This window comes from Triticum aestivum, chromosome 4A (assembly GCF_018294505.1).
Source record: "Triticum aestivum cultivar Chinese Spring chromosome 4A, IWGSC CS RefSeq v2.1, whole genome shotgun sequence".
Taxonomy (NCBI): Eukaryota; Viridiplantae; Streptophyta; class Magnoliopsida; order Poales; family Poaceae; genus Triticum; species Triticum aestivum.
In genome coordinates, this window is record NC_057803.1 from 594,936,077 (window position 1) to 595,008,165 (window position 72,089).

The 72,089-nt window shown below is 45.4% G+C and overlaps 3 protein-coding genes across 5 annotated transcripts; 1 reads left to right on the forward strand and 2 right to left on the reverse strand.

The window, feature by feature from the left end:
* The first annotated feature begins 30,742 nt into the window (after positions 1 to 30,742).
* Positions 30,743 to 34,204, forward strand: LOC123087330 (FCS-Like Zinc finger 8). 2 transcript variants are annotated; one of them, XM_044509323.1, is made up of 3 exons: positions 30,743 to 31,127; positions 31,240 to 32,024; positions 33,848 to 34,204. In XM_044509323.1, the coding sequence occupies exons 2-3, from the start codon at positions 31,261 to 31,263 to the stop codon at positions 33,924 to 33,926; spliced, it is 843 nt and encodes a 280-aa protein (XP_044365258.1). In that variant the 5' UTR covers positions 30,743 to 31,127; positions 31,240 to 31,260; the 3' UTR covers positions 33,927 to 34,204. The 2 variants fall into 2 exon arrangements, with proteins under 2 accessions (XP_044365258.1, XP_044365257.1); XM_044509322.1 differs by lacking the exon at positions 30,743 to 31,127 and having other exon boundaries at positions 31,204 to 32,024.
* Positions 34,205 to 37,656: 3,452 nt separating this feature from the next.
* LOC123082460 (uncharacterized N-acetyltransferase p20) lies at positions 37,657 to 38,586 on the reverse strand. Of its 2 annotated transcripts, none has more exons than XM_044504789.1 (2): positions 38,221 to 38,586; positions 37,657 to 38,132 (listed from the first exon to the last, which is right to left on the reverse strand). In XM_044504789.1, exons 1-2 carry the CDS (start codon positions 38,584 to 38,586, stop codon positions 37,911 to 37,913), a joined length of 588 nt encoding a protein of 195 aa, XP_044360724.1. In that variant the 3' UTR covers positions 37,657 to 37,910. The 2 variants fall into 2 exon arrangements, with proteins under 2 accessions (XP_044360724.1, XP_044360725.1); XM_044504790.1 differs by having other exon boundaries at positions 38,185 to 38,586.
* Positions 38,587 to 38,643: 57 nt separating this feature from the next.
* On the reverse strand, positions 38,644 to 39,418 carry LOC123082459 (uncharacterized N-acetyltransferase YoaA-like). Its single transcript, XM_044504788.1, has one exon. The coding sequence runs from the start codon at positions 39,271 to 39,273 to the stop codon at positions 38,644 to 38,646; it is 630 nt and encodes a 209-aa protein (XP_044360723.1). The 5' UTR covers positions 39,274 to 39,418.
* Positions 39,419 to 72,089: the final 32,671 nt, after the last annotated feature.

Sequence of the window (72,089 nt, forward strand, 5' to 3'; positions counted from 1 at the left end):
GGTAAATGACCGAAAAACAACAAATGATGTCAGAACATGTTGGAAATTGATGACGTCGCTTTGAATGCTGCATACTGAACACAAAAGAAGTCCGGAGTTCAAATAAGTTTAAAAAACATTGAAGTGGCCGTGTAACAGATGAGTTCTCGTCCGAAACCCTGATACTCCGAAAGAGTTTGTCCAGTTTGTACACGAAGTGCGTCCAGTTTTTGCCGTGACCCTCTCTACTCTTTCGCGCATGCTATGCGGGTGATATGATGATACCATGCCAAGTTTCAACATTTTCAGGATTCATTTTGTAGTGATTTTCAATTTCACGGTCATTTAGCTCTCTAAACAATTAGGTAAATGACCGAAAAACAACAAATGATGTCAGAACATGTTGGAAATTGATGACGTCGCTTTGAATGCTGCATACTGAACACAAAAGAAGTCCGGAGTTCAAATAAGTTTAAAAAACATTGAAGTGGCCGTGTAACAGATGAGTTCTCGTCCGAAACCCTGATACTCCGAAAGAGTTTGTCCAGTTTGTACACGAAGTGCGTCCAGTTTTTGCCGTGACCCTCTCTACTCTTTCGCGCATGCTATGCGGGTGATATGATGATACCATGCCAAGTTTCAACATTTTCAGGATTCATTTTGTAGTGATTTTCAATTTCACGGTCATTTAGCTCTCTAAACAATTAGGTAAATGACCGAAAAACAACAAATGATGTCAGAACATGTTGGAAATTGATGACGTCGCTTTGAATGCTGCATACTGAACACAAAAGAAGTCCGGAGTTCAAATAAGTTTAAAAAACATTGAAGTGGCCATGTAATAGATGAGTTCTCGTCCGAAACCCAGATACTCCGAAAGAGTTTGTCCAGTTTGTACACGAAGTGCGTCCAGTTTTTGCCGTGACCCTCTCTACTCTTTCGCGCATGCTATGCGGGTGATATGATGATACCATGCCAAGTTTCAACATTTTCAGGATTCATTTTGTAGTGATTTTCAATTTCACGGTCATTTAGCTCTCTAAACAATTAGGTAAATGACCGAAAAACAACAAATGATGTCAGAACATGTTGGAAATTGATGACGTCGCTTTGAATGCTGCATACTGAACACAAAAGAAGTCCGGAGTTCAAATAAGTTTAAAAAACATTGAAGTGGCCGTGTAACAGATGAGTTCTCGTCCGAAACCCTGATACTCCGAAAGAGTTTGTCCAGTTTGTACACGAAGTGCGTCCAGTTTTTGCCGTGACCCTCTCTACTCTTTCGCGCATGCTATGCGGGTGATATGATGATACCATGCCAAGTTTCAACATTTTCAGGATTCATTTTGTAGTGATTTTCAATTTCACGGTCATTTAGCTCTCTAAACAATTAGGTAAATGACCGAAAAACAACAAATGATGTCAGAACATGTTGGAAATTGATGACGTCGCTTTGAATGCTGCATACTGAACACAAAAGAAGTCCGGAGTTCAAATAAGTTTAAAAAACATTGAAGTGGCCGTGTAACAGATGAGTTCTCGTCCGAAACCCTGATACTCCGAAAGAGTTTGTCCAGTTTGTACACGAAGTGCGTCCAGTTTTTGCCGTGACCCTCTCTACTCTTTCGCGCATGCTATGCGGGTGATATGATGATACCATGCCAAGTTTCAACATTTTCAGGATTCATTTTGTAGTGATTTTCAATTTCACGGTCATTTAGCTCTCTAAACAATTAGGTAAATGACCGAAAAACAACAAATGATGTCAGAACATGTTGGAAATTGATGACGTCGCTTTGAATGCTGCATACTGAACACAAAAGAAGTCCGGAGTTCAAATAAGTTTAAAAAACATTGAAGTGGCCGTGTAACAGATGAGTTCTCGTCCGAAACCCTGATACTCCGAAAGAGTTTGTCCAGTTTGTACACGAAGTGCGTCCAGTTTTTGCCGTGACCCTCTCTACTCTTTCGCGCATGCTATGCGGGTGATATGATGATACCATGCCAAGTTTCAACATTTTCAGGATTCATTTTGTAGTGATTTTCAATTTCACGGTCATTTAGCTCTCTAAACAATTAGGTAAATGACCGAAAAACAACAAATGATGTCAGAACATGTTGGAAATTGATGACGTCGCTTTGAATGCTGCATACTGAACACAAAAGAAGTCCGGAGTTCAAATAAGTTTAAAAAACATTGAAGTGGCCATGTAACAGATGAGTTCTCGTCCGAAACCCTGATACTCTGAAAGAGTTTGTCCAGTTTGTACACGAAGTGCGTCCAGTTTTTGCCGTGACCCTCTCTACTCTTTCGCGCATGCTATGCGGGTGATATGATGATACCATGCCAAGTTTCAACATTTTCAGGATTCATTTTGTAGTGATTTTCAATTTCACGGTCATTTAGCTCTCTAAACAATTAGGTAAATGACCGAAAAATAACAAATGATGTCAGAACATGTTGGAAATTGATGACGTCGCTTTGAATGCTGCATACTGAACACAAAAGAAGTCCGGAGTTCAAATAAGTTTAAAAACATTGAAGTGGCCGTGTAACAGATGAGTTCTCGTCCGAAACCCTGATACTCCGAAAGAGTTTGTCCAGTTTGTACACGAAGTGCGTCCAGTTTTTGCCGTGACCCTCTCTACTCTTTCGCGCATGCTATGCGGGTGATATGATGATACCATGCCAAGTTTCAACATTTTCAGGATTCATTTTGTAGTGATTTTCAATTTCACGGTCATTTAGCTCTCTAAACAATTAGGTAAATGACCGAAAAACAACAAATGATGTCAGAACATGTTGGAAATTGATGACGTCGCTTTGAATGCTGCATACTGAACACAAAAGAAGTCCGGAGTTCAAATAAGTTATTAAAAATAAAAAAGAGGTGCAATGCTGGTTAATTTGCTTCAAGCCATTCGGAATAGTGTAGACTGCACTGCACATAGCTCAGTGCAATCTATGCTATTCCGCAAGGCTTGAAGCTAATCAACATGTAGGTGAGCATTGCAACTCTTCGTCATTGTCTGTGCACTCACGGCTTATAAACCGCTCATACTGCCTCTCTCTTGGCGAGGTGGGACTAAAAATCAGCTTACAAAGAAACTCTAGTACCGGTTCATGGCATGAACCGGTACTAAAGGTCTTCGTGGGGCCCCAGACTGACCATAGCCTGACACAGCCTCATTAGTACCGGTTCGTGGCATGAACCGGTACTAAAGGTTACCCACGAACCGGTACTAATGATGCCCGCCCGCCTAGCCGTTGGAACCGGCACTAATGGTCACATTAGTGCCGGCTCAAATTCAAACCGGCACTAATGTGCTTCACATTTAACCCTTTTTCTACTAGTGTACCTTGTGCAGGAAAAGAAAGAAGAGAGCACCAAGATATCCAGTTGATGATGATGCCTCTGCACCGAAACCTGAAGTGGCAGCCCAACAACCTGAAGTTGTTGTCACTCCCAATAGGCACATGATCACCATGCCACAAAGTCTTCAAGGCAGTCCCAATCTAGTGACAAGAAGGTAACACATCCACATACTACAACAATGTCTATTTTAACTTGCACTCATTACATTTCTCGATACATGCAGCATGTTGGCTTCGACGTTGGCTGATGAGGCAACACATGCAGCACCAGAACTTGATGTGGCTGTCACTCCAACCAGGCACATGCTCACTATGCCACAGAGTCTGCAAGGAAGTCTCAATCCAGTCACAAGAAGGATGTTGGCCATGGCATTGGGCTGATGAGGCGTCGCAGCAACCTACCCCAACCGTGGAGGACACCATGATAGCATATGACATGGCCTCAAGCTCGAAAGCTAGAAAGTTGACCCCGAAGAGAAGGAAGTACTAGTGTTGTGCTTATCTTCTCTATGCTTTTGGTTGTAATATGGCAAACTTAGCATCCTTTACTTTGGATGTAACATGGCATCAACTATTGTGTTATGCTTTTGGTTGTAACATGGCAGTTACAATGGCCTTCTGCTTTTGGTTGTAAAACATGGCAGAAATTATGGCCTTATGGTAGATGGTGTATGATCATGTTAACTGCTTTATTTCGCTATATTGTCTTGATATTGTGTCATGGTGTATGAATATGTTCATTTGGAAATATATGTTTGAATTTTCTATTCTGTGCATACAACAGGCAAAATGCTGTCCAAATTGAGCCAATATGCTGCCCAAAATTTGAACTTTTTTTCGAACAACCTAGAAAAAATTGAAAAAATTACAGTAAATCATTCATATATGTTTGACTAATCTGAGAAAGTTTCATGCAATTTGGATCATTGGTTCAACGGGAAAATGCATCTCAACTTTCAGATTAACTAGTTTGACCACATTTTGACCGAAATTAAAAAGTTGTCAGAAAAAATTGAAAAAAAAATACAATAAATCATTCATATATGTGTGACTAATCTGAGAAAGTTTCATGCAATTTGGATCATTGGTTTAACGAATCTATGCATTTCAACTAGTTTGAGCAAATTTGCACCAAAACTTGATGAGGAGCAGCAGGGGAAGAAGACTCCAGTGGTAGGGGCAGCAGCGGCAGGGTAGAAGGTGCATGAGGGGAGCAAAAGAGGGGGCGGCAGCAGCAGGGCAGGAAGGGCCGGCGAGTAGCAGCAAGGACCGGCGAGGAGCAGCAGGAAGGTGCAGGAGAGGAGTGGAGTACGAGTTCATCCATCCGCCTGTGTTATGTTTGGATCAGAGAGGTATAAGGGTATACTAGTCCTCTATTTTCTTCACTTATGTTGTCTACTATTTACAAAGTTTGTTTTTGTGTTGAAAAGTGGCAAAAGATCAAAATCCAAACAAAAAAGTGTCACCAAATCAATTACAAAGTAAGGAGTGGCAAATTATCAAAGTCCAAAATAAAGAGTGGCAAAAAATCAAATCGCCCCGTTCCCACCCGACACTCCTGCCCTGCGAGCAACCAACAGTCGCCAGTCGCCGGTGAGGCCGGCCGCTCGCGAGACCTCCCCGACCGGCGCACCACGCTACTCCAGTGCGTGAGCCCACTCTGTTCGACTGCTACTGCTAGTAGTAGATCCGACCACATCTTCGAGATCAGATTAGGTTCCGCGTCCAAGCTTCGAACTTGCTCTCCGGCCTTTTTCTCGCGTTGAAACTTCAAGCTTGCTCCATCCGTGTACGGGATGGCTCCGATGCGTGTGCCTCTGGCTGAATCGTACCCGTCGTACGTCGTACGTACTAGACCCTCCATTTTAAAATATAGTGCGTTCGTGTTTTTTGAGATTCAACTTTAATCATAAATTTAACCAATGAGACCGACTGCGTCAGGACCAAAAATTATATAATTGAAAACTTTTTTTAAATACGGGTTCACTGATATAATTTTTGCTTGTGCCGTAATCGGTTTAGTTAAGCACGGGAACAGACGAAGCGCTCTATTTTGAAATGGAAGACACCGACGAATGTGATGACCGGCCAAACGCATTGTCAGCCTCTGGTGCCAACGAATTCACTGCTGCGCTGTTATTATTTCTTACTACTGGATGAATGACACCCAACTTATGTATGGCGTCGCGGCGTGAAATGACCCAAAAGAGCGTGATCGTCTCAATACTAGTAATAAACATAACAAAATACTGTCCAACTCTTAAGGGAGGGCTGGACCATATTCGAGAAGCTTCAAGACTGACCAACACACGGTTATAAATATTCAGGACATCTATCAGGTAGCTATCTCGAACTCTTGATCATCTAGTGGATTGCCATGTACACCGATTAGGACAAATTTATTTATATTAACAAGTACCATAGGAACTGAGTATGACAAATTAAATACATTATCAGACATTAAGAACCGTTCTTGTCAAAACATGTTGTCATGATAAATGGGAGTGTTGGTTAGGAGGATTAATATGTGGATCAGATGAGAGCATCTCCAACACTTGTCCTGAAATAGGGCATTGAAAAACAGTTTCAGCGCACTAAAAAGTGAGATTTAGGGTATCAAGAAAATTTCTTCTCCAAGAGCTGCCTTAAAATAGGGCGCCACTGCTCCAATAGCTGCCTTGAAATGGTGCACCCAAAACGTCTGAACTAAAACTTGATCATTGCATATTCGATGCAAACATCAAGCATTCAAAGTTTTAAAGTCGCAAACTTAACATAGTTTGATTATAAACATGCAAACTTAAACTACGGACTATTACTCTTCGTCACTAAGATTGTCACGGTCAATGTTGTCCTCCTCCTCCTCGTCATCCTCATTGGGCTTACCTCATCTTCCGACTCGACCTTAACCACCCTTGATTTGGAGGCAACTTCGTCCTCCTTCACAACTCATACTCCGCCAATATCAGATGTGGATTTCCCGCGGCGAAAATCGCCATAGCCACCTCATCGTGCCACGGGTGTTGACCTGGTCGAGAACGATACAGGTTTTCCTCTTCTCCTTGCGGGACACAATGTTCGCTTCGGGGCCGATGAACTCCGTGACCTCTCCCGGGATTCGAACTTTGGAAAATTCATCTCGCGTGTCGGCATGGAGAGCCTCCAACACACGATGTAGAATGCATGCATCGTGAGCTCCGTCGTGTCGAACGTCTCGAGCCAATGCCACTTCCCATAGCACGTCAGCTCGGCGGCGTAGTGTCTGGATTGCCGCAGCCGAAAGCTGTGGAAGCCCGTCTTGCTCCTGGCTTGCTGCGCGGTAGCAGCTGATTCCCGTGAGGTGGTGGGGCGGTGGGTGGATCCGGTGGCGGGAGGTGCGGCGGTGGAGGATTTAGTCGGATTTGGTAGTGGCGGATGCGTGGGAGGGCATGCGGCTGCGACGCAAGCTGCCGTGGCCGAAAGCGGACGGATACGTTGGCGGCACCGGCGCTGGAGGGGAAACTGTCATGGGAGGGCTGCGCGTGGAATGTTCAGGATGACGGTTGGCTTGTGCACAACCACGGTTTTGGTTTTGTGGCAGTCACGTGCATGCTGTATTTTTGCGGCAAAAAGGGTTGTTTTTTTAGGCTACCTTAAAATAGGACCACATAATAATTTGAAGACAGGCCAACTGTTGGACCTACGATTTTGGATCAAAATGACGTAAAAAGCGGGGGTGTTAGGCAATTGATGTAAAATAAGGTAGCTGTTGGAGATGCACTCAGGTGGTAACACTGTGTCTCTATGTTTGAGTTGATGGATTAACCGCAAGGATTGAGCCCATACGCTGTGCATCTTTGTCATCCTTAACTTATATTTGTCACTCAAAAGTAATCGTGCGTATGCTATGCATCTTCACGGTGACTCGAGAATTTAGCTAGCATGATTTCTCCTAGAAACTTTTACCTAGTGTGCAACAACACATTTAGTCAAACATCATAGTCTTTCTCATGGCATCTTAATTAATAGCATGGAGTAATGGATTGTTGTGGTACGCTCGTTCATAACCTAACTTGTGGACTTGTGGTTGATAGGTTCATATATAGCCTAGCTTGTGGTCTTAGGGCATCTTTTAAGGAAGACCCGTAAAACACCGGTATATGTCCGATCGAACACACTTGTTCACTTTTTCAATCCAATGCGGACCTGTATCAATCCCCGAAGCTGTCCGGACATCTAAATTCTGGTATTTTGAAGACAAAAGTAGTGGTGCTTTGCTGGAATCCGGACATGCAATTGACCAATCACATGCATGGTCTCTCTCTTCTCTCTCTCCTCCCATCTGCACATGCATGGTCCCCCTCTTCTCTCTCTCTCTCGTCCTAACCCACAAATATTTCACAATATGCATGGTCCCCATCTATTTTTCTCCTCCCACCCGAATACTTTGTATTTAGTGTTGGTTTGCGCTCTTTCGTATCATGTCTGTGGACCACATCCAGACACAAAAACGGACATATACCGGAGAAATTTACGGGTTGGCGTTGGAGATGCCCTTACTCCTACCGCTAACTCATGTGTGTGGTTGCCCATACCACCGGATCATGTGATGTTTGCTTGTCTCATTTTCTTTTCCTGTAGGTTCATGCCTTTTGTTAGCATTAGACACAAGTGCATAGTACCCATTGATTCTTTCACCCTAATCCACCTAACCTAGCTTTTGTTATTGGGCCTACACTACATCAGGAAGCAAAACCACTAGAGATGAGAGGTACAACACCTGGTGTTAGTCACTGTAGTATGGTCTATGGTGCTCCTGTCCGTTGTGTCCCACTAGAAAATCTTTCATGTTACGACCAGACCAGAAGCAAGTTGTGCATGTCATCTCTTTTTCTTCTAGATAGAAAAATTGTTGGGGTCTTAAGCACTTAATCTTGATCTGTTGAGTCCTTAACATTCTTCACAGTTCTAACACCATCTATGACTTTACCAGACAGAATTGCATAATAAACTCTGGCCTCTCCACATTAAGTTAATGGAGGCACTAATTGGAGGTTGTCCCCCGTACGATGGTATTACGATTGATATTCTCTTCTGCAATAAACACTGGAATCAGTTTTGTTGTGTGCGTCCCTGTTGGTAACAGGAAGAGATAAGGAAAAGGTACCAATGTGACAAAGTGAAGCATATACTCCCTTCGTCCCAACATAAGTGTCTTAAACTTAGTACAAATTTGCATTAGAGTTAGTACAAAGTTGAGACACTTATTTTGGAACGGATGAAGTACTTAACAGAACAAAACAGATACCGATATGACAAGGTGAAGCATAGAACAACTGGCATCTTGACGAAAGCATATACTCAAAAATATAATCGAGGCAAAGCTCATGCCTCTGTTTCAAGAAAAAAAAAGTATACTAAAAATTATAATCGAGGCAAAGCTTATGCCTCTGTTTTGAAGGAAAAAATACTCAAAAATTGTTTGTTTTTGCAGCACAAGCATATGGACATTTTATTTCCAATTTAGATATCTCGTGTATTTATATTTGTTCTCGTACTCAAGTAGCGCCTCTATGCGTGAGTACATTAATCAGTGTATCATGGATTATATAGTGACAACGCTGCTCCATGATAGCTCTGTCGCTGCAATCGATCAACCGCGCTGCCGACACAAGGTGGTTTTCAGCTCTACTTTTCGTTTGTTTGTTATATTGGCTGCTGCACCAGTGTTGTTGGTTGCGGAACACATTAAGGGATGTTGTTCAACAGCAACGTCTTCTCGGTATACCCAGCATGATGATTATTTTTTAGAGAGAAAAAAAGAGTGCGTCCATGACAGGGGAAATGGGGTCCTTGCGCCATCGACAAACGGGTCAGGGAGGACAAGAGAAGGTGTCACACTCGTCCGCGCCGACACAAACCCGGCCCAAATTTGGGCCGAAAATGAATTGTGGCATATAATAAAAAAGAAAAGAGACACCCCTTCGTTTGTGTTGCTGTGTTAGGCGGTGTTTTTTATCCAGCAAACCAAACGGATGCCAGCGGAACAAATGGGTCGCCGCCTTGGAGTTAGCTTAAATTAGGCCAACTCCATCGCGCGCGCCAAACGGACGTCCGTTTTGTCCGGATTTTGTCCGTTTGGGTAGGTATTTAGGGTCGTGTCCTGGGATGCGGTGGTCGTGCGCCCAGCGCGCAGCCGCATCCCGGCCGCATCCTGTCTGCGTATTATTTCTTTGCAAGTCCTTAACTTTATTTCATCATTCATTTTTGGTACATGAAAAATATATCATCACATTTTGACTAGTAAAGTAAGATCAAAGAAACAAGAACCACAAGAATCCATTTTAGAAGATACCCAACTTCCATAACTACTCCCTTGAGTTGGGTTAGGGCCTTCTCGATACACTCATTGTTGCTTCCTCAGACATAGTCTCGTGCCTAACCTCTAATCTAGCAACAAGTGCACTTGTCTCATTTATAGCCTCTATGCTAGCTAAAAGTGCACGAACATGTATTAAATTTCGCTCTATCAATATATCGATATACTCTTCTTCCTAATACCAAAACTTGCATCCATTCTACATAACAAAATTTGAAGTTAGCACAACTAGTCAAATCTAGAGCACAAACCGAAACTAAAAAAAAGCGCATACCCCATCGTTTAAGCACTTGATGAACACCCATCCGGAATGTTTCGGCGTTGTAGACACGCGGCGCACGATCATCCTTGGGAAGTGGTCGCACTTAATGAGTGGCAACGGTGCGCCGGCGAGCTTTTGGGTAAGCACCGAGCCTGGCCGACCGCCATTTGTGTATCTGCCGACGAACCACCGACGGTGCAGATCCGAGCGGCTAGAGGAGGAGCCACTACCTGCATGTGGCCTTGCGGCCCTGCTAGGGCCTTCCGGCGAGGTGCCCGGCCAGTCCATGGCGTGGCCCGGCCTCCCACAGCCGGTCGAGCTCAAGACCGACCGGACCCGCCCCAAATCCGGCCGGCGGGTGCGCAAACCAGGTGGCCGTGGTTGGGTAGCTCGGCGGCACCGAGGGGAAGGGGTTGGGCGAGCTCGCGTCCGAACTGCATGGCTGCAATGGTAGCGGCGGCGGCAGCAACGAGGGAAAGAGTGGGGAAAAGTGGAGGGGGTGCGGCCGGAGGGAGGGAGGGGGCGGATAGAAAAAGGCCCGCCATGTGCCACCGACGAGTGGGCCAGGGGAGGACACGTGCAGACGACCCGCGCGTCCGCGTGGTGTTCGTTTCACTCCAAAAAGGCGCAAACTTGGGCCGCTGATACGCCGAAAGCGGACACAAAACGGATAAAAGTCTGTTTGCTCCCGCGCGCTGGGCCGCCTTGTTTGTCCGTTTTACCCCAAACGAACGAGGCCGGACAAGATAGGGTCGCGCGGTGGAGTTCGGCCTTAGTCTATTGTGGCTGTAGATGGTCTAGCCTGTCATCTTTTACAACCGGACGGAGACACCCTAAGCTTGAGGAGCCGGAGACGGCGAATCATCGAGGAAAGAGTAGCAAGAGAGCAAAGCGAAGGGTGGTGCATGGGAGGGAGGGAGGGGAGCCTGGACCATGCCCGAGGGGTGAACGGGGCGGGGCGGGGGCTATAGGCTCGCCTTGTCTCGGGGGACAGGCAACATTCATTTCTTTCGCGAGGTAATAGCACCCCAGGTACCCTAACTTGCACCCAATGTGATGATCTAGTCCCAAACTTGCAAAACTAGACCAAGACATACCCCAACTTGCATCCAATGTGATGATTTAGTCCCAGGCCAATGAGAACTCGCCAATTGGCTGGGCCGGTCAGCGCGCGCATATTTGCACAAAACCCCCTGCCGTTTCTCTGATTCAACCCGCAGTATCCCCCCACCTAAATTAAATCTGTCGGAGGAATCCACTTCACGTCCGGTCCAGATCCAGCTCCACTTGTTCCCCATCTGCCCCCTTGCCCCCTCAACTCCAGCATCAGCTTCTCCACGCCGCCAGCAAGCTCGCCGCCGCCGTCCAGCTCACCGTCGTTGTCTAGGTCGCCCCCATGGTATCTTGGAGTGAAGGATCGAGCTCGTCGTCCGACGGCTACTCTGTGACAAGTGAGGTTAGTTCTTGACTATGTCTCTGGCAGTTAGGGATTGAGCAAAAATGGGAAGGGTGTATGTTCTTGAGTAGCAAAATTTCAGCATAGATGATGCCTGCCTCTTTGCTGACTAGAATATGTTGTAAACAATGTTGTAGGCTCCTGCTCCTGCCACCATTTTCTGCTCTGAGTGGAGAGGCCTTGCTACAGATCTTGCAGCTAGATGTGAACATGAAGATGTCTGTGAGAAGTTTGCGTCTTTTGAATCAGTTGACAGTGGGAGGAGATATCTTGCTTGTGCACAAAAGGTTCGTAGATCTCCAGTTAATTTTTCAAACTTGCAATGTGTTAAGTGATCTGTATAAGAGTGTGGAGGAGTGCATCTTCAGTTAACAGCTTGTTTTCTGAACTTAACTGAATTTAAATTAACTTAACTGAATTGAAATGAAGTTAAGTGAACCTAAATGAATTTAAATGAGTTAAGTGAACCTAACTTCATTTAAATAAATTTAACTGAATCAATAGTGCTCCAAGATTGTCATTTATCTAAAGTTGTTTTCTTTGTTATTTGGTAGGGATCACCTAAATGCAACTTTGTGGAGTGGATTGACCCTGAATGGCCTGCCACTCTGAAGATGAGTTTAGCCAGGGTTTGGGGCATGTATGATGATGAGAACAAGTTAAGGATCAGTGAGAATTTACATCTTGCTGAAGAAAATCTTAGGGTTGTGAGAGAGAAAGAAAAGATGGAAAAAGATCTGAGGTTTTTTAAACTAGATTTTGCTAAGATGGTGGCTGACAAGGAGCAGGCAATTACTGAGTTGGGCAATGCAAGACTTGCTGTTTCTGACCTAAAGCAAGAGCTTGAGAAGAAGAAGTTGTCTGATAAATGTAGCACTAGCATTCATCAGGTTGTAAGGGCTAAGGCAGAGAAAGATAGGGATGAGATGAAGCAATAGATGGACAACATGAAGGAAGAGTTGGACAAAGTTGTGTCACAGAGGGATGACCTGAAGAAGGAGAAGAAGAAACTGGAGTACATGATTGGTGATTTATTCAGGCACAAGGAGGAGACAAAGAGCAAGATAAGGAGGGTGAAGGAGATCTTAGATGAATTTGAGTAATTCCTTGTTGGTGTAATGCTGCCTTAAGTTGGAGCTATTAATTAGTTGTACTTCTTTAGTGAACTTTGTTGATTTGTATGCCAGTATCATCTAAGGCACTGAATTTGTATGACTGATTTTAGTTAATTGAATTTGTATGACTGCCCAAGTTATGTTGTTGCAAGAGATAACTGAAATTTTGACAGTGTTACTGAAGATTCAGTTTCACTGAATTACCAGTTCACTGAATTGAGTTAACTGAATTTGTCTCTCTCTGTTTGCATGTCCAGTTAACTGAATTTGTAGTTAAATGGATTATGAGTTTACCTAAAGACTACTTAACTGTATCAGTTAACTATACAGTTAACTAATTGTATTTGTTTCAGTTAACATGAAGACTAGTTAGCTGAGTTAAAATGTTCAGAACTAGAACTAAACAGAGAATAAGTAGTATAGATTTAGTAAAATGCAGTAAGAGTTAACTGAAGAAAAAACACTAACTCATACATAGATAAAGCACTGACATGCAGTGCACTCATACATAGGTAAATAAAACACTCACTCATACATAAATAAATAAAAGAGTCACTCATACATAGATAGAAGATCTGGGGTGTTTCATAGCTTAATCTTTTGGGTAAAGAATCCTGGCCCACCTCATCCTAGTGACCTGGAAGGGATGGAGATTAGCCCTCCTCCTTGCCCAGTAGATGATCTCATCATCAATAGGGTTTGATCCAAGTGGGAATGCCTCTAGGAACTGCTGAACATCCTTGCGGTTGCGTGCTGCAAGGATTCTCTCAGCCAGTTGCCTTCTCTGCATCCTTCTTGCCTCTCTACGCCTAGCTACACTGGGTACCTCTTCTGCATCTACTACCTCTCCAGGATCCATGTCCTCCTAGGGTTCTCTCTGTCGTCTAGGGGGGAGGAGAAGAGAGGAATTGGCCTTTGACTGCTGGTTGTGCCATTTGGGTTTGGGTGTGCTTTATATAGCAGTAAGAGGGGTGGGTGGTAGGTAAATCTTGGTGGTGGGTGGCTGGTATGTCATTACCGTGGGCTAATATTAGGCTGTAAATTAAAAACAAGCCAATTTTTATAGGCTAATATTAGGCACAAAAGTCAAAATCCCATACCATTGTCCAAGGCTAATATTAGTCAAAAACCCAACCCGACCCATTATTGTGGGCCAGCTAATTTGTATTCGGTAAGTTTAACTGAATTTGTATTCAGTAAACTCCTTTTAACTGAATTTGTATTTGTATTCACTAAGTTTAACTGTAGTTGCTTAACTGAATTTGTATTTGTATTCAGTAAGTTTAACTGAATTTGTATTCAAGTTAATGGCCAGCTAATTTGTATTCAGTAAGTATCACTGAATTTGAATTTTTTTTCAGTAAACTCACTTTAACTAAACAGCAGCATTTTGTAGCAGCATATACAACTAACAACAGCATCAACAACATATGAAACCAACATATACCAAAAGCAGCATATTCAACTAACAACAGGAACAACAACATATGAAAGCAACATACATATAACTTAGGTACTTGCAGCATAAGTTCAACCCACATGCAGTTGCAGCAGTAGTTCAACACAGACCAAAAGTAGCTCAAACTAAGATCTCCTTCACCCTCCACATGCAGCAAAAGTTGTCCATTCGAAACTACAGATAACTTATGTGCTCAGAACTAAGTGATGCACACCTAAATACTAACTGATATGCTAACTTATATGCTACTGAGCATACCTAACTACATTCAGCAGTCTTCAGTTCTTCAGCTGCTTCAGACGCTGGGAGCGGCGCACCTCCCCTGAAACTGGAATCTTCGTCAGCTTCTTCCTCTTCTTCGATCCTTCCCGTGCTTGCCCGTCCACCACCTCCGCTAGCACCTCCTCCACCACTTCTTGCTTCACAATGTCAGGGACCTCTGGCAGCAGGTCCACGTCAATGGGGAGCTCCCTGTCGCCCTCGTTGCCGGCGACGACGGGAGCCAGCATCACAACGTCGTCCGGCTCGTCGTCAGATAGCACAACCACCTCTATGTCCTCCTCGCCTGAAGACTCACTATCCGGCATGTAGCCAGAGTCGGAGTTGTCGGAGTAGCATTCATCGTCAGAGGAGGATTGGATGTCGGAGACGTCGTCGTGGACGAGCAGGTCGGGGTTGAAGCGGTTCCAGTAGGCTGTGTTGACCGGCGCGGGGAGGGCGAGGACGATGTCGTCGACGCGTTGCATCCTAGAGGCAACGCGGAACGGATCTGGGTGCGGCGACGGGGTGGTGGCGGAGCGGTACATCCACCACCATGCGCGCTGCCTCGGATCCTCCGACCGCGTCTCGGTCATTGCGAAGCGCAAGACCAGGACCGGAGCGACGCCAGGTGCGGGCATGGCGTGACTCTTCTCGTCGTCAGTCATGACCTTTACGAGGCCGCGCGCGTGGTGGAGGAGCATCACGCCGAAGGGGAACCATCTTGCTATCTCCTTCAGGTCCGCGCGGAGCGCGTCGTCGTCGCTGGCCAGATCCTCGATGGCCCTCTGCCATGCGGGGGTGTTGTCCATGGCGGCGGCGGCGGCGTGGAGCTCGGCGGCGGGGGTTTTCTTGGTGGAGCGGGGTAGCGGGGAGTCTGAGGAGCGAGGTGCGACGTGGGTGGACTGGGAGCGCGGTGGAGTTGAGTGGAGTTGAGCTAGTGGAGTGAGGTGGTTGGCTTTAAAGGCCTAGGAAACCGAATCGGCGGAGCGACCGAGCTAGTGGAACGATGGGTCTGCTTAACTATAGTGCGTGGCATTACCTAAACAAATCACTACTACTATCACATTGGCAATGCAGTTAGGTTTGCTATCCATAGGTTCTGGGTTCGATGCCCAGGACAAACATTTTTTTTATAAAAATTCTTTTTAATTAACAACAGCAGTATTCACTCCAAAATAGATAAGTATTAAGTTAACATAAGCAGTATTCACACCAAAACATTTTATAAAGTTTATTTTCGGTAAAAAATAGCAAAATTCACTTCTGTTAACACAATAAAATTCAGCTAAATTCAGAACTCGTGGGTCTGCTTATCTACAGTGTGTGGCACCATCTAAACAAATCACTATTACTATCACACTGGCAATGCAGTTAGGTTAGCTATCCATAGGTCCTAGGTTCGATGCCCAGGACAAACAATTTTTTTCAAAAATCCTTTTTAATTAACAGCAGCAATATTCACTCCAAAACAATTTTTCAAGTTTTTTTCAGTGAACAAGCTCTACTCCAAAACAATTTTTCAATTTTTTTTTCAGTGAACAAGCTCTACTCCAAAACAATTTTTCAAGTTTTTTTTCAGTGAACAAGCAAAATTCAATGAACAACAACATTCAGATATGTTGCAACATTCACATATCTTCCAACATTCAGTTAACTCCTAATTATAATATTTGATTACAAAAAAGGCAATGTATGCCATGGTTTGCCATCCAAATAAGTAGACAATATATGCCACATTTTGCCACCAAAAATGAGGCAACTTATGCCACAGTTTGACATAACAAAAAAAGGCCAGTTTATGAGTTACATAAGTATAGGCCTTGTCAAAAAATGGTGGCTGACAACTGCCACTAGATTGGGCAGCAGGAAAATCATTAGGAGGAGCATTTAGGTCAGGAATATGACTGGCAATGTCATCTCCAAACATCAGCCACCATGCCCTCTCACCTGCTTGGCCTCCTCTTCCTCTCCCAGCTTCTGTAATTGCTCCTCTCCCTCTCCCAGCACCTGCATTTGCTCCTCTCCCTCTCCCAGCACCTGCATTTGCTCCTCTCTCTCTCTCTCTCCCAGCACCTGCACTTGCTCCCTCTCCTGACCCTGCATCTGCCCTTGCTCCCTCTCCTGACCCTGCATCTGCCCTTGCACCTCTTCCTGGAGCTGAGACTGCACTTGCTCCCCTTCCTCTTCTTGCATTTGGATGCACCTCTCCTCTGCCTCTTCTTTTCTTTCCTCTTGCAATGTCAGCTACAGTTCTTGCCCTTGTCTGCCTAGCAATATTCATTTCTGTAGTCACCTTGGGTTGTGGTATTTCAGCCCCAGCAGCAGCAACAAATGAAGAGAGCTCAGGCAGTGGGCCATGGACCCTTTGAGGAGGTCTTCTTGCTCTGTCCGTGCTGGCCATGTTAAAAACCATACTAGTTGGCGACTCAGTAGAATCCAACCTAGGATCTGGCCTGTTTGGAAAGATGTTCTGCAAAGAAAGATGTTCAGATAAGCTCATTTTAGGGAGTTCATGCATTAGAGCCAACTGTGCAAAATGAGATGCAACAGAAGCATACCTGAAGAAATGTTGGATCATCATAGTTATCATCAACAAGCTCTACTCCTTCTGCAATTAGTGCTTCCTGCCACCTGTAGTGCCCTTTCCTGTTGTGGTCAGCTCTGCCACAAATTGAGCAGTGCATTGTCACACCTTTTTTGTTCAGATATCTAACACCATTCCTACTTCTCTTCTCTTCTGGTGTTTTCTTCCTGTTTTTCTTTGGCCTTCCCAACTGTTTAGTGAAAACTGGTGGATATACTTTGTCTCCATTCTGTTTCTCCCAATGTTTTGGATCTCTAAGTGGAACCAGAGTGTATCCATATGATTTCAGATAATTCTCCACACTGTAGCAGTCATGAACCATTGTCTCTGGGTCAATTCTCTCCTCCCTGCAGCATGCTATACTATGGCCACATGGTACTCCAGAGAGCTGCCATCTCCTGCAATCACAAGTGTGCAAGCACAAGTCAACTGTATAACTAGAGTTACCAGACTGAACTCTGAACAATTGTTGGCCAGCTTCAGAGACATGGCAATTAGCAGCAAACTTCAGTGTTCTTGTCTAGTTTCTTCTTGATCTTTGGGCATATTCTCTGCCCTGCCCACTTCTCTATGGCCTCTCTCTGTTTACTCACTAGCCTTTGCATGATCTTGTAAAAGATGTATTCCAGCATGGACAACACTGGCATCTCTCTGCCCTCCAGAATGTAGCTGTTAAATACTTCAGAGTTATTGTTCAGCAGAATATCACACTTGGGAAAGACACTAAAAATGATTTACACCATGTCTTTGGATCAAGTCTTTCAGTCCAGTGGAAAGCAGCTGCACTGTATCCATCCATTTTCTCACAGTTTTGGCTCCACTTAACCCTATTTGGTGCTCTTGCAATGGCCCACAGATCTTGCTTCAGTTGCTCTCCTTTGTGCTTCTCATTAAAATTCTGATAAATATGCCTAACACAAAACCTATGCTCAGCATCTGGCTAGATTTTTTGCACAGGATTGATCAAATCTTTCTGCTTGTCACTCATAATAGTGAAAGGAGCAATATTTGTGATGTTAAGGTCATCTCTCAATGTAGTGAGAAACCACTCCCAAGAACTAGTGCACTCTACTTCTACCCAACCCATTGCAATGGGGAAAATGCAGTCATTAGGATCAATACCCACTGCACTAAGCAACACTCCTTTAAACCTATTTTTCATGTGACAGCCATCAATGAAAATAATAGGTCTGCATCCCTTGAGCCAACCCCTTTTGCATGCATCATAAGACCAATATAGAGTTTTCAGACATTTCCTGCCCTGTGGGGAGTCTTTGTCTCTAACAACCTCAGTTGACAGAAGAAATGTAGATCCAGGGTTGGTATTCCTCAATTCATGACCATAGTCCCTAAGCCTACTGAACTGCTCTACTTCATCACCATGGATCTCCTTAAGTGCTGCAGTTCTTGCCCTAGCTAGCTTCCATCTGTTAGGGGTGACATGAAATTCATTGGTGATTTTTCTTGAAAATGTACCTAGTGACATCTTCTGGTCATCTCTGAACTCATTTATGAAATACTTGCACAGGAATTTTGCTGTCAGTGACCTTATCTTCCATTTCTTCTGACACACATGTTCTCCATAGTAAGTCTTGATGACAAAACCCCCTGTCCTGTTGTCATTGCCAGCATACAGATACCATGGGCAACCATCTTCACAAACTGCTTCAAGTCTCCTCTTATCATTCTTTATCTTCTTGATCTGCACTCTGTTTCTAACTGAATATGCAGTCAGTGCATGTCTTAGCTCAACCACATCAGCAAATACCATCCCTACTTTAAACACAGGGGAAATCATGTCCACCTTTGCATTGAAAGCTTTAAACTTGTACCTAAGTTCATCTGCTTGCTCAGTTGATAGGTTGAGATCTTCATCCTCAAGCAAGTATTCAGGCTCCACATCATCCTCATCCTGATCAGCTTCTTCATCAACATCAAAGTCAATGTTGTCATCATAAAGATCATCATCACCATCATCTATGTCATAGTCACTGTCACTGAAATCAGAATCTGAAACAACTACATCTTCAATAACTGTTTCTCCATCTTCAGTTAGCATGTTGTGCTCAGCACCCTCAATAAGCAAACTCTGTGGGTCTGTTCCAATTGGTGCAATCTCTAACAAGGGATCTTCAGTTAGCAAGTTCTGCTCAGCACCATCAATAAGCAAAATCTCTGGGCCTGTTCCATTTGCTGCAATCTCTGACAAAGGATCTTCTACAAAGACTGAAACTAGGCTATGGGAAGGGGATGCATTTGCTGTTGCAGAACTTGTTGTTGATGTTATGAAAGATAGGGGCAATGTGCACACCAAGTCAGACCTGAAGTTGCTGATGAAATCTGTATGGTCAACCATGACTACAAGCATCTTATGCTCAGCACTAGCTCTTATCATATGTTGCACATCCTCATCACTGCTAATTCTGATCAAACCATCTGAGATTGGTTTATTTGGTTTGCTAAGTAAATGATGTGCTCACTCAAAGGATATCCCAACCAAACCAAGTGTTGTTCAAGAATGAATAAGAGAAAGTGCCAGAGTCAACAAAGTCTAGCACCTCAACAGAAGGATTCCAGTACTCTAGGTTTCTGATTGGGCCACAGAAAATTCCACCATGCTCAAGTTCCAGTGTAAAAAACGGACTGTCCACATTTTCTCCATTTGCTGCATCACACACTGTATTCAAAACAAAGATGCATCAGTTCAAAAACAAATATTCAGTTAACTGAATAAACAAAGATTTAACATACTTGAACAATAGCTTAAGGTTCAGTTAACTGAACCTTTCAGTTACCTACAGTAAGCTGAAAAAAATTCTGATAACTACAGTACTTGACAAAATTCTGATAACTACAGTAACTGCAAATATTCAGTTAACTACAGTAACTGAACATATTCAGTTAAATACAGTAACTGAACATATTCACTGAACTACATATAACTGAACATGTTCAACAACAAAAACTAGTTAAATTTCACAAGACGAACAGATGCTAGAGTAGAGTACATGCTAAAGCAGAACAAAAAGGCAACTACAAAGGCATTAACATCTAATTTGTCCCCCATAAACCCTAGCTATCGTGTCGAACCCAAACCTAATTTCATCTGCCGAAAACCTAGCTCCACTTCGCCATTGATGACCTTACTCTATAAACACAACTAGACGACCCCGATTCGAGCACAAATGGACGCGATTCGAGCTGCAAACGGCGGGGCGACGAGCTCAGAGGAGCAAAGCAGAGGAGAGGAGAGGGGGGGAGGAAAAGAAAGCAGAGACGGGGCGCCGAGCTCACAGTAATCAGGAGGGAATGCACCCAACGGCCGGACGAGATGAGCAGATGCCGGCATCTCCACGTCGCCGGCGAACGGCGGCGACGACGCCTCGGTCGCTGATGTCACCATCGTCTTGCCAGCCCGTGAGCTCTGTCGTCCCGACAGCGACTAACCTCTCCCTCTCGAACGGACATGAACTCGTATGCGACAGATTTAATTCAGGTGGGAGGATACTGCGGGTTGAATCAGAGAAACGGTAGGGTTTTTTTGCAAATATGCGCGCGCTGACCGGCCCAACCACTTGGCAGCCAATTGGCGAGTTCTCATTGGTCTGGGACTAAATCATCACATTGGATGCAAGTTGAGGTATGGCTTGGTCTAGTTTTGCAAGTTTGGGACTAGATCATCACATTGGGTGCAAGTTAGGGTACCTGAGGTGCTATTACCTCTTCTTTCGCCCGGACGCACGCATAATTAGTACGGGTAGTACTCCAATCCATTGTTGGCCTCGAACTCGGCGCCCCGCCCCGGCGCGGCCCCCAACACCCAACACCACACCAGCGCCCCTGCCTTATCCACAGCGTCCTTCCTTCTTCCTTCCTACCGCCCACCCCTCTCTCTCTCTCTGGCTAGACACGGCACGCACGGGCACGGGCACGGCGCTGCGCCTGCGCCTGCGCGCGAGTAAAAGAGGAGGAGACCTTCTGCACGCTCGGCTGTTGCCTCCCGCGCTGCCTCGTTCCCACCCGACACGCGCTGCTCCTGCGTCGCGAGCAACCAACAGTCGCAAATCGCCGGCGATGAATGAGGCAGGCCGCTTCGCACTCACTGGACTCCGTCCGGACCGACGCAGGCCAATTGTCATGGTATATGGCATGGGCACCACGCTAAGCCAAGGCACCGCGCCCACTTTGTCAGCGTGCTAGTTCTGCTAGGCAGGTCCGTCCCAACACATATTGGCGATCTAAGAGCATCTTCAGCCGTTGGCCTTCCAGAAGGCGCTAAAAATCGCCACCTGAAAGCCCACCGGCGCAAATCGCGTGTTGGGAACGTGACGTTACCCAGTCGTGGCGCCCACGATTTTTTAAAAACTAAAATACGGCACAAACAAGGCGCAAATCAACCAAATTTTAGCGAGTTCATACATATTTAAAATATTTTACAAAAGAAGAAAAAAAACGCTACTAGGCCCGTCGTCGCCCTCGCCGTTCCTCGCCGCCCGCCGCCCGCGAAGCTCTACATGCCGAGAAGCCTGTAGAACTTTGTGTAGTCGCCGCCGTCTTCGTCGTCTTCGCCTCCTCCGTGGGCGCCGTCCCTGCTGCACCCCTCCCCAGGTTGGCGCGGCGGGTTGGACGGTCCGGGGGCGTCCTCGTAGCTGTCGAGGGTCACCACGCCGTTCTCGTCCTCGCGCCCACGCTTGCGGGCAACTATCTCCTCCAGGGCCTGGCGCTGCCGGACCATCTCGTCGCGAAGGTAGTCGTCCCGCGCCCACTTTAGGGCGGCCTCGTCGGAGAAGCCGTGCCGGACAGTGGCCTCGTAATCCGCGGGGAGGCCGGGCTCCACCTTCGGCCTGATGAGGACGAGGCGGCCAGAGGTGGGGGAGGAGTCGGCGATGCGGACGCCGGGGCTGCGGGTGCGCTGGCTGGCCCGCTTGTCCTGGGGCTCTAGCTTGACGGGACGGAGGCAGTGAGAGCCGGACGAGTGGCCGGACGAGGAGGAGGACGCCACCGGATCCATGCGCCTCGGCGTCCACGAGCTCCCACGCCAGCGGGAGAAGGACGGGGGAGCGGGGTACTCCAGCCTAGGCGTGTTGCGGCCCTCAATGTACTCGAGGACGGCCTCCAGCGTGCGGCCGGGCACGCCCCACTATCGGCGGCGGCCTTCGGAGTTGAGCCTTTCGGAGGGCACGACGCCGTTGGTGGCCTCGAGCTGCTCGGCGTGGCGGCGACGGAAGTAGGGCTCCCACAGCGGTCTGTCGGGGATGTACCTCGGACCTTCCCTCGCCGCCTGCGGCAGATTGGCGCGGATACGCGCGATCTCCGCACGTCGCGCCGCCCCGGTGGGCGGCGGCGGCACCGGGCCCCCCGCCGGCGCTGATCCTCCCTGCCCCGGGCACCCACATGTTCGACGAGACTGGGTACTCGGCCTCATAGAGGAGCCGAGTTTCGTCCTCATGAAGGTGGCGGCGGCCGGAGCCGTTTGCCGCCGCGCCATCGCTTGAAAAGCGCTCGGCCATGGTTGAACTGGAAACGGTGAGAAGAGAGGGAGGAATGGGGGTTTCGAGGAACGAGGGTATCGGCGGTGAAGAGCCTGTGCGTCACCGGCGCGCTGGGGACGGCTTATATGGGCGGACGCGCCGCGCGTACGCGTGGCCGCCGTGTGTACGCGTGGCGGGCGAAGGACGCGCGTCGTCCCGTTTTCACTGGGCCGCCCGTAAGGCATCAATGAAGGAGGCTGATCGGCGTCAAGGAGGGCCCGCCGATTTTCGCGTCAAAAACGATTCGGCCGGCGTCCCAAGCACCCACCAGCGCGTCGGGTTTGCACTGGGTCCATCGGCGTCAATCTTGGCCCGAGCCGATGAAAAAAGACATTTGAAGACGCGACTGGATCGATTTTTTGGTATCGACGGCCGAAAAATCGCCTAAGGGTTTTGTTGGAGGCGCGGCTGGAGATGGTCTAATCTACTATGCGTCAACTGTTCCAGCGTTGAAACTTCAAACTTGCTCCATCCGTGCATCGGCGCCAGCGTAAAAGCCCGGCGCCTACGCGTACGTACGTGGCTCTAGAGGCTCAGTCGTACGTATGTGTGATTGTGTGATGGCCAAGGCATCACCGGCCGCTCGCGTAGCGTACGAATCCACTGTCGCGCCATTATGATTTGTTTGTTTTCATGATTAAAAGGCCAGATCACTGCCGCGCTATTTATGGCCGGACGACGTGAAATGACCCAAAAGAGAGACGAGACCGTTCAACAAAACTATACTGTATCAAACTGAAGGAGACGGGGTACAAAATTCAAGCAAAACGGAAATGGTGAATGCAGCCACAGGTTCTTTCTTTAAACGCACTCAAGATTGAGATCGTCAAGATGACACCGTCACCATTTACAATTTATTCCGTGTGAGTGGGACACACATTTAATCAAATACGAGCATTTCATTTGCACCCCCGCAAAAGGAAAATGATTTTCTCCCAGATGGATTTGAGGTACAGCCACCACTCCTGTCCATCCAACCAATGGCGGCTGCTTCTCTATAATGTTATTTATTATAGATGAAAATACATATACATAAATAAAAAGGCTCAGAAAAATCACGTAAAAATATAATCATAAATGAGAAAAATGTTTTTTATGTTTACTTATGTAGTTAAATGGTTGCACAATGCGGCAAACATGTAGTTTTTTCTTTTTGCTTCAAACTAGAAAGCTTGCACATATCAAGTGCTGGCCAAATGAGATTCGCATCGGTATAAATAAGAAAAATGACAAAATAAAACAGAAATGGTTGCCATCAAATAGAAAAACATAGAATTGCCACCGAATATATACAAAATTTGTCATTGTAAATAGGCATATTAAGTTGTCATCACAAAATGTATATAGTTTGCCATTTTGGTATAAAAAAATGCAGGCATGTAGCGATACGAATAAGTCATATGAGAACACATCAAGAAGTTGGCCATGCTCCATGGCAAACACAAGCACATAACAAATTTGCCACGATCCATGGCAAGAAACTATATAGAACCCTACACAAAATGATGGAAAAATTATATAAAGAAGCTCTCTAATTCATGGCAAAAAATACTAAAATGTATGAGCGGTTGATATGGAAAATTAAAAAAAAATAGAGGTCTATATGTACGCAAAATATAGATTTATCTTGTATAATTAGACATGTCGGAAAACCCATAGATATTTGCACAAGTGACATGACAAAACTTTTTTCCCTAAAAATGTCATGTCACCAGAATCAATTTTTCCCCAAAAAGTTCCCATGTGGCAATGACAAATTTACCAACATTTTTATTAGATACAAAACAAAAAATGTTATCCCCAGCCCACCAGGGTTCAAATCCAGTTGCTCGCATTTATTCTTAGATTTACTTCAGGATTTCTGGCGATACGCTTTCGGTGGGAGGAGACATTCCCATTGACTACGAGGCGCCTACGGTGACTTCGTAAAATCTCAAGATGATATGCCGGCTCAGTCCCTCGGAGGTGCTCATAAGGGTAGGGTGTGCGTGTGTGCATTCATATATATGAGCGCTTGCGTCTATACTGTGTTCAATGAAAATATCAAGATACACATATTATGTACAACAAAAATGTCGTCATATATGAGAAAAACTTTGGCGTCAATTAATTTTCCGTGGTATGTTTGAAAGTTTGCCATGGCAAGCTCAATAAAATAGTCAGGATACGTACATCACATTTGGCATGGTATGTGAAAAAACGCAATTGCCATGGTATATAAAATGCAAACGCCATGGTAAGTACAATACAGTTGCCATGTGAAAAAGTAGCTTTTAAAAAAAATCCCATGTTTTTTAACACAGTATAGACGCAAGCGCTCATATATACACAAGATTCCTAGATTTTCCGTTTGATCATTACATATTTCTAGGTGTTGTGGAGCAAAAATACTAAGCTTGCCATGTGGGCATTTTTGAAAAGTTGTAAATTGCCATGATTTAGAAAAAAAAATCTAAATTTTCTGTGTGACAAAAAGTATTAATGTTTGTAAAGGATTGCCATGGTTTTGATTTTCTTTTCCTAAATTTGTCATGTAACATAGCAATTTTTTTTGAAATATAGCCATGATTTAGAAAGCACACAAATCATAAATTTTCCATGTGACATTGCAAATTTATCAAAAAAATCCTGCCATTTGTGGGGACAGAAAGAAAAATCTGAATTTTCCATGTGAGGAGAACAAAAAAATTATAATTTTTTTTTCTGAATATGCCATGTTTGAGAAAACAAACTTTTCTGAAGTTTGCCATGTCAATGTGTCAAAAAATTGTCATGTCACTTTACAAAAAAATCACATTGAACATGGTAAATGTGTGTGTGTGTGTGTGTGTGTGTGTGTGTGTGTGTGTTTGCACAGTTTTTTTTCACATGACAACTACTGTGATCATGGCAATTGTACAAAGATTCGTACTGGACACATGGCAATTAAGCAAAAAAAATATTTCCTAAGCAAAATCATGGCATATTTGTAGTGGGAACACATATGAACTTGCCATCATTGAAAAACATGGCAATTCTAAAACTCTACAGACTACAGTAGCAAAGCAAGCCCCTATAGCAATGCAATTTCAGAACAATCATGATTGCAGGCTAGTGGACACAGGACTGCAGGCATGTGTAGGAAAAATGTTGGCATGGCAAATGCATGAAAAAGTCGACAGGGTGAGAGCTTCGTTTGCTCGGTTCGGTCGCTGCGCGAACGGTTGCAGATGATGACGTGACAGCAGCCTTGCATCGAGATCCGTACTATTAGACTGGACGCTAGGAAGAGTGTTCGCGCTCAATCGCTAGAAAACTGACGTCAGTTCTTTAGACTTTAAGGGGGGAAATCTGACAAGTTAGGCTAATTTTTTTCTTTTTGGAAATAGGTCTAATATAAAGTGGGACCATGAGAAACGCATATCTACTCCATCTTACAAATCAAACACTTTCACACAAAAGATAATGTGAAATGAAGATGCTCCCTCCGTTTTTATTTACTCTGCATGTTAGAATTGACTGAAGTCAAACTTCGTAATGTTTGACCAAGTTTATAGAAAACAATATAAACATTCATCATAACAAATCTATATGACGTGAAAGTACATTCAACAATAAATTTAATGGTATCGATTTGTTATTGTATATGTTAGTGTTTTTATTTATAAAATTTGTCGAAATTTACAAAACTTGGCTTTGACCAAAACTAATACACAGACTAAATAAAATGAAGGGAGTACTTAACATGATCATGATAACTAACATGACCACAATTAAGATTCCGATTTTTTATACAGGTGCAATTAACTCAACTGTAGTACTCCTCCTCGAGTTACGACACCGCACTTCCGTCATCAAAGATCGCATCAATTACAGTTTGTAGCACTCGTTGGAAATAAAATTTAACAAAAAAGATGATCAATTATTGTTACACTGTGTGGCGTTACACATTATTGACTTAGCATTTTTCAGAAAGCTTGGGATGCGACGCTGGTCAGACGTATAGCGTCAGTCAGGCAGGCGCTACACAGTGTAGTGTGGCGCCTAACTATCAGACGCTACACAAAAGGGTCCGCCGGATGATTTTTTTTTTTTTTTTTTTGCCAACGGTTCATTTTATGACACTGTTTCATCCACTGATCAAATTTATCGTTTTTGCCGCCCCCAACACCCAACAGCACAACAGCACCCCTGCCTTATCCGCAGCGTCCTTCCTTCCTACCGCGCGTGGGCTCCCTCTCTCTCTCTCTGGCTAGATTCTAACTGAAGGGGAGGGGGTACAAAAAATTCCAGCTAAAGATTCTTTTTTTAAAGAAGAAGGCATGGATGAGTACAGCGTACAAGCACGCTGGCACATCACCTAGTACTGCTCAAGATTGACGTCGTCAAGATGACACCGTCTCAATTTACAAATTATTCTGTATGAATGAGACACACTTTGTATTTGCATCCCCGCTAAAGAGAAAATGATTTGCTCCCAGATGGATTTGAGGTACAGCCACCATTCCTGTCTATCCAACCAATGCTGGCCGGTTCTCTATAATGTTATTTATTCTACTCCTTCTGTACCGATTTAATTGTCGCTGGGAGTTTCTAGTACAATTGCCATCGCGTTACGATGTTTCTGTCATTTCCGAAACTACCCTCCCACTCTCTCGCCCGCTCACCTCAGCCACTCGCAAAAGGCTAACAAATAAAAAAAAAATTGGCCAAATGAGATTCACACCGGTATAAAACAAGTAGAATGACAAAAGGACATAAATGGTTGCCGTAAAAAATAGATTTGCCTTGAGAATAGCATGAATGTGCCTTGAGAATAGCAAATACTAAAATTCTTTAATTGCCGCCATAGTAATAAAAGATTATAGATGGGCATACGAGTAGAACAAAGAGATTTCCTACAAACATCGCCATTGAATATGTATAAAATTTGTTACTGTAAATAGGCATATTAAGTTGTCATCAGACAGATGTGTATAGTTTGCCATTTTGGTACTAAAAATGTAGGCATATAGCAGTACGAATAAGACATATGAAAACACGTCAGGAAGTTTGCCATGCTCCATGGCAAACACGGGCACATAAATTTGTCATGATCCATGGCAAGAAACTATATAAAAGCATATACAAAATGATGGTAAAAATTATAAGAAGATGTTCTCTAATTCATGTCAAAACAATATCGTCATCTATGGCAAAAACTTTATAAAAAATGTGAGCACAAAATCACATACCAAGTTTGCCATGGCAAAAAGTTTTCCATCAAAAAAATATAGGTGTCAATAAATTTGCCATGGGACAAACTGGAACATAAAAAAAATTCACATGCTTTAGAAAATCAAAGATTTGTAAATTTTCCATGTGACCATTACATATTTCCACAAAAAGTTTCCTTGGTTTTGTGGAACATAAGTACCAAACCTGCCATGTGGACATGTTTTAAAATCTGTAAGCTTGCCTTGATTTAGAAATGATAATAAAACTTATTTTGCCGTGTGAAAAAGTGGAATTTTTTTGTAAAAGTTGTGATAATTTGTAAAAACTAAAATTCCTAAATTATACAAATGATCATGCAATTATACAAAGATTCGTACTAAACACATGGCAATTAAGTTTTGTTGTTTCGGAAGCAAAACCGGGGCAACTTTGCAGTGGGAATGCACAACATGGCAATTCTAAAACTCTATGACACCAATTTAACTTTCAGGGGAAGCAAGCACCTATATCAATGCAATTTCAAAATAACCATGATTTTAAGGGAGTACGGGGAGGTAATTTCCTCCACACGTGCTCTATTTGTACAAAAGAAACGAACTAGAATGAAGCTAGTGGGCACAAGATTGCATGCATGTGTACGAAAAATGTTGACATGGCAAAATTTATGAAAAATTGCAACCATACTATAGAGGTGAGAAGGAAAAGCGGTGCTTCGTTTGCTCGGTTCAATCATTGCGCAAACGATTCCAAATGATGCCATGGCACCAGCCTTGCGCCGAGATCCGTACTATTTGATCGGATGGTAAGAGGAGCGTCCGCTCTAAATCAATATAAAATTGACGTGAGTTCTTTTGTCTTGGAATTATTTTTCTACAAGTTATGCGAAATAAAAATTTCTTTGGAATTAGGTCTAAAGTGGGACCATAGAGAAATGCATATATACTCTACCATACAAATTAAACACTTTCATACCCAAAAAAAATGACAATGAAGATAGCACGGTTGTATGACAACAATTAAGACTCCCCCAAAAAAATCGTAGGTGCAATTAACTCAACTGTAGTACCACTCCTCGAGCTAAGACATTGCACTTCCGTCATAAAAAATCGCATCAATTACAGTTAGTAGCACTCGTTAAATTTTTTTTGACAAAAATGATGATCAATTATTGTTCTCCGAGCTATGCCACTCATCTCTCTCTGCCAGTGTGCCCAATTTATTTTTTATTTTGAATAAGAACCTCTTCTTATCTTCCATTTTCCCTTCCCCATGGCCTCGGGAGGAGCTGCCATATCGCTGGGGTAATGGATTGGGAGACTCAGCGCTCCCCACCTGAATAAATACACAGACCCGCTATCCCAGGAACCCCAAGCCAAGCCAGGCCAAAACGGCGGCTTTCCGGCGGTTTTCTCGGTGGCTAATTGCTCATCTAGGCAGTTTCCGGTGGAATTTGGCGTCTCCTCTCCGTTGAGTTTGCCGTGTGATTTTCTTGTGGTTTCTTCTCCTGGTTCTCCTCGGCTACTTATCTTGGCAAGCATTTCCTTGCCCACAACTGCCCTGTGCCCGCTTGACTTCAGAATGAAACTCTGGCCCTGACAGAATCTAGATCGAGTCAAATGGGTTGGAAGCAGCTGCCAGTGTATACAATTGCCATAGTATACAAAATAAAAATGCCATTGTAAATACAATGCATTTGCCATGTGACAAAGTAGAAGCATTTTTTAAAAATCCCATGATTTAGAAAATCAAAGATCTAAATTTGCCATGTGACGACTACATATTTCTACAAAAAGTTGACATGGTTTTGTGGAGCAAAAGTACTAAACTCGCCATGTGGACATTTTTAAAAAGTTGTAAAGTTGCCATGATTTAGAAATCATAAATTTGACATGTGTAAAAAGTAGAAATGTTTTTAAGAATTGCCATGATTTATAAAAAATAAATTTCCTAAATTTGCCATGTGAGATTTTTTTAAATGCCATGTGGGCAATTGCATGACTTCGAAAGAACAAAATCCATAAGTTTGCCATGTGACATTGCAAATTTATTAAGAAAAATGCCACCAGTTTTGGGGTCAAAATGAAAATTCTGAATTTGCCATGATCGCAGTACAAACAATTTATTAAAAAAAAATCTGAATATGCCATGTTTGGGTAAACAAACTTTTCTGAATTTTGCCATGTCAGTGTGTCGAAAATTTTCCATGTCATTTTACATAATATTTCACATTGAACATGGCAAAAGTGTGTTTGTATAAAAAAAAAAGTTTCACATGACAAATATTGTGATCATGGCAATTGTACAAAGATTCGTACTGGACACATGGCAAATTTGTAGTGGGATGAACTTGCCATGACAGAAAAACATGCCAATTTTAAATCTTTACGGTGCCAATTTAACTTGTCTAAAGCAAGCCCCTATAGCAATGCAATTTCAGAACAACCATGTCTTTGAGGGGGTACAGAGAGGTAATTTTCTCCACACATGCTCTGTTTGTACAAAAAGAAACAAGCTAGAATGAAGCTAGTGGCCACAGGATTGTAGGCATGTGTATGAAAAATGTCGACCATGCTATAGCAGTGAGGAGGAAACGCGGTGCTTCGTTCGCTCGGTTCAATCACTGCGCGAACGATTCCAAATGACCCCGTGGCACCAGCCTTGCGCCGAGATCCATACTATTTGATCGGATGGTAAGAAGAGTGTTGGCTCTGAATCGCTAGAAAACCGATGTTGGTTCTTTAGTCTTTAGGGACCTTTTCCCTTCGTTCTGATGCAGAGGCCGGGGTAACCCCCTTTTCGAAAAAAAAGGAAACTTTTCCCAACAAGTTGGGGTAAATAAAAATATTCTTTGGAATTAGGTCTAATGAAGTGGGAGCATAGAGAAACGCATATCTACTCCATCGTACAAATCAAACACCTCCACACAAAAGATAATGTCAAACAAAGATAACACGGTCATGATCACTAGCATGACCACAATTAAGATTCCAAATTTTTTTACAGGTGCAGTTAACTCAACTGTGGCAGTACTCCCTCGAGTTAACACACTGCACTTCCGTCATCAAAGATCGCATCAATTACAGTTTGTAGGCACTTGCTAACAAAAAAGATGATCAATTATTGTTCTCCTCTTCTCTTCCATGTCCCCTTCCGCCGTGGCCGTGGGAGGAGCTGCCACTTCCCCGGGGTAAAAATGGACCGGGAGACTCCGCGCTCCCCGCCTGTATAAATACACAGACCCACTACCCAGCAACCGCAAGCCCAGCCGAGCCCAGCCCGACGGCTTTCCGGCGGTTTTCGCGGCGGCTGGTTGCTCATCCGTGGGCGGTTTCCGGCGGAATTTGTGTTCTCCTCTCCTGCTTCTCCTCGGCCACCTACCTCGGCAAGCATTCCCCTTGTCCGGAACCGCCCTGCTCGTCTTCCACCTCGCGCCCCGTTCGATTTCAGAACGAGACTCTGGTCCCCGACGGAGCCTAGATCGAGGCAAATGCGTTGGGAGCGGCGGCGGCCATTGTAGTTCGATCCGTCCGTCCGAGAACGTTGCTTTCTGGTGAGCTTTTGGCCTGTCTCTGATTATTCTTTAAAGCTACAGAACAAAAGCTCGCGCGGCAGTTGCCGTCTTTTCCATGGTTGGTCATGGCCTGCCTCTGCCTGCTCCACAGGTGCTCCGTCCGTCCGAGGCGATGCTGCGGAACAGATCGAGGAGAGCGGTTGGCGCCGGAGGCGGGGGCGGAGGTCTCATGCCTCAACCTGAGCCCCTCGCCGGCGCCACTGCTCAGTCTTCTTCTTCCCCGAGGCCGTACATGGCGCTGCCGCAGGCCGGGTTCTTGGACGGCGCGGAGCAGGGGCCCTCCTCCTCCATGAGCCCCACCTCCATTCTCGAGACCAAGCAGTTCTGCTGCTCCGCGCTGCCGCCCTTCCTCTCGGAGAGAAGCCTCAGGAAGGCGCAGATGGAGACGGCCGCTCTGGGTCCGGAGCCGGCCGGCGCCGGCGGCCTCGCCGACGTGCTCCGGGAGCACGGCAACGCCAAGGCCGGCGGCCGCAAGGTGGTGTTCGGGTCGCAGCTCAGGATCCAGGTCCCGTCCGGCAGGGCCGCGGAGCTGGTGTCCTCCCCGATAGAGTTCGGCGTCAAGAACCGGGACGCCGTCCTGTCCCCGGCCAGGAGGTTCCTGCCGGAGGTCGTCAGCTCGCCCACCGCCCGGGTGTTCGCCGCCGGCGTCGCCCCGGGGGAAATGGCCATGTCGGAGGACTACACGTGCGTCATCTCCCGCGGCCCCAACCCGAGGACCCGGCACATCTTCGACGACTGCATAGTCGAGAGCTGCGGGGATGTGCTCGTGGACAACGGACCGGGCACCGCCGCCGTGCCGGCGAGCGGTTTCTTGAGCTCTTGCCATGCATGCCGCAGGCAACTTGCAGGGCATGCCAATGATACCTTCATCCATCGGTGAGTTTCCTTTCTGTATGTATGCAGATCTCTTTAAAAAATTATTACTCGCCATTTTAATAATTTTCTTGTACCAAATATATGGTTTGTAGACACTGCGTATATGTTGATGATTGATTGATGTCGCTGTTTCTGCCGGTTGCTCTGCTTATATATGCGAATGGTCTGTCCATGATAAATACAGTATAAGATGATCTGAAAGCTTGGAGGCATGAATTTTGACAACATGCATGATGAACTTATACTGCAGGTACTGAAACAACACAATTTACATAAAAAAGAATGTGCATTCACAACATGGAGCAGAATGTAATTTCTGAATATACTGTCACAACTAGTAGTATGCATCAGATGCAGAGTAGATAGAAGGCAGGGGAGGGATAAAATTATGCACTGACATCAAATTCTCAGTTTTTAGTTACTGCCAGTATTTGACATGAGTGCTTCATCATTGCAAGTTTTATGTGTGTAATCATCAACTCGCTGATTGTTGATATATAGTATCAACATAATTCATCTGCAGTATACTTCATCAAGATCATGGCAGTTTTATATGTTATTAGGGATCTTTGAGGATGGGTCTGATTCTTCTTCATTATTGGAGCTTAATTAGTAGAGTAGGCCTTGTTTGGTGGGAACAAAATATGTCCTTGTGAGGGAGTTGTTTTGATTCCAGATCGCTTTCACGTAGAAAACCATGCAAAACAATCTCATTATCCTACTGTTGGGGCCCTACCCCGGGGGATTATGTTAACAACTAATTCCTACTACTCCGTCCCATAATGTAAGACGTTTTTTAACGCTATATAAGACGGAGGGAGTAGCTAGGGATAAACTATTTGGCATCCTAAACCAGGTCCATGTCCCAAGCCTACTCCTGAGTCCTGACCATGACCCGGACCAGCTATCATCATCATCCACAAATACAAAAAATACAAGGCAGGGGAGGGATAAAATTGTGCATTGACATCAAGTTCTGGTTTTTATTTACTGCAATTTGACATGGAGTGCTTCGTCATTGCAAGTTTTATCCATGTAATCATCAACTCACTGATTGTTTTCGAAAAGGAGGAATACCCCCGGCTCTCCGTCAAGCGAAGCAGATAGTACATCTTCAGTATATATACTTCATCAAGATTATGGCAGTTCTATACTATGCCAATAATATATCTTCGTCGATGGGTCTGATTCTTCTTCATTATTGGAGCTTGTATAGTAGAGTAGGCCTCGTTTGGTGCGAACAAAATAAAATGTTTCCTTCCGCATCGCTTTCGCGTAGAAAACTATGCAAAAAGAAGCTCATTATCCTAATGTTGGGTCCCCTGGGGGATTATGTTAACAACATCCTAGGGATTAAACTATTTGGCCTCCTAATTGATGATGTTGCTAAATGCTAAACGAGGTCCCTGTCCCAAGCCTACTCCTGACCATGACCCGAAGCAGCTATTATCGTCATCGCAAATACAAAAAAAGAATCGCATAGTAGTATATGCTTGCTAGTTTGACAGCCTTATGCCAAAAGATTATACTGAGTTGAGTTTGGTTCGATAGGAAAGGGATCTGTGCCATGTCTTTGTTCATGGATTGAAGTGATAAACTCAAACCTGGAGATGCGCTCAAAAACTTTTAGCCGGCCTCACGATTTCAGATGCTATCTTCTCGATCAGAGCAGTTTTATTTGTGCCTCTGCTTTGCACAAAGAGCATAACATGAACATCAATTGCCCCCAAAAGCTCTGCTTTTTTTTAAATAACTCATCAGTTGGATATTATTGGCACATTTCTGTGATATAATTGGTCCTTTTTTCTTTCTTTCTTCATCAGGGGTGGCAAAGCATTCTGCAGCGACGAGTGCCGGTACCGGGAAATGCTTTTCGACGAAGCGGTGGACAACCTGCGCTAGCTAGCTAAACGGGCGAGGGACGGTGCGTTTCACAAGAGTGTTTCAGTGGAGGAGAAGGCATGCATGATGGCCCTGAATAACCGAGATGAGATTTATTGTTTTTCATTTTTAGTTTCTTCTTGACTTTGCAAGACTGGATGATGTTTTTTGGTCATGGAGAACAGAATGATTTTTAGTCTTTTGCCGCGGATTAAAAGAACTTTGCCCCCTGAATCACTGAAAGATGTTGTTCGACGTTCTAGTTAAATGGAATGAAATTTGATGCCAGTGTTCTTCTACCCTGCCCTGTATGCTGCAAGTTAAATTCTGGCCATTAGAGGTGACATGGAGCCATTTGTCCCACAATGCACTCTGAAAGAAACTGTGTTCATTAAACTACTGGAAAGCAAAATCATCCACAGCATGGCTCTTTTGACAGATCCACTCTGATCAAAACAAAACACCAGTTAGTACTCGTCAATCATCAAATTTTCTGGATTTTTTTTTTCAATCACCATCAAACACTTTGCTTTGCTTGCTTATTCATCAAAAGGGAGGATGGAACTGAAACCAACTGCACCCTGTTCAGTGATTCAAGGGGGCCAAAAGTAGCCATCTTGAAAAAGATTCATAGGTTTGTGTGGTTTGCCATGGCCCATCACTCGTACTAAAACAAAATGCAGCAGCCCGGACCGGCATAATGAGAGCTCAACTGCTCCTAATCATCACGCTGTTTGTGTAAAAAATTGGGTGGGTGCAGTGCAGGTGCTGGACCAAACATGATTATGAGTTACGATTGTCATGCCATCATTCATGGGTGAGTGAGTTCTGCTTGTACTGTTGCCTGTTGGGTATCGATCTTTTCTTTGTCTTTTGGTTGCTGTTACTGCATTATTGGTGCTGGTACTGCTTTTGACCCCTGAGGAATCATGGGCAAGGGGTTAATCTGAGCTTTTTTGACCCCTGGTAGGTTTATTAACCTGGCAGGTCACTGCATCTGATTGTTCATATGCTAGTTCTAGTGACTTTCCATTTTCCATGTTTCGACACAGTTTATCAGTCTATCGAACCTAGCTAGGTTATGGACTTTGAAGTTTGAACCACTATTTTCTTAACGGTCTTATATTTAAATCACTAAAGTAGTGATTGAAACGATCTTATATTTAGATCACTAAAATAGTGATCTAAACAAACAAGAGGAATGCTTCGGTACACCCCCCCTCACAAAGCGTATAAAGGGTAATTTAGACTTTTGACAAATCATATCCAGTTTTGTACGTAGGAAGACCTCCTCTACGCTGGAATACGGCACAGGCACAGCTAACCTGGGCCGGCCCATTTGCGCTGGAAAATCAACAAAAATTACGCCCTATATGGGTATCCAACTCACGACCAGCCATATAATTCCAACCGCTGCTAGCCACTTCGGCTGCCTAACTCAAGTGCTACAGACTGCCACGCCTAAAGAATTAGTGAAAGCGGCAACACTTTAACACCAATTGACAAATACATAAATGGGTGCGCGGATCTAACACACAAGCTCCTGCGAGTGCATAACATCACTAGTCCAAAACGATCTATTTTTTTCGAAAATTCGTATGTGAATTTCTGTTTCACAAAGTAATTTTTTTTAAACCCAAACATTTTCAAAATCTGTGAACATATTTTTTTAAACACAAACCTTTTGTGAACAACGAATCAGACCCTCAAACTTTGTTTTAGAAAAATAAGAGCACAATTGAAAGTGAGAACATTTCTTGAAACTACAAAAAAAATTTAAAATACGAACATTTTCTTGTAAGAGGAACAAAACTGAAAACATGGACATTTTCTGAAACTATGAACAATTATTTCAAAATGCGAACATTTTATGAATTCCTTGGAATGTTTTTGTATTTTCAAATTGCTCATAATGTCAAAACACAAACATTTTTACAAAGAGCTAACAAAATTTTGAACCCGAACATTTTTCTTTTAACATTTTAGGAAAGTCACTATTAAATTTGGAATTTCAAGAAAACTACGAATAAAAATTTGTAACAATTTTTTTCAATTTGCTCGATTTTTTTGTATTCGTGTAGAAAAATCACCATGTTCAACGTAGGGTGTCGGGGTAGGTCAGAAGGCTCCGTTTGGGAGCATGTTTTTTCTCGACATCCGTCCAATGACCTAATTTTTTTTCACTGGCAACAATTCAGGGCACCATGCCAAGGTTTTTTGGTTTTCTACAAATTTTACATTTTCTGAAGCTTTCTTTGTCAAAAAAGGGTGATAAATTGCCGAACGTGTCGCAACTTGCATACGGTGTCGAAAATCGTTCAAACTTGGCATGGATTCCTACCATGGGTAGGCCCACCTGCTTGCAAAAGTTGGGTTATTGCAAGCGTATCTAAAAATAGACATCCATTAAATGGCCCCAATTATTCCCATGGCCTTGTATGGCCAATTCAAGACACCATGGCAAGTTGTTTTGGTTTTCAATAATTTTTGCATTTTCTAGAGTTTTCTCGGAAAAAAAAGAAAATAAATGCTCGGACATGTGGCAACTTGCATACACTGTCGAAAATAGTTCAAACTTGACATAGATGCCTACCATGTGCATGCTCAACTTCTTGGAAAAGTTGTGGTCATTTGAAGGATATCTAAAAATAGACCATGTTCAAATGAGTGTATTCAGGTAGGTCAGAAAGCTCCGCCTGAGAGCACGTTGTGTTTCGACATCCATGAAATTGCCCCAATTTTTTATATGACCTTGTATGGCCAACTAAATGCACCATGCCGACTTTTTTTTTGTTTTGATGAATTTTGCGAGCCAAAAAAGGTCGATAAATGGTCGGACGTGTCGCGACTTGTATACGATGTCAGAAATCATTCAAACTTGACATGGATGTCTACCATGGGCATGCTCACCTACTTAGAAAAGTTGTGGTTATTTCAAGAATGTCCAAAACTAGACCATGTTCAATAAAGGGTGTTCGGTTGCCAGAAGGCTCTCTTTGAGAGCACGTTGTTTTCTTCACATCCTTGAAATGGCCCCAATTTTTTCATGGCCTTGTATGACCAATTCAAGACACCATGCCAAGTTGTTTGGATTTTCAACAAGTTCTGCATTTTCTGGAGTTTTTCCGATGAAAAAAGACCGATAAATGATCGGGCGTGTCGCAAGTTGCATGCGGTGTCAGAAATCATTCAAACCTATCACTGGTGCCTACCATGGGCAATGCCCACCTTCCTGCAAAAGTTGGGGTCATTTCAAGAATATCCAAAACTAGACCATGTTCAATGAAGGGTGTTCGGTTGCTAGAAGGATTCATCAATTTAGAAAAAAAAATCTTTATTCATCTTGAGAAATCATTCATCTTGAATAAAGATTCATCAATTTAGAAAAAAAGAAATCTCTACTCAACTTTTGCAGGAAATGAATAAAGAGTCATCTTGAATCATGCTCGGAAAAAGAAATCATGCATCTTAAAAATCATCTACTCTAAAAAAGAAATCATTCATCTAGAGAAAGATTCATCAATATTAAAAAAAAGGTTCATTGATTTTTTTTAAAGAAAACTGAAATAGTTTGCACATTCAAAAGAAAAAGTAAAACAAAAAGGAAAATAAAACTAAAAAGAAAAAAAGGGAAATGAAAACCGAAAAAAATGTTTGAAAAACTAAGAAAAAAAGGAAATCAGAAACAGGAAAGAGCAAGGAAGAAAAGGACAAGACAGAACTACCTAAACACAAGTGCTCAAGTCGCCGGTTGGTTATCACGTCGAATTTTGTACAAGGGAAAGATGGGCCGGCCCAGCTCACTATACATCGTATACAGGAGATGAATGATTTCTAAAGTTGAAGACTGAAGCAAAGCCATGGGAATATCTTCTCTGCTGCTGATGGAATTCCTTCAGCAAACACTACATACTGGCAATCATCAGGGCTTCAGATTTAAACTTGTTATTAACAGTGGAGGTTTACACGGCACGAAGTGGCGAGCGAGCGAAACAGCGGGCGCGATCACGCGAGCGGAGGACGAGGGTCGGAGGACAAGAAGCTGTACACCGCCGCGTCCCTGGCCTCGCCGTCGCCGGCGCCGGGGCGGACGATGTAGCTGCGCAGCACCCCTTCCCTCTGGAACCCGGCCTTCTCCAGCGCCCTCTGCGACCTCGCGTTCCCGACGTCCGTCACCGCCTCCAGCCTCCCCAGCCCCGGCAGCTCCTCGAACACCCTCCCCACCACCTGCGCGCGCCAAGAACACAGCAAGTCAGTCACTCGACGCGCGAGGCCGAACCGGAGCTCCGCCCGGGTTACCAGCTAACGGAGTTACCATCCTGATGGCGGCGGAGGCGATGCCGCGGCCCCAGTGGCGGTGCGCCAGCGCGTAGCCGAGGTTGGCCCGGTGGCCGCCGTCGTCCGGGTAGGGCCACACGGACACCTGCCCCACGGGGCGCCCCGCCACGCAGACGGCGCGGAACCACGGGTGGCCGAGCACGGTGTCCCTGATCTGCGCCACGGCCTGCTCCCTCGTCGCGCACAGGGGGCGCTTCAGGTGGCGCATCACGCGCTCGTCCGACGCCCACGCCATGAAGTCGTCCACGTCCGCCAGGCCCAGCGGCCGGAGCGACACCGCCGGGCCCTCCTCCTCCGGTCGCCGCCGCCGCTGCTGATGCCGCGCGTCGCCGTCAGGGTCCATCGCTCCCCGCCCGCCTCTGCTCGTGTAGTTTGATTGTAGTCTTTGGCGATTGAGAGTTCAACGTTTTATCGTCTTGCTTTTCGATACCTGCTCATTATTCAATTCAAATGGTTCTTTCACTTGTAAATTTTGGCATGGCCCTCTCGTCGCGGTCCGAGACGACGAGAGGCTGAACATGACCATGTCCCTGGGCCGGCCCTTGAGCACGAGGTAGCGCCGGAGCACGCCCTCCCTCACGAACCCGGCCTTCTCCAGCACGCGCTGCGACGCCGGGTTCTCCACGTCGGCCACCGCCTCCAGCCGCGCCAGCCACGGCCACTCCGCGAACGCCGCCGACGCGGCCATCCGCACCGCGCGCGTCGCGATGCCGCGGCCCCAGAAGCCGTGCGCGACGCGGTAGCCCAGGGACGCCCTCGACGACGACGAGCCCTCCTCCCCCGCGGGCTTGACCGAGATGGAGCCCACCACCACGGTGCCGACGCAGATGGCGCGGTACCACGGATGCGGGAGGACGTGGTCGAGGATGTAGCGGCGGGCCTCGTCGACGCGCGCGTAGGCCTCGCGGCGCTGGAAGAGCACCACGCGCGGGTCCGACGCCCACGCGAAGAGCGCCTCCGCATCGGCCTCGGTGAACTCGCGCAGGGTGACCTCCGTCTCCGGCGCCGGCTCCCGTCGCTGTTGGTCCATGCTTCCTCTCGCTTTGTGGCGTGTACGTATTATTTATGTGTAGATGAGCCGGCGATCTTGACCGGACAAAGAAGCTACTCGCCGCGGTTTTGAATCGACTCCAGACTTCCAGAGTGCTTCAGACTCACAGACAGAGACCAAGGGAAATGCATGCCCCGGTGAATCTTTTTTTAATCAGTCTGACTGATTTTTCATTTGGTCTCGGTTGAATTTTCGGGTCCAATGGTACACTGACACGTGTGAGGTGCTGGTTTCGAGTGGTTCCTCTCCTTCCTCTTCTGTATAAGGCCTCGAGGATTTTTGCAGGAATTTCATAGGATTGGATTTTTGTAAAAAAGATTTCTTTAATGCCCTTTGGTTTGTATGAATAAAATCATATTTCTATGAAGAAATTCTTCCAATCTTCCACATTTCATAGGAAAATAAATATTAGTCTAGACTTAATGGAAAAAAAAATTCCTATGAAGTGAATTGTTGAGTAACGTGATTGTATAGGAAACATAGGTTAGACTAGGAAATATTCTGGCTTGCCTTGTACTTCAAGTAGATTATGTACTCCTATATATATGCCCACGAGACTCAAGCAATACAACGAATTATTTCACCAAATCTCTTTCTCCTTTCTAACATGATATCTATCGTAGGTCGATCCTAAACCCTAGCTGTCGCCGCTTCCGCACCCGCGCGCCGCCCCCGGGGCGGTCGGCTTCCATGACCGCCGCCGGGGGCCGCGCCGCCCGTACCTAGAGTTCGTTCGCCGATCGTGTTGACCCATTGCCCTAGAGAGTCTTTTCTCTGAGCTTTGCTTTGGAGTTTTCTGTCTTTCGCCGGTCATTTTGATCGCGTGGTTCCTTTTTAGTTTTCCGATCTATTCTTGATCGATTTGCGTCGCCCACCGTCGCCGTCGACCCCGAGCGCCTCTACTCCGACCCCGGCGCGACCAGCCGGCCTCACCTCCGACCCGGCTGCCACGCGCGCCGAGGTGGCCCTTAGGCCAGCCGCCATCCGCGCGTGGTCCGCCCGTCGCCCTGCGCCGGTCGTACCGTCCTACTCCGACCGGGACTCCTGCATCACCCCGACCCGGCGGCCTCGCACCATGCTGCGGCCAATCATAGCCGTCCTGCCGCCCGCCGCCGCCGGCTTCATCTCGGACTACGCCGCCACCGCGCCTCCACTGAGCGGCGTCCCCGACTTCGCGCGCGATCGGATTGATCACCCGCCCACCGCCGCGATCCGCCTCATCTACATCGTGCGACCGACCTGGCCCGTCGGTTGCGCACGCCTCCGCAGGCTCCATGAAGACCGTCCCGAGTTCAACGTGCCCCTCTACCGATCGAGCAATGGGCTGCCGCTGCATCGCCCCGTCGGGCCGCAGCGCCGCCGCCCCGTGGTTCTTCTCCCAGCTGCACCGACCCGCGTCACCGCTGCGTCGCCCCTTCGGACCGTAGTACCGCGGCCCGCGGTCCACCGCCGCCTAGAGGCCGTCCGCTCCAGGTCGCCCCCGTGGCAGCACCGACCCTCTCGCCGCCACTGCGTCGCCCCGTCGGGCCGTAGCGGGCGTGGCATGCGATCCACGCCGCCGTCCAGAGGCCGTCCCCACGGTTGCACCGACCCGCGCTCCTCCGCTGCGCCGCCCCTTCGGGCTGTCGCGCCGCGGCCCGCGGTCCCTGCCGCCGCCTCGAGGTCTTCCCGCCGTCACCCCGGCCTGCCCGCTGCCGTTGCGTCGCCCCTTCGGGCCGTAGCGCGGCGGCCCACGGTTCACTTCCTCGTCCACACGCATTAACTTCTCGTGGTATGCGTCGCGCCGCCTCCCTTGGTGTGGGAACGCCACCGTCCGCGCCGGTCTCCGTCATGCTGTCGGGTTCTTCGCCTACTTCGAGCACCGCCGCCGCGCTCCTAACCTGGTGTTGGGGAACGTAGTAATTTCAAAAAAATTCCTACGCACACGCAAGATCATGGTGATGCATAGCAACGAGAGGGGAGAGTGTTGTCCACGTACCCTCGTAGACCGAAAGCGGAAGCGTTAGCACAACGCGGTTGATGTAGTCGTACGTATTCACGATCCGACCGATCCAAGTACTGAACACATGGCACCTCCGAGTTCAGCACACGTTCAGCTCGATGACGTCCCGCGAACTCCGATCCAGCAGAGCTTCACGGGAGAGTTCCGTCAGCACGACGGCGTGGTGACGGTGATGTTGTTGCTACCGACACAGGGCTTCGCCTAAGCACCGCAACGATATGACCGAGGTGGAATATGGTGGAGGGGGGCACCGCAAACGGCTGGGAGAGATCAACTGATCAACTTGTGTGTCTAGAGGTGCCCCCCTGCCCCTGTATATAAAGGAGCTGTTGGAAATATGCCCTAGAGCAATAATAAAAGCATTATTATTATATTTCCTTGTTCATGATAATTGTCTTTATTCATGCTATAATTGTGTTATCGGGAAATCGTAATACATGTGTGAATAATAGACACCAACATGTCCCTAGTAAGCCTCTAGTTGACTAGCTCGTTGATCAATAGATAGTCATGGTTTCCTGACTATGGACATTGGATGTCATTGATAACGAGATCACGTCATTAGGAGAATGATGTGATGGACAAGACCCAATCCTAAACATAGCACAAGATCGTATAGTTCGTTTGCTAGAGTTTTCCAATGTCAAGTATCTTTTCCTTAGACCATGAGATCGTGTAACTCCCGGATACCGTAGGAGTGCTTTGGGTGTGCCAAACGTCACAACGTAACTGGGTGACTATAAAGGTATACTACGGGTATCTCCGAAAGTGTCTGTTGGGTTGACACGGATCAAGACTGGGATTTGTCACTCCGTATGACGGAGAGGTATCACTGGGCCCACTCGGTAATGCATCATCATAATGAGCTCAAAGTGACCAAGTGTCTGGTCACGGGATCATGCATTACGGTACGAGTAAAGTGACTTGCCGGTAACGAGATTGAACGAGGTATTGGGATACCGACGATCGAATCTCGGGCAAGTAACATACCGATTGACAAAGGGAATTGTATACGGGGTTGCTTGAATCCTCGACATCGTGGTTCATCCGATGAGATCATCGAGGAGCATGTGGGAGCCAACATGGGTATCCAGATCCCGCTGTTGGTTATTGACCGGAGAGCGATCTCGGTCATGTCTACATGTCTCCCGAACCCGTAGGGTCTACACACTTAAGGTTCGGTGACGCTAGGGTTGTAGGGATATGTATATGCAGTAACCCGAATGTTGTTCGGAGTCCCGGATGAGATCCCGGACGTCACGAGGAGTTCCGGAATGGTCCGGAGGTAAAGAATTATATATAGGAAGTGCTATTTCGGGCATCGGGACAAGTTTCGGGGTCACCGGTATTGTACCGGGACCACCGGAAGGGTCCCCGGGGTCCACCGGGTGGGGCCACCTGTCCCGGGGGGGCACATGGGCTGTAGGGGGTGCACCTTGGCCTACATGGTCCAAGGGCACCAGCCCCAAGAGGCCCATGCGCCTAGGGTTTCAAGGAGGGAAGAGTCCCAAAGGGGAAGGCACCCCTAGGTGCCTTGGGGAGGAGGGATTCCTCCCCTTGGCCGCACCCCCCTTAGGAGATTAGATCTCCTAGGGCCGGTGCCCCCCCTTTGGCCCTCCTATATATAGTGGGGAGATGGAGGACTTCTTACCTTGATCTTTGGTGCCTCCCTCTCCTTCTCCAACACATCCTCCTCCTCCATAGTGCTTGGCGAAGCCCTGCTGGAGTACTGCAGCTCCATCAACACCACGCCGTCGTGCTGCTGCTGGAGCCATCTCCCTCAACCTCTCCTTCCCCCTTGCTGGATCAAGAAGAAGGAGACGTTACGCTAACCGTACGTGTGTTGAACGCGGAGGTGCCGTCCGTTTGGCGCTAGGATCTTCGGTGATTTGGATCACGTCGAGTACGCCTTCCTCATCCCCGTTCTTTGAACGCTTCCGCGCGTGATCTACAAAGGTATGTAGATGCAATCCAATCACTCGTTGCTAGATGAACTCCTAGATGGATCTTGGTGAAACCGTAGGAAAATTTTTGTTTTCTGCAACGTTCCCCAACAGTGGCATCATGAGCTAGGTCTATGCGTAGTTCTCTTGCACGAGTAGAACACAATTTGTTGTGGGCGTTGATGTTGTCAACTTTCTTGCCGCTACTAGTCTTATCTTGCTTCAACGGTATTGTGGGATGAAGCGGCCCGGACCAACTTTACACGTACGCTTACGTGAGACCAGTTCCACCGACTAACATGCACAAGTTGCATAAGGTGGCTGGCGGGTGTCTGTCTCTCCTACTTTAGTTGGAGCGGATTCGATGAAAAGGGTCCTTATGAAGGGTAAATAGAAGTTGACAAATCACGTTGTGGCTTTCACGTAGGTAAGAAAACGTTCTTGCTAGAACCCTACTTCAGCCACGTAAAACTTGCAACAACAATTAGAGGACGTCTAACTTATTTTTGAAGCAAGTGCTTTGTGATATGATATGGCCAAAGTTGTGATGAATGATGAATGATCTATGTATGAGATGTTCATGCTATTGTAATAGGAATCACGACTTGCATGTCGATGAGTATGACAACCGGCAGGAGCCATAGGAGTTGTCTTTATTTTTTGTATGACCTGCGTGTCATTGAGAAACGCCATGTAAATTACTTTACTTTATTGCTAAACGCGTTAGCCATAGTAGTAGAAGTAATAGTTGGCGAGCAACTTCATGGAGACACGATGATGGAGATCATGATGATGGAGATCATGGTGTCATGCCGGTGACAAGATGATCATGGAGCCCCAAGATGGAGATCAAAGGAGCTATGTGATATTGGCCATATCATGTCACTATTATTATTTGATTGCATGTGATGTTTATCATGTTTTTGCATCTTGTTTGCTTAGAACGACGGTAGTAAATAAGATGATCCCTCATAATAATTTCAAGAAAGTGTTCCCCCTAACTGTGCACCGTTGCGACAGTTCGTTGTTTCGAAGCACCACGTGATGATCGGGTGTGATAGATTCTAACGTTCACATACAACGGGTGTAAGACAGATTTACACATGCAAAACACTTAGGTTGACTTGACGAGCCTAGCATGTACAGACATGGCCTCGGAACACAGAAGACCGAAAGGTCGAGCATGAGTCGTATAGAAGATACAATCAACATGAAGATGTTCACCGACGTTGACTAGTCCGTCTCACGTGATGATCGGACACGGCCTAGTTAACTCGGATCATGTTATACTTAGATGACTAGAAGAGGGATGTCTATCTAAGTGGGAGTTCATTGAATAATTTGATTAGATGAACTTAATTATCATGAACTTAGTCTAAATATTTTACAATATGTCTTGTAGATCAAATGGCCAACGTAGTCCTCAACTTCAACGCATTCCTAGAGAAAACCAAGCTGAAAGACGATGGCAGCAACTACACGGACTGGGTCCGGAACCTGAGGATTATCCTCATAGCTGCCAAGAAAGATTATGTCCTACAAGCACCGCTAGGTGATGCACCTGTTCTCCCTGCAGAACAAGACGTTATGAACGCTTGGCAGGCAAGTACCGATGACTACACCCTCGTTCAGTGCGGCATGCTTTACAGTTTAGAGCCGGGGCTCCAAAAGCGTTTTGAGAGACACGGAGCATATGAGATGTTCGAAGAGCTGAAAATGGTTTTCCAAGCTCATGCCCGGGTCGAGAGATATGAAGTCTCCGACAAATTCTTCAGCTGTAAGATGGAGGAAAATAGTTCTGTCAGTGAGCACATACTCACTATGTCTGGGTTGCATAACCGCTTGACTCAGCTGGGAGTTAATCTCCCGGATGACGCGGTCATTGACAGAATCCTCCAGTCGCTTCCACCGAGCTACAAGAGCTTTGTGATGAACTTCAATATGCAGGGGATGGAAAAGACCATTCCTGAAGTATTTGCAATGCTGAAATCAGCAGAGGTAGAAGTCAAAAAGGAACATCAAGTGTTGATGGTGAATAAAACCACTAAGTTCAAGAAAGGCAAGGGTAAGAAAACCTTCAAGAAAGACGGCAAGGGAGTTGCCGCGCCCGGCAAGCAAGCTGCCGGGAAGAAGCCAAAGAATGGACCTAAGCCCGAGACTCAGTGCTTTTATTGCAAGGAAAGTGGTCACTGGAAGCGGAACTGCCCCAAATACTTAGCGGACAAGAAGGCCGGCAAAACGAAAGGTATATGTGATATACATGTAATTGATGTGTACCTTACCAGTACTCGTAGTAGCTCCTGGGTATTTGATACCGGTGCAGTTGCTCACATTTGTAACTCAAAGCAGGAGCTGCGGAATAAGCGGAGACTGGCGAAGGACGAGGTGACGATGCGCGTCGGGAATGGTTCCAAGGTCGATGTGATCGCCGTCGGCACGCTACCTCTACATTTACCTACGGGATTAGTTTTGAACCTCAATAATTGTTATTTAGTGCCAAGTTTGAGCATGAACATTGTATCAGGATCTCGTTTAATACGAGATGGCTACTCATTTAAATCCGAGAATAATGGTTGTTCTATTTATATGAGAGATATGTTTTATGGTCATGCTCCGATGGTGAATGGTTTATTCTTAATGAATCTCGAGCGTAATGCTACACATATTCATAGTGTGAGTACCAAAAGATGTAAGATTGATAATGATAGTCCCACATACTTGTGGCACTGCCGCCTTGGTCACATAGGTGTCAAACGCATGAAGAAGCTCCATGCTGATGGACTTTTAGAGTCTCTTGATTACGAATCATTTGACACGTGCAAACCATGCCTCATGGGTAAAATGACCAAGACTCCGTTCTCAGGAACAATGGAGCGAGCAACCAACTTATTGGAAATCATACATACTGATGTGTGCGGTCCAATGAGTGTTGAGGCTCGCGGTGGCTATCGTTATGTTCTCACCCTCACTGATGACTTGAGTAGATATGGGTATGTCTACTTAATGAAACACAAGTCTGAGACCTTTGAAAAGTTCAAGGAATTTCATAGTGAGGTTGAGAATCAACGTGACAGAAAATCAAGTTTCTACGATCAGATCGTGGAGGAGAATACTTGAGTCATGAGTTTGGCACACACTTAAGAAAATGTGGGATAGTTTCACAGCTCACGCCGCCTGGAACACCTCAGCGTAATGGTGTGTCCGAACGTCGTAATCGCACTCTATTAGATATGGTGCGATCTATGATGTCTCTTGCCGATTTACCGCTATCTTTTTGGGGGTATGCTTTAGAGACTGCCGCATTCACTTTAAATAGGGCTGCGTCGAAATCCGTTGAGACGACACTGTTTGAATTATGGTTTGGGAAGAAACCTAAGCTGTCGTTTCTAAAAGTTTGGGGATGCGATGCTTATGTCAGGAAACTTCAACCTGAAAAGCTCGAACCCAAGTCGGAAAAATGCGTCTTCATAGGATACCCTAAAGAAACTATTGGGTATACCTTCTACCTCAGATCCGAAGGCAAGATCTTTGTTGCCAAGAATGGGTCCTTTCTAGAGAAAGAGTTTCTCTCGAAAGAAGTAAGTGGGAGGAAAGTAGAACTTGATGAAGTATTACCTCTTGAACCGGAAAATGGCGCAACTCAAGAAAATGTTCCTGAGGTGCCTGCACCGACTAGAGAGGAAGTTAATGATGATGATCAAGATACTTCTGATCAAGCTCCTACTGAAATTCGAAGGTCCACAAGGACACGTTCCGCACCAGAGTGGTACGGCAACCCTGTCTTGGAAATCATGTTGTTAGACAACGGTGAACCTTCGAACTATGAAGAAGCGATGGCGGGCCCGGATTCCGACAAATGGCTAGAAGCCATGAAATCCGAGATAGGATCCATGTATGAAAACGAAGTATGGACTTTGACTGACTTGCCCGTTGAGCGGCGAGCCATAGAAAATAAATGGATCTTTAAGAAGAAGACAGACGCGGATGGTAATGTGACCATCTATAAAGCTCGGCTTGTCGCTAAGGGTTATCGACAAGTTCAAGGGGTTGACTACGATGAGACTTTCTCACCGGTAGCGAAGCTAAAGTCCGTCCGAATCATGTTAGCAATTGCCGCATTCTATGATTATGAAATATGGCAAATGGACGTCAAAACGGCATTCCTTAATGGTTTCCTTAAGGAAGAATTGTATATGATGCAGCCGGAAGGTTTTGTCGATCCTAAGAATGCTGACAAGGTGTGCAAGCTCCAACGCTCGATTTATGGGCTGGTGCAAGCATCTCGGAGTTGGAACATTCGCTTTGATGAGATGATCAAAGCGTTTGGGTTTACGCAGACTTATGGAGAAGCCTGCGTTTACAAGAAAGTGAGTGGGAGCTCTGTAGCATTTCTCATATTATATGTAGATGACATACTTTTGATGGGAAATGATATAGAACTCTTGGACAGCATTAAGGCCTACTTGAATAAGAGTTTTTCAATGAAGGACCTTGGAGAAGCTGCTTATATATTAGGCATCAAGATCTATAGAGATAGATCAAGACGCCTCATAGGTCTTTCACAAAGCACATACCTTGATAAGATATTGAAGAAGTTCAATATGGATCAGTCTAAGAAGGGGTTCTTGCCTGTGTTGCAAGGTGTGAAATTGAGCTCAGCTCAATGTCCGACCACGGCAGAAGATATAGAAGAGATGAGTGTCATCCCCTATGCCTCAGCCATAGGTTCTATTATGTATGCCATGCTGTGTACCAGACCTGATGTAAACCTTGCCGTAAGTTTGGTAGGAAGGTACCAAAGTAATCCCGGCAAGGAACACTGGACAGCGGTCAAGAATATCCTGAAGTACCTGAAAAGGACTAAGGAAATGTTTCTCGTCTATGGAGGTGACGAAGAGCTCGTCGTAAAGGGTTACGTCGACGCTAGCTTCGACACAGATCTGGATGACTCTAAGTCACAAACCGGATACGTGTATATTTTGAATGGTGGGGCAGTAAGCTGGTGCAGTTGCAAGCAGAGCGTCGTGGCGGGATCTACATGTGAAGCGGAGTACATGGCAGCCTCGGAGGCAGCGCATGAAGCAATTTGGGTGAAGGAGTTCATCACCGACCTAGGAGTCATACCCAATGCGTCGGGGCCGATCAAGCTCTTCTGTGACAACACTGGAGCTATTGCTCTTGCCAAGGAGCCCAGGTTTCACAAGAAGACAAGGCACATCAAGCGTCGCTTCAACTCCATTCGTGAAAATGTTCAAGATGGAGACATAGATATTTGTAAAGTACATACGGACCTGAATGTAGCAGATCCGTTGACTAAACCTCTCCCTAGAGCAAAACATGATCAACACCAGAATTCCATGGGTGTTCGATTCATCACAATGTAACTAGATTATTGACTCTAGTGCAAGTGGGAGACTGTTGGAAATATGCCCTAGAGGCAATAATAAAAGCATTATTATTATATTTCCTTGTTCATGATAATTGTCTTTATTCATGCTATAATTGTGTTATCCGGAAATCGTAATACATGTGTGAATAATAGACACCAACATGTCCCTAGTAAGCCTCTAGTTGACTAGCTCGTTGATCAACAGATAGTCATGGTTTCCTGACTATGGACATTGGATGTCATTGATAAGAGATCACATCATTAGGAGAATGATGTGATGGACAAGACCCAATCCTAAACATAGCACAAGATCGTATAGTTCGTTTGCTAGAGTTTTCCAATGTCAAGTATCTTTTCCTTAGACCATGAGATCGTGTAACTCCCGGATACGTAGGAGTGCTTTGGGTGTGCCAAACGTCACAACGTAACTGGGTGACTATAAAGGTATACTACGGGTATCTCCGAAAGTGTCTGTTGGGTTGACACGGATCAAGACTGGGATTTGTCACTCCGTATGACGGAGAGGTATCACTGGGCCCACTCGGTAATGCATCATCATAATGAGCTCAAAGTGACCAAGTGTCTGGTCATGGGATCATGCATTACGGTACAAGTAAAGTGACTTGCCGGTAACGAGATTGAACGAGGTATTGGGATACCGACGATCGAATCTCGGGCAAGTAACATACCGATTGACAAAGGGAATTGTATACGGGGTTGCTTGAATCCTCGACATCGTGGTTCATCCGATGAGATCATCGAGGAGCATGTGGGAGCCAACATGGGTATCCAGATCCCGCTATTGGTTATTGACCGGAGAGCGATCTCGGTCATGTCTACATGTCTCCCGAACCCGTAGTGTCTACACACTTAAGGTTCGGTGACGCTAGGGTTGTAGGGATATGTATATGCAGTAACCCGAATGTTGTTCGGAGTCCCGGATGAGATCCCGGACGTCACGAGGAGTTCCGGAATGGTCCAGAGGTAAAGAATTATATATAGGAAGTGCTATTTAGGGCATCGGGACAAGTTTCGGGGTCACCGGTATTGTACCGGGACCACCGGAAGGGTCCCGGGGGTCCACCGGGTGGGGCCACCTGTCCCGGGGGGCCACATGGGCTGTAGGGGGTGCGCCTTGGCCTACATGGGCCAAGGGCACCAGCCCCAAGAGGTCCATGTACCTAGGGTTTCAAGGAGGGAAGAGTCCCAAAAGGGGAAGGCACCCCTAGGTGCCTTGGGGAGGAGGGATTCCTCCCCTTGGCCGCACCCCCCTAGGAGATTAGATCTCCTAGGGCCGGCGCCCCCCCCTTGGCCCTCCTATATATAGTGGGGAGATGGAGGACTTCTTACCTTGATCTTTGGTGCCTCCCTCTCCTTCTCCAACACATCCTCCTCCTCCATAGTGCTTGGCGAAGCCCTGCCGGAGTACTGCAGCTCCATCAACACCACGCCGTCGTGCTGCTGCTGGAGCCATCTCCCTCAACCTCTCCTTCCCCCTTGCTGGATCAAGAAGAAGGAGACGTTACGCTAACCGTACGTGTGTTGAACGCGGAGGTGCCGTCCGTTTGGCGCTAGGATCTTCGGTGATTTGGATCACGTCGAGTACGCCTTCCTCATCCCCGTTCTTTGAACGCTTCCGCGCGTGATCTACAAAGGTATGTAGATGCAATCCAATCACTCGTTGCTAGATGAACTCCTAGATGGATCTTGGTGAAACCGTAGGAAAATTTTTGTTTTCTGCAACGTTCCCAACAGGAGCAAGGGGGAGGCCGGCTGGCCCTCTATGGGCGCGCCAGGAGGAGGAGTCCTCCTCCTAGTAGGAGTAGGACTCCCCTTTCCTACTCCTACTAGGAGGAGGAAAGGAAGGAGGAGAAGGAGAAGGAAGGAGAAGGAGGAAAAGGAGGAAAGGGGGGCCGACCCCCTAGTCTAATTTGGTTTGGGCTAGGGGGCCGCGCGCCCTGCCTCCTCTCTTCCACCACTTGGCCCATGAGTCCCATTACTTCTTCCTCCTATTCCTATAACTCCCCGGTACCGCCAAAAATACTCGAATCACTCGGAACCTTTCCAATGTCCGAATATAGTCGTCCAATATATCGATCTTTACGTCTCGACCATTTCGAGACTCCTCGTCATGTCCCCGATCTCATCCGGGACTCCGAACTACCTTCGGTACATCAAATCACATAAACTCATAATACTATCGTCACCGAAACTTTAAGTGTGCGGACCCTACGGGTTCGAGAACTATGTAGACATGACCGAGACATGTCTCCGGTCAATAACCAATAGCAAAACCTGGATGCTCATATTGGCTCGCACATATTCTACGAAGATCTTTATCGGTCAGACTGCATAACAACATACGTTGTTCCCTTTATCATCGGTATGTTACTTGCCCGAGATTCGATCGTCGGTATCTCAATACCTAGTTCAATCTCGTTACCGGCAAGTCTCTTTACTCGTTCCGTAATACATCATCCCGCAACTAACTCATTAGTTGCAATGCTTGCAAGGCTTAAGTGATGTGCATTACCGAGAGGGCCCAGAGATACCTCTCCGACAATCGGAGTGATAAATCCTAATCTCGAAATACGCCAACCCAACAAGTACCTTCGGAGACACCTGTAGAGCACCTTTATAATCACCCAGTTACATTGTGACGTTTGGTAGCACACAAAGTGTTCCTCTGGTAAACGAGAGTTGCATAATCTCATAGTCATGGGAACATGTATAAGTCATGAAGAAAGCAATAGCAACAAACTAAACGATCAAGTGCTATGCTAACGGAATGGGTCAAGTCAATCACATCATTCTCCTAATGATGTGACCCGTTAATCAAATGACAACTCATGTCTATGGTTAGGAAACATAACCATCTTTGATCAACGAGCTAGTCAAGTAGAGGCATACTAGTGACACTCTGTTTGTCTATGTATTCACACGTGTATTATGTTTCCGGTTAATACAATTCTAGCATGAATAATAAACATTTATCATGATATACGGAAATAAATAATAACTTTATTATTGCCTCTAGGGCATATTTCCTTCAGTCTCCCACTTGCACTAGAGTCAATAATCTAGTTCACATCGCCATGTGATTTAATACCAATAGTTCACATCACCATGTGATTAACACTCATAGTTCACATCGACATGTGAGCAACACCCAAAGGGTTTACTAGAGTCAATAATCTAGTTCATGTCGCTATGTGATTTAACACCCAAAGAGTACTAAGGTGTGATCATGTTTTGCTTGTGAGAGAAGTTTAGTCAACGGGTCTGTCACATTCAGATCCGTATGTATTTTGCAAATTTCTATGTCAACAATGCTCTGCACGGAGCTACTCTAGCTAATTGCTCCCACTTTCAATATGTATCTAGATTGAGACTTTGAGTCATCTGAATCAGTGTCAAAACTTGCATCGACGTAACCCTTTACGACGAACCTTTTGTCACATCCATAATCGAGAAACATATCCTTATTCCACTAAGGATAATTTTGACCAATGTCCAGTGATCTACTCCTAGATCACTATTGTACTCCTTTGCCAAACTCAGGGCAGGGTATACAATAGGTCTGGTACACAGCATGGCATACTTTATAGAACCTATGGCTGAGGCATAGGGAATGACTTTCATTCTCTCTCTATCCTCTGCCATGGTCGGGTTTTGAGTCTTACTCAACTTCACACCTTGTAACACAGGCAAGAACTCCTTCTTTGACTGTTCCATTTTGAACTACTTCAAAATCTTGTCAAGGTATGTACTCATTGAAAAACTTATCAAGCGTCTTGATCTATCTCTATAGATCTTGATGCTCAATATGTAAGCAGCTTCACCGAGGTCTTTCTTTGAAAAACTCCTTTCAAACATTCCTTTATGCTTTGCAGAATAATTCTACATTATCTCCGATCAACAATATGTCATACATATACTTATCAGAAATGTTGTAGTGCTCCCACTCACTTTCTTGTAAATACAGGCTTCACCACAAGTCTGTATAAAACTATATGCTTTGATCAACTTATCAAAGCGTATATTCCAACTCCGAGATGCTTGCACCAGTCCATAGATGGATCGCTGGAGCTTGCATATTTTGTTAGTACCTTTAGGATCGACAAAACCTTCTGGTTGCATCATATACAACTCTTCTTTAATAAATCCATTAAGGAATGCAGTTTTGTTTATCCATTTGCCAGATTTCATAAAATGCTGGCAATTGCTAACATGATTCGGACAGACTTAAGCATAGATACGAGTGAGAAACTCTCATCGTAGTCAACACCTTGAACTTGTCGAAAACCTTTTGCGACAATTCTAGCTTTGTAGATAGTAACACTATTATCAGCGTCCGTCTTCCTCTTGAAGATCCATTTAATCTCAATGGCTCGCCGATCTTTGGGCAAGTCAATCAAAGTCCATACTTTGTTCTTATACATGGATCTCATCTCAGATTTCATGGCCTCAAGCCATTTCGCGGAATCTGGGCTCATCATCACTTCCTCATAGTTCGTAGGTTCGTCATGGTCAAGTAACATGACCTCCAGAACAGGATTACCGTACCACTCTGATGCGGATCTCACTCTGGTTTACCTACGAGGTTCGGTAGTAACTTGATCTGAAGTTACATGATCATCATCATTAGCTTCCTCACTAATTGGTGTAGTAGTCACAGGAACAGATTTCTGTGATGAACTACTTTCCAATAAGAGAGCAGGTCCAGTTACCTCATCAAGTTCTACTTTCCTCCCACTCACTTCTTTCAAGAGAAACTCCTTCTCTAGAAAGGATCCATTCTCAGCAATGAATATCTTGCCTTCGGATCTGTGATAGAAGGTGTACCCAATATTTTCTTTTGGGTATCCTATGAAGATTTACTTCTTCGATTTGGGTTGAAACTTTTTCACATAATCATCGCAGTCCCAAACTTTAAGAAACGACAGCTTAGGTTTCTCGCCAAACCACAGTTCATACGGTGTCGTCTCAACAGATTTAGATGATGCCCTATTTAACATGAATATACCTGTCTCTAATGCATAACCCCAAAACGATAGTGGTAATCGGTAAGAGACATCATAGATCGCACCATATCTAATAAAGCACGGTTACGACGTTCGGACATACCATTACACTGTGGTGTTCCAGGTGGCGTGAGTAGTGAAACTATTTCACATTGTTTTAACTGAAGGCCAAACTCGTAACTCAAATATTTTACTTCTGTGATCATATCGTAGAAACTTTTATTTTTGTTACGATGATTCTCCACTTCACTCTGAAATTCTTTGAACTTTTCAAATATTTCACACTTGTGTTTCATCAAGTAGATATACTCATATCTGCTCAAATCATCTGTGAAGATCAGAAAATAATGATACCTGCCGCGAGCCTCAATATTCATCGGACCACATACATCAGTATGTATGATTTCCAACAAATCTGTTGCTCGCTCCATTGTTCCGGAGAACGGAGTCTTAGTCATCTTGCCCATGAGGCATGGTTCGCAAGCATCAACTGATTCATAATCAAGTGATTCCAAAAGCCCATCAGCATGGATTTTCTTCATGCGCTTTACACCAATATGACCTAAACGGCAGTGCCACAAATAAGTTGCACTATCATTATTAACTTTGCATCTTTTGGCTTCAATATTATGAAAATGTGTATCACCACGATCGAGATCCAACAAACCATTTTCATTGGGTGTATGACCATAGAAGGTTTTATTCATGTAAACAGAACAACAATTATTCTCTAACTTCCATGAATAACCGTACTGCAATAAACATGATCCAATCATATTTATGCTCAATGCAAACACCAAATAACATTTATTTAGGTTCAACACTAATCCCGAAAGTATAGGGAGTGTGCGATGTTGATCATATCAATCTTGGAACCACTTCCAACACACATCGTCACTTCACCCTTAACTAGTCTCTGTTTATTTTGCAACTCCCATTTCGAGTTACTACTCTTAGCAACTGAACCAGTATCAAATACCGAGGGGTTGCTATAAACACTAGTAAAGTACACATCAATAACATGTATATCAAATATAGCTTTGTTCACTTTGCCATCCTTCTTATCCACCAAACACTTGGGGTAGTTCCGCTTCTAGTGACCAGTCCCTTTGCAGTAGAAGCACTTAGTCTCAGGCTTAGGTCCAGACTTGGGTTTCTTCATTAGAGCAGCAACTCGTTTGTTGTTCTTCTTGAAGTTCCCCTTCTTCCCTTTGCCCTTTCTCTTGAAACTAGTGGTCTTGTCAACCATCAACTCTTGATGTTTTTCTTGATTTCCACCTTCGCCGATTTTTGCATCGCGAAGAGCTTGGGAATTGTTTTCGTCATCCCTTGCATATTATAGTTCATCACTAAGTTCTACTAACTTGGTGATGGTGACTAGAGAATTCTGTCAATCAGTATTTTATCTGAAAGATTAACTCCCACTTGATTGAAGCGATTGTAGTACCCAGACAATCTGAGCACATGCTTACTGCTTGAGCTATTCTCCTCCATCTTTTAGCTATAGAACTTGTTGGAGACTTCATATCTCTCAACTCGGGTATTTGCTTGAAATATTAATTTCAACTCCTGGAACATCTCATATGGTCCATGACGTTCAAAACGTCTTTGAAATCCCGATTCTAAGCTGTTAAGCATGGTGCACTAAACTATCAAGTAGTCATCATATTGAGCTAGCCAAACGTTCATAACGTCTGCATCTGCTCCTGCAATAGGTCAGTCACCTAGCGGTGCATCAAGGACATAATTCTTTTGTGCAACAATGAGGATAAACCTCAGATCACGGACCCAGTCCGCATCATTGCTACTATCATCTTTCAACTTAGTTTTCTCTAGGAACACATATAAAACATAGGGAAGCAATAACGCGAGCTATTGATCTACAACATAGATATGCAAATACTACCAGTACTAAATTCATGATAAATTTAAGTTCAATTAATCATATTACTTAAGAACTCCCACTTAGATAGACATCCCTCTAATCCTCTAAGTGATCACGTGATCCATATCAACTAAACCATGTCCGATCATCACGTGAGATGGAGTAGTTTCAACGGTGAACATCACTATGTTGATCATATCTACTATATGATTCACGCTCGACCTTTCGGTCTCCGTGTTCCGAGGCCATATCTGTTATATGCTAGGCTCGTCAATTTTAACCTGAGTATTTTGAGTGTGCAACTGTTTTGCACCCGTTGTATTTGAACGTAGAGCCTATCACACCCGATCATCACGTGGTGTCTCAGCACGAAGAACTTTCGCAACGGTGCATACTCAGGGGGAACACTTATACTTTGATAATTTAGTGAGGGATCATCTTATAATGCTACCGTCAATCAAAGAAAGATAAGATGCATAAAAGATAAACATCACATGCAATCAATATAAGTGATATAATATGGCCATCATCATCTTGTACTTGTGATCTCCATCTCCGAAGTACCGTCATGATCACCATCGTCACCGGCGCGACACCTTGATCTCCATCGTAGCATCTTGTCGTCTCGCCAATCTTATGCTTCCACGACTATCGCTACCGCTTAGTGATAAAGTAAAGCATTACAGCGCAATTGTATTACATACAATAAAGCAACAACCATATGGCTCCTGCCAGTTGCCGATAACTCGGTTACAAAACATGATCATCTCATACAATAAAATTTAGCATCATGTCTTGACCATATCACATCACAACATGCCCTGCAAAAACAAGTTAGACGTCCTCTACTTTGTTTGTTGCAAGTTTTACGTGGATGCTACGGGCTTAGCAAGAACCGTTCTTACCTACGCATCAAAACCACAACAATAGTTTGTCAAGTTGGTGCTGTTTTAACCTTCGCAAGGACCGGGCGTAGCCACACTTGGTTCAACTAAAGTTGGAGAAACTGACACCCGCTAGCCACCTGTGTGCAAAGCACGTCGGTAGAACCAGTCTCGCGTAAACGTACGCGTAATGTTGGTCCGGGCCGCTTCATCCAACAATACCGCCAAACCAAAATATGACATGCTGGTAAGCAGTATGACTTATATCGCCCACAACTCACTTGTGTTCTACTCGTGCATAACATCAACGCATAAAACCTAGGCTCTGATACCACTGTTGGGGAACGTAGTAATTTCAAAAAGTTTCCTACGCACACACAAGATCATGGTGATGCATAGCAATGAGAGGGGAGAGTGTTGTCCACGTACCCTCGTAGACCGAAAGCGGAAGCGTTAGCACACAACGCGGTTGATGTAGTCGTACGTCTTCACGATCCGACCGATCCAAGTACCGAACGCACGGCACCTCCGAGTTCAGCACACGTTCAGCTCGATGATGTCCCGCAAACTCCGATCCAGCAGAGCTTCATGGGAGAGTTTCGTCAGCATGACGGCGTGGTGACGGTGATGATGTTGCTACCGGCACAGGGCTTCGCCTAAGCACCGCTACGATATGACCGAGGTGGAATATGGTGGAGGGGGGCACCGCACACGGCTGGGAGAGATCAACTGATCAACTTGTGTGTCTAGAGGTGCCCCCTGCCCCTGTATATAAAGGACCAAGGGGGGAGGCCGGCCGGCCCTCTATGGGCGCGCCAGGAGGAGGAGTCCTCCTCCTAGTAGGAGTAGGACTCCCCTTTCCTACTCCTACTAGGAGGAGGAAAGGAAGGAGGAGAAGGAGAAGGAAGGAGAAGGAGGAAAGGGGGGCCGGCCCCCTAGTATAATTCGGTTTGGGCTAGGGGGGCGCGCACCCTGCCTCCTCTCGTCCACCACTTGGCCCATGAGGCCCATTACTTCTTCCTCGTATTCCCGTAACTCCCCGGTACCCCCAAAAATACCCGAATCACTCAGAACCTTTCCGATGTCCGAATATAGTCGTCCAATATATCGATCTTTACGTCTCGACCATTTCGAGACTCCTCGTCATGTCCCCGATCTCATCCGGGACTCCAAACTACCTTTGGTACATCAAATCACATAAACTCATAATAATATCGTCACCGAAACTTTAAGCGTGCGGACCCTACGGGTTCAAGAACTATGTAGTCATGACCGAGACATGTCTCAGGTCAATAACCAATAGCGGAACCTGAATGCTCATATTGGCTCCCACATATTCTACGAAGATCTTTATCGGTCAGACCGCATAACAACATACGTTGTTCCCTTTGTCATCGGTATGTCACTTGCCCGAGATTCGATCGTCGGTATTTCAATACCTAGTTCAATCTCGTTACCGGCAAGTCTCTTTACTCGTTCCGTAATACATCATCCCGCAACTAACTCACTAGTTTCAATGCTTGCAAGGCTTAAGTGATGTGCATTACTGAGAGGGACCAGAGATACCTCTCCGACAATCGGAGTGACAAATCCTAATCTCAAAATACGCCAACCCAACAAGTACCTTCGGAGATACCTGTAGAGCACCTTTATAATCACCCAGTTACGTTGTGACGTTTGGTAGCACACAAAGTGTTCCTCTGGTAAACGGGAGTTGCATAATCTCATAGTCATGGGAACATGTATAAGTCATGAAGAAAGCAATAGCAAAAAACTAAACGATCAAGTGCTATGCTAACAGAATGGGTCAAGTCAATCACATCATTCTCCTAATGATGTGATCCCGTTAATGAAATGACAACTCATGTCTATGGTTAGGAAACATAACCATATTTGATCAACGAGCTAGTCAAGTAGAGGCATACTAGTGACACTGTTTGTCTATGTATTCACACATGTATTATGTTTCCGGTTAATACAATTCTAGCATGAATAATAAACATTTATCATGATATAAGGAAATAAATAATAACTTTATTATTGCCTCTAGGGCATATTTCCTTCACCTAGCCGCCGCTGTCGCCGCTCTTCTTTGGTCGCCGCCGCCGCTACCCATGTAGCCGCCACCGCCCGTCCACCTCCTTCGTCTTCGTCCAGCACTAGCCCGTCGCCAGCGTCGTCATCATCTACCCCGACCACTTCGTCTACTCCGACCACCATTGGTGACATCGGCCCCACGCCGATGGACGCCGCAATCATCGTTGAGTTCTTCTCTATTGGCCTCTTCGACTTCTTCGACATGGCGTACAGCTCATGCAGGTCCCAGTCTCCGTGTGCCCGGCAACACCGCCGCGTGCCTGTTGGGTAACGTAGTAATTTCAAAAAAAAAATCATACGCACACGCAAGATCATGGTGATGCATAGCAACGAGAGGGGAGAGTGTTGTCTACGTACCCTCATAGACCGTAAGCGGAAGTGTTAGCACAACGCGGTTGATGTAGTCGTACGTCTTCACGGCCCGACCGATCAAGCACCGAAACTACGACACCTCTGAGTTCTAGCACACGTTCAGCTCGATGACGATCCCCGGACTCCGATCTAGCAAAGTGTCGGGGAAGAGTTCCGTCAGCACGATGGCATGGTGACAATCTTGATGTTCTACCGTCGCAGGGCTTCGCCTAAGCACCGCTACAATATTATCGAGGATTATGGTGGAGGGGGGCACCACACACGGCTAAGAGAATGATCACGAAGATGAACTTGTGTGTCTAGAGGTGCCCCCTGCCCCCGTATATAAAGGAGCAAGGGGGAAGGCCAGCCGGTCCTTGGGGCGCGCCAAGGAGGGGGGAGTCCTCCTCCTAGTAGGAGTAGGACTCCCTTTTCCTAGTCCAACTAGGAAGAGAGAAGAGGAAAGGAAAGAGAGGGAGAGGGAGAGGGAAAGAGGGGCCGCGCCCCCTTCCCTTAGTCCAATTCGGACTCCTCATGGGAGGGGGCGCGCCACCTCCTGGGCTGCTGCCCTCTCTCTCCCCTTAGGCCCACTAAGGCCCAATACTTCCCCGGGGGGTTCCGGTAACCCTTCCGGCACTCCGGTTTTCTCCGAAATCATCCGAAACACTTCCGGTGTCCGAATATAGCCGTCCAATATATCGATCTTTATGTCTCGACCATTTCGAGACTCCTCGTCATGTCCGTGATCATATTCGAGACTCCGAACAACCTTCGGTACACCAAAATATATAAACTCATAATGAAACTGTCATCGTAACGTTAAGCGTGCGGACCCTACGGGTTCGAGAACAATGTAGACATGACCGAGACACGTCTCCGGTCAATAACCAATAGCGGAACCTAGATGCTCATATTGGCTCCTACATATTCTACGAAGATCTTTATCGGTCAGACCGCACAACAACATATGTTGTTCCCTTTGTCGTCGGTATGTTACTTGCCCGAGATTCGATCGTCGGTATCTCAATACCTAGTTCAATCTTGTTATCGGCAAGTCTCTTTACTCGTTCCGTAATACATCATCTCGCAACTAACTCATTAGTTTCATTGCTTGCAAGGCTTAAGTGATGTGCATTACCGAGAGGGCCCAGAGATACCTCTCCGACAATCGGAGTGACAAATCCTAATCTCGAAATACGCCAACCCAACATGTACCTTTGGAGACACTTGTAGAGCACCTTTATAATCACCCAGTTATGTTGTGACGTTTGGTAGCACACAAAGTGTTCCTCCGGCAAACGGGAGTAGCATAATCTCATACTCACAGGGACATGTATAAGTCATGAAGAAAGCAATAGCAACATACTAAACGATCGGGTGCTAAGCTAATGGAATGGGTCATGTCAATCACATCATTCTCCTAATGATGTGATCCCGTTAATCAAATGACAACACATGTCTATGGTTAGTAAACATAACCATCTTCGATTAACGAGCTAGTCAAGTAGAGGCATACTAGTGACGTTTAGTTTATCTATGTATTCACACAAGTATTATGTTTTCGGTTAATACAATTTTAGCATGAATAATAAACATTTATCATGATATAAGGAAATAAATAATAGCTTTATTATTGCCTCTAGGGCATATTTCCTTCAGTCTCCCACTTGCACTAGAGTCAATAATCTAGTTCACATCGCCATGTGATTTAACACCAATATTTCACATCGCCATGTGATTAACACCCATAGTTCACATCGTCATGTGACCAACACCCAAAGGGTTTACTAGAGTCAATAATCTAGTTCACATCGCTATGTGATTAACACCCAAAGAGTACTAAGGTGTGATCATGTTTTCCTTGTGAGAGAAGTTTAGTCAACGGGTCTGCCACATTCAGATCCGTAAGTATTTTGCAAATTTCTATGTCAACAATGCTCTGCACGGAGCTATTCTAGCTAATTGCTCCCACTTTCAATATGTACCCAGATTGAGATTTAGAGTCATCTGAACTGGTGTCAAAATTTGCATCGATGTAACCCTTTATGACGAACCTTTTTGTCACCTCCATAATCGAGAAACATATCCTTATTGCACTGAGGATAATTTGACCGTTGTCCAGTGATCTACTCCTAGATCACTATTGTACTCCCTTGCCAAAAATAGTGTAGGGTATACAATAGACCTGGTACACAGCATGGCATATTTTATAGAACCTATGGCCAAGGCATAGGGAATGACTTCCATTCTCTCTCTATCTTCTGTCGTGGTCGGGTTTTGAGTCTTACTGAACTTCACACCTTGTAACACAGGCAAGAACTCTTTCTTTGACTGTTCCATTTTGAACTACTTCAAAATCTTGTCAAGGTATGTACTCATTGAAAAACTTATCAAGCGTCTTGATCTATCTCTATAGATCTTGATGCTCAATATGTAAGCAGCTTCACCGAGGTTTTTCTTTGAAAAACTCCTTTCAAACACTCATTTATGCTTTGCAGAATAATTCTACATTATCTCCGATCAACAATATGTTATTCACATATACTTATCAGAAATGTTGTAGTGCTCCCACTCACTTTCTTGTAAATACAGGCATCACTGCAAGTCTGTATAAAACTATATGCTTTGATCAACTTATCAAAGCTTATATTCCAACTCCGAGATGCTTGCACCAGTCCAAAGATGGATCGCTGGAGCTTGCATATTTTGTTAGCACCTTTAGGATTGACAAAACTTTCTTGTTGCATCATATACAACTCTTCTTTAATAAATCTATTAAGGAATGCAGTTTTGTTTATCCACTTGCCAGATTTCATAAAATGCGGCAATTGCTGACATGATTCGGACAGACTTAAGCATAGATACGAGTGAGAAACTCTCATCGTAGTCAACACCTTGAACTTGTCGAAAAAAATTTGCGACAATTCTAGCCTTTGTAGATAGTGACACTATTATCAGCGTCCGTCTTCCTCTTGAAGATCCATTTAATATCAATGGCTTGCCGATCAATGGGCAAGTCAATCAAAGTCCATACTTTGTTCTCATACATGGATCTCATCTCATATTTCATGGCCTCAAGCCATTTCGCGGAATCTGGGTTCATCTTCGCTTCCTCATAGTTTGTAGGCTCGTCATGGTCAAGTAACATGACCCCCAGAATAGGATTACCGTACCACTCTGGTGCGGATCTCACTTTGGTTTACCTACGAGGTTCGGTAGTAACTTGATCTGAAGTTACATGATCATCATCATTAGCTTCCTCACTAATTGGTGTAGTAATCACAGGAACAGATTTCTGTGATGAACTACTTTCCAATAAGGGAGCAGGTACAGTTACCTCATCAAGTTCTACTTTCCTCCCACTCACTTCTTTCGAGAGAAACTCCTTCTCTAGAAAGGATCCATTCTCAGCAACGAATATCTTGCCTTAGGTTCTATGATAGAAGGTGTACCCAACATTTTCTTTTGGGTATCTATGAAGACGCACTTCTCCGATTTAGGTTTGAGCTTATCAGGTTGAAACTTTTTTACATAAGCATTGCAACCTCAAACTTTAAGAAACGTCAGCTTAGGTTTCTTGCCAAACCATAGTTCATACGGTGTCGTCTCAACGGATTTAGATGGTGCCCTATTTAACGTGAATGTAGCTGTCTCTAATGTATAACCCCAAAACGATAGCGGTAAATCAGTAAGAGACGTCATAGATCGCACCATATCTAATAAAGTACGGTTATGACGTTCCGACACACCATTACACTGTGGTGTTCCAGGTGGCGTGAGTAGTGAAACTATTTCACATTGTTTTAAATGAAGGCCAAACTCGTAACTCAAATATTTTACTTCTGCGATCATATCGTAGAAACTTTTATTTTGTTATGATGATTCTCCACTTCACTCTGAAATTCTTTGAACTTTTCAAATGTTTTAGACTTGTGTTTCATCAAGTAGATATACTCATATCTGCTCAAATCATCTGTGAAGATTAGAAAATAATGATACCTGCCGCGAGCTTCAATATTCATCGGACCACATACATCAGTATGCATGATTTCCAACAAATATGTTGCTTGGTGCATTGTTCCGGAGAACGGAGTCTTAGTCATCTTGCCCATGAGGAATGGTTCGCAAGCATCAACTGATTCATAATCAAGTGATTCCAAAAGTCCATCAGCATGGAGTTTCTTCATGCGCTTTACACCAATATGACCTAAACGGCAGTGCCACAAATAAGTTGCACTATCATTATTAACTTTGCATCTTTTGGTTTCAATATTATGAATATGTGTATTACTACGATCGAGATCCAACGAACCATTTTCATTGGGTGTGTAACCATATATGTAAACAAAATAACAATTTATTCTCTTACTTAAATGAATAACCGTATTGCAATAAACATGATCAAATCATATTCATGCTCAATGCAAACACCAAATAACACTTATTTAGGTTCAACACTAATCCCGAAAGTATAGGGAGTGTGCGATGATGATCATATCAATCTTGGAACCACTTCCAACACACATCGTCACTTCACCCTTAACTAGTCTTTGTTCATTCTGCAACTCCTGTTTCGAGTTACTATTCTTAGCAACTGAACTAGTATCAAATACTGAGGGGTTGCTATAAACACTAGTAAAGTACACATCAATAACATGTATATCAAATATACATATGTTCACTTTGCCATCCTTCTTATCCGCCAATTACTTGGGGTAGTTCCGCTTCTAGTGACCAGTCCCTTTGTAGTGGAAGCACTTAGTCTCAGGCTTAGGTCCAGACTTGGGCTTCTTCACTTGAGAAGCAACTTGCTTGCCGTTCTTCTTGAAGTTCCCTTTCTTTCCCTTTGCCCTTTTTGAAACTAGTGGTCTTTGTCAACCATCAACACTTGATGCTTTTCTTGATTTCTACCTTCGTCGATTTCAGCATCACGAAGAGCTTGAGAATTACTTTTGTCATCGTAGTATTTGAGAGCAAATAAGCATTAGCCCCCAAGTATGAAGTGGATAACTTGTTATATGCTTTATACTTAGTGCCTATATATGTTGTTTTGTTGAAGATACCTTCAATGTTGCAGGCTGAACTGAGAAGTAAAGATGCCAAAAACTCTGATTTGCAAGAAAATGTGAAGTCGCAACAAGCCGAAGCTGCAAAAGCCAAAGAGGAGCTGACCCAGGCCCTGGCCGGAATGGAAAAATTGAAAGAATCCTTCAATCAAGATCGTGCTGCATGGGAAACCGAAAAAGCTGGTTTGACCAAAAGAGCCGTAGATGTTGAAGAAGCCCTGAAACTGGTGGCTGAAGAACTAGCCGGTTTGAAGCGCCAAATCAACGCTATGACCTCTGCTATCTTTGGTAAGTATCTGCTTATGCATGTTGCATCAATCAATGAATCTTAAAACTGACCACGATGTTGAAAAAAATCTTTGGCGGGAACTCGGATCACTCATCTTGGTGCAGATATGCGGATGAAGCTCAAAGCGGCATACACATTGGTTGAGCAGCTATACTCTGGATCTCAGCGAGCCATTAGTACAGCAGCTTATAACAAACTGGTGCCAACATTGATTAAGGAAACCCTTGAGAAGCCGGGCATGTTACTGGCGCGTATTGCCGAGTTGAAAAGAGCTGCTGCAAGAGCCGGAGCATTAACTACCCTTATTCGAGCCAAGGCCTGGATTCCAGATCTTGAAGCGGAGGATATCATTAAAGGGTATCCAGGCATGAAAGAAGACGGTTCAAACTTTGACAATGATGGTCTTTGGCGGTTGACCAAACAGATGCGGCCAGCGGCCAGCAAATTAGCTGAAGACACTGATTTGTCCCATTTTCAACCGTTTTATGATGCAGAAGGGAAAAGACAGACGGTCGAGATCCATGAAGTCGAAGAACTTGTGCCTCCGATTCGTAAGCACACTTATGCCCCTGATATTAACCCTTCTGATCTTATCCATGAAGAAGCAGTATTCCAAGCTTTAACCGGAATCGACTGGTCAACGGCTGATTTCCAACGACTGGAGCGGGATGAAGAAGTGTGTACACCAACTGATCCGCAACTGTCAAACCGTCGTGATGAAGAGTCCTGATCCGATCGCCGGTTTATATGGCTACTGTGAAAAACAATGGCACTGTTGAGCCGCTTTAAAGCTTCATGTAATAGGATAGCTGAAACTTTGTTTATCTGCCATGCCATCGAGCATGCTTCATAGCCCTTTGTGACAATCTGTGCCGCCCTTCAGGATATATTTTATGCATAGTCTATGATGACTTGCCTTCCTGGGTACAAAAAACTTAAAAGTGTCTAGCGGTTTACCGCTAAACATGTCATAATATCCAAGAAGTATATAGTACTTGAGCTGAATAATCAAGTGTTTGTACAAAAAATAATGTACAGAACATACCTCATTGAGTGAGCAAACATGTATACAGCAAAGGTGTTTAACACCAACCCGATACGTTTGATAATCTCATCTTCATAATGCTGGTCTATCTATTAAACCGGACCGGTATACCTACCAGATTTTCTTCATAACAATGGTGATTTAGTCAAACCATACCGGGTCAGTGACCACCGGTTTATAACTGATCATTAGCCAACAGCTGGTGGTTGGAAAGCAAGCCGGATCAAGGATGCTGGTTTATCAAAAAATACTTATGATTGTCAACAAACAAAATTCAAATAGGAAAATATGCGAGGCTTTTTACGAGCTGCCAGGCTCCAAATCGAGGCTTTTCATGGGCTGCCAGGCCTCTGAGTTAGACCATTTAACAAAGCCTTTTAAGATGGGCCTCCAATTAACCAATCACCATTTTAACTATGACAAGTTCAGGGTCTGTAAAAGATTGACTTGTCAAACGTTCGATGGGTCATGTCAGGATTACCTGGATAGGAGTGGCTTACTTGATGAAGACAGGTTAACCCGGGGTTTTAGGTGAATACACCAGGCTTCCAAGCCGTGGCTTGATAGCCAATTACGAGGGTCCTTTCAAACTCTTTGTTGCTTTGCAAAAAAGAGCCCCCAAGTAACTTTGTGAGCGATGCTCAGCGTGTGCCTATGTTTGAGTTTGTACAGTGTACAATACTCTCTTTGGATCCACAAATTTTTCCTTGTGTGGCTGAAATGCCTATCAAGAGGTGTAGCTGTGGTTCAAACATGACCAAGCCCCCTAGTGATTTTCTTTATCTTTATGCAGTTGCTAAATCCGGTTTAACAAAGACTCCGCTTTTCCCGTTAACTTGTAAAAGCACACATATGATATAAGAAAGAACAGATACCCTGCTTATAACGGAGGCTCCGGTTTATTATATGGTATATACACTGTCATAAATATGTACAGGTGAAAAAGCCTATGGCTTCAAGTATAGTAAGGCCGAAGGAGAGCTATGTTCCATGGCCGCTTTGTCTCCTCCTCCAATTGACGTGAGTCTTCATGCTCTCGAACATCAATGAGGTAGTAGGATCCGTTGTGCAGATTTTTGCTGACCACAAAGGGTCCTTCCCAAGGGGGGATAACTTATGCATATCAGTCTGATCCTGGATGAGCCGGAGCACCAAATCACCTTCTTGAAAGGTTCTAGTTTTAACCTGGCAGTTGTGATAACATCGAAGATCTTGTTGATAAATCGCCGAACACGCTGCTGCAAGATCCCGCTCTTCATCCAACAGGTCCAGAGAATCCTGACGTGCCGTCTCATTATCAGCTTCAACATAAGCTGCCACACGGGGCGAATCGTGACGGATGTCACTAGGAAGAACCGCCTCTGCTCCATAAACCATGAAGAAAGGCGTGTAACCCGTAGACCTATTGGGTGTGGTGTTGATGCTCCATAACATAGAAGGTAGCTCCTCGACCCAACAACCCGGCGTCCGCTTTAAGGGAACCATAAGCCTTGGTTTGATACCCCGCAGAATTTCTTAATTTGCCCTTTCCGCTTAACCATTAGATTGGGGGTGAGCCACTGATGCTAGATCAAGCCAGATGTGCTCATGTTGACAGAATTCTTCCATCTTTCCTTTTGACAAGTTAGTGCCATTATCTGTTATAATGCTATGTGGAAAGCCAAACCGGAATATCACCTTTTTGATGAATTGAACCGCTGTGGCTACATCACACTTGCTGACTCGCTCTGCCTCTACCCATTTAGTGAATTTATCAACTGCTACTAACAGATGGAACATGCGCACGGCGGGCAAACTTTTGACATCCATCACATCTTTTGACTAAATCCTCCACATCAGCATGCGCCGTCAACCAGTAAAAACTGTGGCAAAAAGCTTTAGCAACCAACGACTTTGAACCGGCGTGATGACCGCAATCCCCTTCATGAATTTCTCGCAAAATCTCACAACCTTCTTGAGGAGAAACGCATCGTTGAATCGCTCCTGAAACACTGTAACAATGTAACTCCCCGTTGAGTATGGTCATGGACTTGGAACGCCGGATTATCTGTCGAGCCAATGTTTCCTCAGCTGGTAACTCGACCCGGTTCATGTAATCCAGATATGGGATTGTCCAATCCGGTATGGCATGCAAAGCTACCACCAATTGAGCCTCCGGATCAAGAACAGCCAAATCTTCTTCGGTTGGTATTTTGACTGACGGATTGTGCAACACATCAAGAAATACATTGGGCGGAACCGGTTTACGTTGGGAACCAAGATGACTTAAAGCGTCCGCTGCTTCATTCTTCCGCCGGTCTATATGGTCCACCTGATAACCTTTAAAGTGACCAGCCACTGTGTCCATCTCTCGCCGATATGCAGCCATGAGTGGGTCCTTAGAATCCCAAGTGCCAGATACTTGCTGAGCCACTAGATCTGAATTGCCGAAGCACTTAACCCGACACAAATTCATCTCTTTAGCCATCCGAAGACCATGGAGTAAAGCCTCATATTCAGCTGCATTGTTAGTACAAGGGAACATCAAACGGAGGACATAACAAAACTTATCACCTCGTGGGGAAGTTAATACGACTCCAGCCCCCGAACCCTCTAGCTGTCTGGACCCATCAAAATGAATAGTCTGATATGTATTATCTGGTTTCTCCTCAGGTGCCTGTAACTCCGTCCAATCGTTGATGAAATCTACGAGTGCCTGGGATTTGATCGCCGTGCGGGGTATATATCTGAGCCCGTGGGGTCCAAGCTCAATGGCCCACTTGGCAATCCGGCCAGTTGCCTCTCTGTTTTGAATGATGTCGCCCAGAGGAGCTGAACTGACTACTATGATAGGATGGCCCTGAAAATAGTGTTTGAGCTTCCGGCTTGCCATAAACACCCCATACACCAGTTTCTGCCAATGTGGATACCTCTGCTTTGACTCAATGAGCACCTCACTGCTATAATAAACCGGCCATTGAACCAGATACTCTTTGCTAGGCTCTTTGCGCTCTACCACAATGGCTACGTTGACAGCCCGAGCATTAGCAACCACATATAATAATAAGGGCTCTTTATCGATCGGTGCTGCCAGCACGGGCGGTTCCACGAGCTGTTTCTTCAGATCTTCAAACGCCTTATCAGCTGCTTCACTCCAGACAAAGTTATCCGTTTTCTTGAGCACCTGATATAAGGGAATGGCCTTCTCTCCAAGGCGGCTGATAAACCGGCTCAAGGCTGTAATCCAGCAGGCCAGACGTTGCACATCATTAATACACGCCGGTTTAGCCAAGGACGTAATCGCTGCAATCTTTTCCAGATTAGCCTCAATGCCTCTGTTTGAAACCAGAAAGCCTAAGAGATTGCCTGTCGGGACACCGAAAACACACTTCTCCGAATTGAGCATCATCTTGTAGACCCGGAGATTGTCAAAAGTTTCTCGTAGATCATCTATCAAAGTCTCCTCCTTTCTGGATTTGACCATAATATCATCTACATACGCGTGGACATTGCGCCCAATTTGCTTATGAAGGCAATTCTGAACACATGCTGGTAAGTTGCCTGGGCACTCTTGAGTACAAAAGGCATGGAAACATAGCAGAAGGCTCCGAAGGGAGTTATAAAGGCTGTCTTCTCCTAGTCCTTAACTGCCATTTTGATCTGATGATAACCAGAGTAAGCATCCAAAAAACACAAACAGTCACAACCCGCCGTAGCATCAATTATCTGATCAATGCGAGGGAGAGCAAAGGCGTCTGCAGGGCAAGCCTTATTTAAATCTGTGTAGTCCACACACATGCGCCAAGTGCCGTTTTTCTTAAGAACCAACACCGGATTGGCTAACCACTCTGGATGAAAAACTTCAACAATAAACCCAGCAGCCAACAAACGGGCGACCTCTTCACCTATAGCCTTGCGCCTTTCCTCGTTGAAGCGGCGGAGGAATTGTCGGACCGGTTTGAATTTCGGATCAATGTTGAGTGTGTGCTCAGCGAGTTCTCTTGATACACCTGGCATGTCAGAAGGTTTCCGTGCAAAGATGTCCCAATTCTCACGGATGAACTCGATGAGCGCGCTTTCCTATTTGGGATCCAGGTTAGCGCTGATGCTGAAATGTTTGGATGAATCGCCGGGGACAAAGTCAACCATCTTAGTGTATGTAGCTGATTTGAACTTCAATGCTGGATCATGTTCCATGGTTGGCTTTTTTAAGGAGGTCATGTCTGCCGGATCAACTTGCTCCTTATAGAATGTTAACTCCTCCATGGCACAAACCGACTCAGCATAAGCCGCATTGCCTTCTTCACGCTCCAAAGCAATCTTTCTACTTCCATGTACTGTGATAGTCCCCTTATGACCTGGCATTTTAAGCTGCAGGTAAACATAACATGGCGTTGCCATAAACTTAGCATAAACCGGCTGCCCAAACAGAGCGTGGTACGGACTTTTGATCTTCACCACCTCAAATGTCACTGTTTCTGACCTTGAATCATACTCATCTCCAAAAGGTACCTCCAAAGCTATCTTACCAACAGGATATGCAGACTTACCAGGCACCACACCATGAAATACCGTATTCGATGGTTTAAGATCCTTATCTGTCAACCCCATACGGCGGAATGCATCATGATACAAAATATTGATACTACTTCCCCCATCCATGAGCACTTTAGTGAACTTGTATCCCCCAACTTGAGGGGCTACCACCAAGGCCAAATGACCTGGATTATCAACCCGGGGCGGGTGATCCTCTCTGCTCCACAAAATAGGTTGCTCCGACCAGCGTAAATACTGAGGTACTGCCGGCTCAACAGAGTTGACTACCCTTTTGTGAAGCTTCTGATCACGTTTGCACAAACTAGTAGTGAAGACATGATAATGCCCGTTGTTCAGCTGTTTGGGATTGCTCTCATAACCCGACTGTTGCTGCTGCTGCTGACTCCCCTGATGGTTGTAACCTCCCTGGTTGCCTTGGTGTCCTTGATTGACATGTCCGGTTTGATTGCCTGGAAACCCTGAACCGGAACCACCGCCTTCGTAACCCGGCTCGTGGAAACCTCCTCCTGAATCGCCGGGCGGGCCGTTGTCATATTGGAACATATTGGAATTCTTAAAATCCCGCATGATATAACAATCTTTCCAGAGATGTGATGTCGGTTTCTCCTTTGATCCATGCTTTGGACAGGGCTGATTTAACAAACGCTCCAAATTGTTGCCTGGACCTCCACCCCTCTGGGGCTGCTTGCCTTTACGGCGCTGGCCATTCTCCTGTGCGTTGGTATTTGCGACAAAGTCCAAACCACTGTCGGCCTTGCGCTTACCAGTGTTTCCATGGCCTGGCGGATTGTGTTGTTGGCCTTTGGCATTGCCGGTCTTCTTACCCTTCTCCGGTTTGTCCTCCTCTGAATCCGGATCCTTGGTATTATCTGAATCGGCGTATTTAACCAAAGCAGCCATGAGTGTTGACATGTCGTTGCAGTGACGTTTGAGCCTTCCCAACTTTTGTTTCAATGGTTTGAAACGGCAATTAACCTCTAACGTTAACACTGCGGTGTCTGCGTTGATACGATCTGACGAATGCAAAATCACCGAGACCCGTTTGACCCAATGGGTCGTGGACTCCCCTTCCTCTTGGACACAAGCGGCCAGATCTACAATTGACATCGGCTGCTTACACGTATCCTTGAAGTTCTGGATAAACCGGTGCTTCAATTCGGCCCATGATCCAATAGAGTTGGTCGGCAAGCTCTTCAACCAAGTGCGAGTTGTTCCTTCCAACATCATGGTGAAATATTTAGCACACACCGCCTCGTCCACATCTAACATCTCCATTGCCATCTCATAGCTCTCCACCCACGCCTCTGGCTGCAGATCGGCGGTATAATTTGGTACCTTACGAGGTCCCTTGAAATCCTTGGGTAGTCGCACATGACGCAAAGCAGGAGATAAACACTGTACCCCTAAGGAACTGAACATCGCCCCTGGCTCCACGGAGGCAGTGGGGTGAACCGGAGTATGTTGCCGTGCCTCGTGTCGAGCTGTCAACTCGGCCTCTCGATGTGCGCGGCCATGATCCACAACATCTTGCGCATTAGCACCTCCTCCAGCCGGGTTGTTCCCTCATGGCGAATTTCGGCGGCGTGCACTACTGGACACGGCCGGTTCGTCTTCCACGTGTCTGCTATAACTCCGGCTTGGGCGGGGAGTGGAGTGAATCCTCTCACGGCTGTGTGAATATGCTTGTTGTTGATTTAGTGCTGTCTGAAGGAGATCCCTGGCCCGACGTGCTTCCACTGCCACTGGTGACTCGCCGTCGGTTGGGAGGGCCGCCAGGCGTGACGCAGCGGCCACAATGTTGTCCAACGGGTTGGAATAATGCCCGGAAGGTGTTGATGGTACAATGTTGTTCTGGCGAGGCAGGTCCGTCGTGCGCGGCTGAACTGGCGCTCCTGCTCCCGGCGCCCCCGCCTGGTTTAGTGTGGGTTGGTTACCAGCTCCTGCGCCTGGCGTGTTGAAAAGATTCTGCGGCTCATAAACCGACGGGAGACGTGATCGGTACCTTCTTCTCATGACTTTCTCTGAAGCATTCTGATCCAGTCTAATCCGATAAGCATGTGCTTCCAACTCAGCCCGCTCCGTAGCCATCCTGGCGTTCTCTGCTGCCAGGTCCGCCTTGGCCTGGGCTATCTGATCTTTCACCTTTGCAATCTCCGCATCATGCTGATCCCTGGCTGCTGCGTCTACCTCCGCGGACATCAATGTTGCCAGAGCGTCGAACAAATCAGATAAGACTTGGGCCGGAGGTGGCGTCGAGCTTCCTGCCCCTGCTGGTGTGGCCGTT

Bases quoted from the DNA above. Each gene is read 5' to 3' on its own strand.
- LOC123087330 (XM_044509322.1), top strand. From the start codon at position 31,204: ATGGTTGGTCATGGCCTGCCTCTGCCTGCTCCACAGGTGCTCCGTCCG. The intron at 32,025-33,847 runs GTGAGTTTCCTT...TTTCTTCATCAG, and splicing joins AATGATACCTTCATCCATCG to GGGTGGCAAAGCATTCTGCA.
- LOC123082460 (XM_044504790.1), bottom strand. From the start codon at position 38,586: ATGGACCCTGACGGCGACGCGCGGCATCAGCAGCGGCGGCGGCGACCG. The intron at 38,133-38,184 runs GTTCGGCCTCGC...TGGCGCGCGCAG, and splicing joins GTAACCCGGGCGGAGCTCCG to GTGGTGGGGAGGGTGTTCGA.
- LOC123082459 (XM_044504788.1), bottom strand. From the start codon at position 39,273: ATGGACCAACAGCGACGGGAGCCGGCGCCGGAGACGGAGGTCACCCTG.